Source organism: Gavia stellata, chromosome 9 (genome assembly GCF_030936135.1).
Source record: "Gavia stellata isolate bGavSte3 chromosome 9, bGavSte3.hap2, whole genome shotgun sequence".
Taxonomy (NCBI): Eukaryota; Metazoa; Chordata; class Aves; order Gaviiformes; family Gaviidae; genus Gavia; species Gavia stellata.
The window spans coordinates 17,831,268-17,891,166 of NC_082602.1; the positions used below are offsets into that span (position 1 = coordinate 17,831,268).

The window sequence follows — 59,899 nt, forward strand, 5'->3', positions numbered from 1 at the left end:
GTCTATGCAGGGAAAGGGATGGGATCCAAGTTCCCAGCAGCATCTTAGAATTTCACTTTCCCCCTCCTCTCCCCATCTCTTCTCCTTGATTCTTCTCTTCGGAAAGGGGAAAAAGAGGGGAGAGAAATAAGGGAGGAGAACATGCCCCAGAATTTCTCTAGCACCCTTAAAAACAGGAGGGGGCAAGCGCAGGCGGGTGGGGCGCAGCCCTCAGCCCGCTCCCGCAGCCCCGCTGTCCCCTCCCTCTCCCCGGCCCCCCTCCGTGCTCCAGGTGCGCGCTTCCCCCGCTGCCAGCCTCCGCCTCTCCGGCCCTGGCTGCCCGGCTGCCCAGCCGCCCTCCTCTCCTCTCCTCTCCTCTCTTCTCCTCTCCGGCAGTGCCTCCTTCCCACAGCTGCCTCGTCCTTCTCTCCCCGAGGCACAAAGGCTCCAGCTACGGGGGCAGCTGGGGCTGCGTCCTGCTGCAAAACCTCCAGCAACAGCACTGGAAGAGCGAGCGGCTCGTGTGCGCACGCTTGCCAGAGATTAGACTTGTTGGAAGGAATCTGGACTTTATCCCCCCACCGCTGCCTCCTCGATTAGCTGCTTGCAGCTTCCTGAGGTCAAACTCCCCTCAGATTTGAACCCAGGGAAATGGGACCCAGAAAACTTTACGTTAAGCAGCTTCCAGATCTCCCCATGGAAAACCCACAGGTGGCACAGCCTTCTCCAGGGTGCATTCCCAGTTTTCAGCCCTGCATCTTGCCATCATAGGTATTGCCTCCAGAGATCTTTTCCATTAAGTGTCTCCTTGACCTTGGGGTGTAAAGTTATTTCCACTCGATTGCCTACAATGCTTTCCAGAGAGTTGATCATTATTGTATTGCTATGAACAATTCTACGGGTTTTTTTTAGTGTTTTCAGCTTACTGCTCCTTCCTATGAATTAGGATTAGAGGCTACAACACAAGTTTTAAACATTATTAAATCCAAGAAGGGAATTGGTCCATTTCAGGTTGTTCTATCTTGGAATTTTTTTTTACATGTTCCCTGTGCTGCTCCTCAGCTCAGTCTAATGGGCATTTCCTATATTTATATTCTGATTTTGGAGGGATTAACTCTGGTGTTCTGCAGCATGAAACATGAAGGTCACCTTAAGAAATGAGCTCACTTCTGGCCAAGTCTGCTGAGCAACATTTCCAAAGACACCTTCAGCATAAAAACAAGGAACAGGCTGATAAAAATCCACTGGCTTGACAAAAAGCCTTTTTTTCCTTGCCTCACTTATTGCCCATTACTCACTTCACATGACGGTTTTGTGTTGCCTCATCCTCAAGTCACTCATCAAATGCAAGGAAATTCCACTACATGTTGGATCTTTTACAGGTGTCGCTGAGTGGCAGGAGGAAGCCCTTTCTGGGGTGGATTTGTACCACAGTACATTCTGGACACAGTGGATTTGGCCAAGAATTACACTCAGTTAATCAGAAGCACGTCTCCTATATCCTCCTAGCAAGGGAGGCAGATGATCAGGGCAACGGAGGATGGAAATAGCTTAGATACTACAGCACACTGTAACTCTCAGGCAGCACTGGCAAAAAGGAGCAAAACAAAATTAAAAGATGGGAATGTGTTGGAATTTAGAACCACTTACTCCAGTGAAAACACAAGGAAATGATATATTGGAGGCAGGAACAGAAAATCTACTAGCATTCAGAGAAATCTGCTCCTTAGTCAGGAGTACAGAGGTTGCTGATGCCCCTTCAGAACTCCTGTAAGACTCTTGCCTATTTAGCCCTTTAGACCTGCATTCAGCCTCTGACACATACTAATAGGGTTTAAAACCTCTAGCAAAAGCCTGTACTAGATTTCTCTCATAATAGCGTGTAAGTTGCTTCCCTCTCAAGGCAAGGCTTTCCTAGATAAAGTAATTTCCTAGATAAAGTGGTTTTAAAGGAAACACAGACCAGTGCACCAAAAGCAACAGAAGTCCAAGTCTGGTATTCAGTTTCTGGAGGAATGACAAACTGTGCAAAGATACAGTGGGTTTTGCAGTTGTCTCCTCTGTGGCAGGTCCTCTTTTGGAATTATTTCCTTCTTGCCAAGACTCCCCCCTGGTTTTCTGGCATGTGTACGGCATTTTCTTGAGAGAAGTGGATCTCAGACTCTCGAAAGCTTCCAAAGTAGAGAGGAAGACCGAGAAAGAAATTATATCAATGTAACTATGGCAGTTTAGATAGGTTACATATCTAAAGATAAGGTAAAACATATCTGGAATTTTCTTGTGTGGTCAAGTTTGAAGTAGTTGTAAATACCTAAGTCCGCTATTTAACACAAATCACCCTGATACAAGCACAGTTCTATAACAGTAAGTCTATGATTCCCTACAGAGTCTCTGTCTTGATTTTTCCAGATTATTCTTTATTGACCCTTCGAACAAGAAGTTCCATCTTCTAAAATGCTCTTGGCTCTCTGGAATTCAACCTATTTCTCCTGAACTGGCAGGACTACTATTCATCAAAACCAGCTGAAATACCAAAATACTTCCTCTGTACGAGATCTTCAGTGAAAGCCTAAAAAGAGAGGTAGTTAATAGCAATCATACCCAGAGCTGGTATAATACTCAAGCTGTAAGGAACAGGAGTAAGATCAAGGAATTCCAGCAGATTTGCTTAAATCCTGTAAATCCGACTTAGGAGGGTAGAACAGCTAGTCAGCTTTTGTTTAATTCTTTCGCCACCACGCAATCACATACAGGTCTCTGCAGCAATGTTCTTAACCAGTGGTCTCGGCACCAGAACCCAGTTTTCTTTTATTGCCCAGCAACAGCATCATGGGGTGGTACAAGCCCTGAACTCAGACAGGACAGTGTCATTCACTGCAGTTACGCACATGAACTATTAATGGAATGGCCCCCAATATAAGCATGTCACAGAATGTGTTTATACACCCAATATAAGCTTAACAATGAGACATGGGGAAATGGCAGCAGCTCAAATTGCCAAGGACAATCAGTAACTGGAGTTTTTTTGGTTACAGCATGGGATCCTGAGCCAAAAGAACTGCTAGAGTACTGTTAAAAGAAGCACTGTAAAACCTGGGTGCATCTGAAAAGCATTCTCTTTCCTTCCTTCTTCCTCCAAATAAATGCATTCCTTTAAGGACAGGAGAACTGTAGCATAGTAATTTTAAGCTTACAGTAGACATGCAAAAGGTCAGAAAAAATCCCAAACTACTGAATTTGTGAAACTTACTGTGAAGCAGTAAAATCCAAAACCAGCCATCCAGATTAGTGGGAGCTGCGCAAAATTTCAAAAGTAAAAATACAACAAAATAGTTTTTGTTTCTCTGTTACAGCCTCTTATCTAATGAGACAGTTCTTCACAGACACTAGAATTTGGTACATTTAGCATAGCTGCTAGATTAAGTAAAGTGCAAAACTATACTTGTAAGTTTTAATACAAAGAAAGAAAAACCATCATCAACAGAAATGAATTTACAATTCATTGGTTCCTCACTCCCAACTTAACTTGTCTCCTTCAGAAACAAACAATTAGCAAGTAGCTCTCCTTCTCAGAGAGCGTCTTTTGGATGGAAAATGCAAAATGTCATAGAACCAAAGTGTTTTCCCAAATTCAGATGTGGATATCATGTTGTTACTGACCCCAAGTCCTCTGGAAGACCCATTTATGCTGCAATAGCAAAAACACAATAAGCAACCCTGTGGGATAGCCCACTAATGAGCCATTTTAAGTAACAGTTAAACAAAAATTACTTCAATAACTTGAAAGCATACACTTGACCAGTATTTATGTGATGATCAGGTATTGGCCTGGGGCTCCAGAGGAGTCAGCTCCAGCTCCATGCAAACTCCACAGTCACATGTGGGTAATCACACAGTCTGTATGTACCTGATGTGCCTCTTACTCTGCTTTTTCTTTATGCCCCAATAAATTAGTGATATAAATGGTTATATCATTAGTTCTCTGAGGCACTGGATTTTTCTTACCAGTTAGGTACTGGTCCTAAAATAACAGGGACCTGCCTGCAGTTTTGTGGTACTCCAGTGAAAAAAAACCAAATCAGAACTAGTAATTAATTACATGATTTCAGTATCAGGCCATGCTTGAACTTCCTCTCTCCCTTTTAGTTTTTTTACCAAAACAATGGAACATTTTGTTGTGGATTATGAGTTGCCCAAGCCAAACCACAGTCTTGCATTATTTTATTATAGTGCAGACAACATATTCGATCTGACATGGCACCATACCTGTCCCACCTGCAAATCAGAGGTCCTAAATCACAAGCTTCTACATCAAAGTTATATTCGATCCTTACCAATGTATTGTGTATTAACAACGTATTTTGCTGGAGATTTCTTCCTCATTCTACAGCCTTCTTGTACAGCAGCAGGAATTAAAAAAATTTCAAGAGGAACCAAATTGTGTCTACATACATGTAGGAATACGAGTCATGAGATTATTATCAAGTTTAAGTTGGCTCAATGTCTGGGCCTGAGCACTTTTTGATAGCAGCTCAGAAGTTATGCAGGAAGCTTATACATGAGAAGAAGTCACTCCCTAACTGCTAGAAAATGCATTTACATGCACTCCAAGACGACTTTATTTCACAGTGAGGACCTGTCTCCACACTGTGGCTAGCTGAACAACACACTACAGAAATCCTAAGACCGCAAGACCAAAGAACCGCATGAACAAAGTCAGCTGATGGTCAAGACAGGTGTTTTTCGCTCTGGAAACAAAGGTACAGTCCAGATCCATGCAGAAGTGCTGACAGATACCACTTAACATCAAACGCTCACTCAAGGCTACTGTTCACTTTTTGCCAAAGACCCCAACTTTAATTGCTTGTTGCAGTCCCTTTAGTAAAGGGCATTATGCACAACGTGTGATCTGAGGAAACCTCCTCAGGAGCTGGTTCACTTTGCTTGAAGTTAAGTTTCCCTTTGGTGACAGGGCGCCCTCCTCATTTTGATTCTTGCGCTCTCTCTGAAAGAGAAAAAGAAACCTCAAAATATTACCTCTGTTTATTTGCAGAGTTGATGCTCAGCCCCAAAGACTACTACTAATTGTGCTGGGATGTTTCCTTCAGAAGAATGGTATTTCTTTAAGGAATACTTACAATAGCACTTGGCTCAATAATCACAAGTCTTTCAAAAGCTGATGACCTTTAAATGATGTAATGACTGACTGACATCTTGTGAAGATTATATTCTTCCATGTTCTTAGTTAACAATATTATAAACTTATAGTAACAGCGCAAATTTTTTCTTTTTAACTTTCTGTTGTTCAATTTGATTCTTTGTAATCTACCAAATAAAATTGGACAATTTTTCATTTATGCTGTCAAATGGCAACAGTAAATAACTATTTATTAAATGATGGTACTGTTACTGAAAAAAAAAAGGAAACTCAAAATCAGTTTAAGGACAAGTTTAGTACATATACTTACCTTTAGTCTGCTTTTGAAACTGACTTGATTTCAAGTTTATCATATAGCTGGAAACCTCTAATTTCCAAACAACATGAAATTTGTTTTTCAAGAAAATGTCTAGCCTTCAAAGTCAGAAACAGCCTGAAAGAACTCCTAATTTTCAGAGAATTGAGAATAGCTGTAACTACCTCATGTATCTTGAAAATTCTGTTTGTTATGAGGATTACTGAAACCACTGGTTATTTCTCTACCACCTTGTCTCCACCCTCACCCCTGCAAGCACAGACCTATTTACAGATACGTGACAGATTGGGATTTGTGAATCCTAACTTACCACTCTCCCCCACTGTCTAGATAATGCAGGTATTGGATTGGTACCCACGTCAGCTATTTCTTAATTTTATGAATCAGAGCAGTTGCAGAAATTTACCTACACTGTACGTCTCCCCAGTTACAATATAATCCACATCTCACACCATACAAATCACTGTTCTACTTAACAGCTTCAAATTGTACTCTCTCTCATTCAGAGCTATCATGTAATATGGAGACGCACAGTGGCTGTTATTGCTTCATTAGTGCTGAAACTTTAGAGATTAAAAACTGGAAGATATCAGAAGAAATGGCCTAGGTTAGGGTCAATTGACAGCAACTGAGTTCTACTTCAAGAAATTTGACAACAAAAAAAGGACTGGATGCGACTATTATTTCATCTTTAGTTATCACATACCAAACGTCTAGTCCCTTTCTACAGTCCTTTATCTTAATTCTAATTTAATTTAATTTTAATTTAACTTCTGCATTCAAAAAGGAAGGACTGCATGTTTGATCTACATCATCCTGCATCTCTCCTACAGCTCAAATGGGTTACAACACCAATCGAATTGTTCAGAGAACATTATTACTGTTGGCACACAAAAAGTTATTGGGGGCTTCCTCCTTCCCTACTAGTACCCTTGAAGTACACAAAAGAGGCCTTAATTACTTCTGCCTTTGCCACGCAGTCATAGAACATCCGGATCTCCTCGGCACAAGCTGTATCACTGAAGTCATTCTGTTTCCAGCAGGCCATCATTACCGACATCTCCGTAATGCATGTTGCCTCTAGAAGAGAAAGACACAACCAAAAGTCTCAGGTGTTTGGGATTTCATGCTAACAGCCTCCACAGTGCATAAATCTCCAGAGAGAAGTTTAAGATGGGGTTGAGGCAGGTAAGAAAAAACAACACTGAAGTAAAGATCCCACCTTTGTTTTGCGTAGAGAAGATGCTGCTAGCACAAAGATTAGCACCATTGCAGCTATCTAACATCTGATTGAATTCTTAAGGTAAATGCTATACTGAGATGTAACAAAGTATTTTACATGCATGATCCACATACGGAATATCACAAGACGCAAATTTAGGGTTGTTGTATGAGAAAGTAATGTTTTCAAAGGAACCCGTGTGCTAATTCTACGGCACCAACCAGTCCCCTTTCCCCTCTGCTGCCCTGCAGCGCAAAGGCGTTTCCGAGCGTCAACTCGACCCAGCCCTGACACCACCACGGCCCTCCCCAGGGTAAAGCCGCAGGAGAGCGGTGGGACAGCTCCCGGGGAGAACGCCGGAGGACGCACCGGCGGCAGGTCCGCCCCACAGGGGCTGGGGGCCCAGCCCCGCCCCCCCATCCCCGGCCGTTTCTCCCTGGGGAAGGGGCGTTTAACGGCCTGGCGCCGGCAACTCACCTCCCGCCTGCTCCCTGCGGTTCGCTACCTTGTTGGCCAGCACCAGCGGCCGGGTCGGGCGGATAACCGGGGGCCGCTTCTTCTGCCGCCACTGCCCGGAGACCCAGCGGGTGACCCAGGCCGGGTAGACGGGCGCCGCCATGCTCTTTGCGACAGGCCGTGCGGCGAGCGGGCCCCGCCCAGCCGGTGGGCGCCTGCGCGGCCCGGCGCGCGCTGCTCGCCCCGGGGCTGCGGCCTTGCCGGAGGGCTGCGCTGCGAGAGCGTCCCGCCGGCTGCCGCCGCCCAGCACGGGGGTGCTCACCGCGTCCGCCGGGAGCCCGAGCGCGGCTGCCGATAGGTAACGTCCTCTCCCATTAAACGGCAAATCGGTCCGTTTGTGGTGTAACCTCGTTTTTCCTCCCCCGCCCCGTTCTCCAGGCAAAGGCCGTGAAAGTTAAGTAAGTGCCCGCAGTCCCTGTGTTGCAGGGACCCGCCCAGTAACAACTCCAACAATTCACTTCTCGGAACCTTTTCTGCAGCAAACCTGACCAGTGAAGGAGTGTACACACTTCAACCAGAGCAGAAGAAACCGTGATTGTTTCTAATACTTCAAATGAAACAAATTCTTTTGCAACTGTATGGAAACTTCCCTTGGTGCTTGAAACCCAGCACGTCACTCTCAGCCCTTCATCTCTCTCCACTACATACCAACGGCTGGATCTCTCCTGCGTCGTTTACTGATGTTCCTACCCTTATCTTCCAAGAAGATGCTGAAACCGCTTCTTCTGAAATGGTAGTGGTGTTCTCACAGTCTCATACTCGGTAGTGGAGAATCCCGTTGCTCCCAGAAGTTTCTTTCCTCGTGTAGGATTTAAATCCCTGGAAGTCCTCAACTCATCTGGCTGATTCTGGAGCCCTTATGTCCCCAGCTGAAAATGAGAGGTAATACAGAAGGCACAGTAACGTTTCAAGGGCTGGGGTACAAACAGATTTCTGCACAGCACAAGGGACAAGGTAGATGCAGAGAACTGATGAGTTAGACGTTGGACTGGAGACCTAAAGTACTCAGATGCTTGTCATATAATGGTCACTGAATAAGCCATGCTATCACCATATCAGGGCTCCTTCAGGCACCACCAATTTCCCTTGTGCACTGGAGGACCTAGGAAGAATCGGTTTTCTTCCATAGGAACGTTGAAACAATTTTTTGCATAGCACATTGTTTTGGATGAAAACAATATATTCAACCTCCTACCTATGGACATAAAGAAAAAAGTACTCCACTCGCCTCTGCCCAGTCAAGGAAGTTAACAAGACATTGGAAATTTTGTTACCTTGATTTAAACATCACCAGACCTATACCAGAATATTCTCAGTATCATTACTAGAATTTACTGCATCTGCAGATTTAATATATGTTCTGGTATGTCTGATTCTGTAATTATTTTTGTCTTACTGTTAAAATAGTATTTTCTTAGAGTCCAATTTAAAGAATATGAGAAGATATTTTCAAGTAAACAAAAAGATTTCTTTTGGTCCTCTTTAGAAGCGAATTTCCATCTCTTTAGGTCCAATTTCAAACAGTCTATCTGGAAGTTCTGAAACATTTTGGCAAGAGGGATATTCCTCTACTTCCTTTTTTTTTTCTGATGAGACAGGAAATGAGTTCTCATTCTAGCTTGGCTACCAGCGGAGAAGAAGAAAAACCAGTTGACACCTTCAAATTAGGCTAGAGGGCTTGCATCCTGCAACTCTAAACATTAGGAATCTTGCAAATTCAAGACAGGGAGATGAAGTACTTTTCAGTATTCGAGTTCATGTGAGGTTCAGCTACTCTTGTTTTTGCCTCTTCTAGTTACCCCTACTGATACCCACTTTTCTTTGCTGCATTTGCCTGCTGCAGTTACTAACTAGACTTGCACAAGAACAATAAAAAGGGAAGATGCAAACACTAGGACATAAAAGAAGCCGAACTGCACTCCCTGTAAATCAACCTCCCTTTTTCCAAATTACATTAGCTAATGGCAGCACCTTCAGATACAGTCACCTTCAAAAGCTCTTTTAAGTAATTCCAAGAAAAATGGGGGGAGGCTGAGAAAGAGAAAGGCAAGCTGCACAAGGAGAAGTCTAATAGCTTCCTGTCAGTTACTGCTGTCTGCATTAGAATCTCTTTTTTGGCATTCAGGCTGGGATTGAAGCATCAGCCTAAGAAATTCCCGAGCAGACAGAATAACCTATGTGATGGTGTCTGCGCACACCACGCAGAGATGTCTGAAGCAAGACACATTCTTTTCAAGGGAGAATGTGAAACTACAGAAGAGGTGTGTTACTCAATACCTAAGTCTCTCTATAGCCTGTATTTTGTATAGCTGATAGCACAGAGACACTAACGGATGGGACAGAAGCGCCGACTTTACAGGGACAGTCACAAACCCAGTTCCCTCAGCACACTGATGAGTGAACCCCACAGATGTTTCATTGTGAATCCTGAACGTACAACTATAAAGAACGTGTAAAATTCTAACTGCATTTACAACTACTTTACTTGGATCAACATAGTTAAAGCTGAATCCTAGCCTGCGTTTCAGCTAGTCAAAACCAAAATCAACCACAGAGATTAAGCTCTTAGTATTAGATTTGAAAAGAATCTATATCACAACTGGAATAAGGGCCAGTTATGATGCTACAGTAAATGCTATGCCACAATTAAATACAATGCTAACAATGCTGTAATAAAATACACCCTTAAAATGAGATTGTTGTCTCTAAGAGGTGAGAAATTATACCATGGATCCTTCGCTTTCTGGAGTAACTATGTAAAACCTCCAGACTACCTAAAAAACAATTCGGGGATGAGGCTACAAAATTGGTTCTATTGGGAGAAATGAATAGAGTCGATATCCACGTCTTTCTGAACTGCTTGGATTCAGCTTTCGGGTAAATTCCAGTATATTCACCCAAGTTTATCCTGAATGCCCCAATTCTTCTCGTACAACTTCATAATACCCTCACCTACCACAGTTTATTCCCAGCTGTCTCACCGCGACCTCCTTAAACTCCAATTTAATTGGAGATGCCTTAAAAATTAAGGCACCCCCACTTTAACTTTAGTAATGAAACTAACCAGTTTGCTAAGATTCCAGTCGGTTCAGGCTTACTCCTGTCTGCTGAGCTATTGTGTTTGGACTGTATTAGCACTTAATGCACTTATTAGCACAGATGCATTCATTAGCACAATGATACATGCAATTTCTTTTCTGATGTGTCACCCCCACCCCAACTCCAATGCTAGCCTACCTTATCCTGAGCTATCTCAATCAGATCAGCCACCCTGCATTATTCTGTCCACCTGACTAGTTCTTAGCTGCCATCTCTAATCCCTAACTCCCTGATCTACCCAAATCCAGCCCATTTCCACTGCAGATTACCTGATGCCTCCTTATTTGCTCAGAGATGCCACAAAATACCATGATCTGCTCTGATCCGTTCCAAGATTCCCAGAACCATCTCTAGCTGAGACACTTCAGCAGTAGATGGGTCTTTTCTGCAGGAAAGAATGTATGTAACAGCATACAAATTAAGATGCCAGTCGTGTCAGAGCTCTGGCACAAATCCTGCAGTTCCATTCTTCTCCACCCTTCCTAATCCCTCTGCAAGGCTATGTATCTCTCACTGCCAGCCCTGAGACACTGAATCATAAGAGAAGTGCAGTTTGTTAAAGCCTGACACAGGCTTTGGCTCAGCTGGTCATATCACTAAAAGGATTTTGTCTCTGATTAATTTCAACCTGTCAGTAGAGGTCTCTGGGCAGAATGAAGGAACCTGCCACCCTCTATGTTTCCGATTAATACAGCTTCTCAGAAGGTGCCTGGAGATCCATCAACAATCTTAATTAAATCCAACCAAATGGATGACAGCTCATCATTAAGGGAGTGGCTCTCTTGGGACAATGGCCGAAGAGTGCATATGCAAGGATGGTAAGGGAGGCAGATGGCTGCTTGTCTAACATAGCAAAGCCTGTTTAAACAGTGATGTCCCTGATGGCTGTGTTTCAATTCAATTTATCCTGTTCCCAGTCCTTTAGGAGTTATTTGTTCTTCCACACCTGTTAAAACTACCCTCTGCCAAGGTGCAAGAGGGGCATTTATGCTGTGATTCTTCGGCTGATGCACTTTGCAGACCATTTCCAGGGAAAGAATCTCATTCTCCTTTCCCTCCAAACATACACATCCACTGTTGCTTGGCTCTCATTCTACTTACCATCACAGAGGGCCCAGAGATCCTTCAGTTTGAAAACTACTACAGTGACAGAAATAAGAAAAGGTGATTCTTTTTCAGTTCTAGAAATTGGCAATGGTAGGTATCAAATCAATATTCTTCAGTGAGGTTATTTGCTTCCTAGAAATTGCAGTCCTTGCTAAAGGACAGAAAACACAGACTACTAGTTCAGTATATAAAATACCCAGCTTCTTACTGAAAATAGTCAGCACCTGGTATCACAGTTTTGGCAGGAGAATGATATCTTTAGCTTGTCCAATGCAATGAATTGGACTGCTAGATTTTTCTCCTTCTGTCAGACATTTGTTTCTCCTGTCTTACCTCTCAGAGGGCATAAACTTACCCTAACTTGTCAAGTCAATTCTGAGACACAGAATAGAATCTACCAGTGTTTCATATGAGCAGTAATGAGGAGATACCTATTTTTAGAACATTAATGCTAGTGAATAAAGCTATCCTGATGGCTTTGAAATCCTCCCTCTAGTCACACAGTAAACAGGCAAAATCCATGACAGTCAAGTGACTTACCCTACTTAGCAGAAGCCTACCAAAGGGTTTACAGAGATTATCTCTTTATCATCCTCAATACTTGATATCTTTGCTAAAATTCCTGGTTAGTCTCAGTTGTGTGTTTTTATGAATATGAGCACCTGCACTGTAAGAACTTGATAAAGAAAGATACGGATACACTGTTCAGTCTGAGTATCATATAAGCCTTCCAGTAGTCATAACATGAGTGATAACATTCAGCCACCATCTAGCTGGTTTGGATTTAAAGCACTGAAGTGAGAAATCCAGTTAGCAGTCAAGAACAGAAATCAGAAACCTTTTTCCAAAATATTAATAGTTGCTGCAGTGACCTTCCTCCTTGTCTGCATTCACATACTTGCATTAGTAGAAAGACAACTAGGATTGTAAATTGAATTGACTTTGGCTAAGACTGGCAGTAGTCTTCGGACATTATATAGCAATCCTTTCAAATGCATTATTATCTAAATTAACCTCAAACTCTTCAAGGGTATGAGACCCAGCTTCTCCTCCTGCCTCCTCCAAATAACAGGAGAGGGATGAAAGAAAAGCCCTGCTGGGAGAACCACCTTTATTCAACATTTTGCAGTCCTTGCTGTGCAGAGAAGTGGACATTGTGAAGGTCAGTCAGCAGCCTGGAACAGAACTGCAACCACAACTCTTTAGCCAGCTGGGGAGGATTCCCGCCTCTCCTGCCCATGAGGAGTTTGCCTGGCAGCTATACAAGTTATTCATACTATGCACTGAAAGAAGTATTTCAGCCTTAATTCTTGTGCATCATGTACAATAAGTGAAACACATTTAATATATTAATATAGACAACAGACACACTGTTTATAAATCATGGATATATTGTGTCATATAGGAGCCGATAAAGCTAGTATGATCTATCACTGCAGAAAAAAGTCTGCAGATACAAAAGAAACACAAGGCTTGGGTGAGCATCATGGCTGTGAAGAGTGGTAGCTGATACTCATTACCTTTTGAGAAGTTCACCACCTGTAAGACTGTAAAAAATAGTTACACCTAGGAAGACACTAAGAACTCAGAAGAGAAAGCTATTGAAACTGGCTCGTGACTCTTAACTACAAACTAGAAGTTATACTTTGAAAAACTCAGACAAAACCCACAGACTATCTGTGATAAAGTTACTTTCATATCTGTGCTTTCACACCCGTTTTAAGAAGGTATATGGCAATCAGAAATACTTATGCTTGGCAACAGTTATGAAGCTCAAAGCAACAGCCTTCTGTAGAACATACATATAGCAAAAAAACCCCAACCCTGTAAGACTAACAAAAAACCTTGTTGACTGGTGACTGTTATACTGAGTACAGATAATAAATACTGGTGAAGGAATACTTGGTTGTGAACTAGCAAATTAATGCATCAGGGTCCCAAGCAGTTAAGTGTCCATCTGGTTTGCTAGCTACTCTTAAGTTTGTACCACCATATCTTCAATTCTATTGTTAGTTGACAAACATGCTCATTTTGCTGAGCGGGAAGACACAGTGAGGCTTCAGGACACCACTAATCAAGAACTAAGCAGGTGCTGTAATACCCATGCTTATATTGGTACTTCCTCCTGTTATTCCTGCAAGGACAATACATTAACTGTAGCATGTCTAATTTTGGCAACAGCAGATGAATTATAATACCTGGACTTGGTTATAAATACCACACTTCTAGAAAATGTATTTAAATTACAGGATAAAATAGCAAAAGCAGAATGTGCTAGTACCTGGTTCTTATTTTTTATGTTTAGGACAGAAAGCAAGATCAGAATTTCTCCCCCTGACTATCTCACCAAAAACCTGAATAAGAAAGGGTTTTGAGATATAGCTAATTAAGAGAACCAAGCAGTTAAAGGAGACTGAATGATTTTCTATACAGAAACATTAAATCAAGAGAATCTGAAGTAACTGAAAGCATTAATTTAAACAAATTATTTAAGTATCGTTAAACTGTTCAGCAGAAGTTGATATTCAGAACTAAAGCAGCCTTAATTTGTTTTATCATAATTTACTTCTCAAGCACATTGTGGCCACTTCAATCCTGAATACATATCTGTAATCTTAATCTGATTTGAGTAATCCACTTTAACAATTAATTCAGATATTTTCACTTAGGTATTTACATCTCCTGATTAACTGAATAAAAGGAATGTAAACTGATGAATGCATTTTAGCTGAAGAACCATTTGTTACTATTATCACAGAAGAGATTAAAAAAGCAGCTTTCTCCTAAAAAGAAATCAGGTGAGATCAGTGTAGAGTGTATGCATTTTCTACATTTACAAGAATCCAGTGATAGTTACGGGTCTGAAATCTCCTCTGTCAAGGTGCCCTGATTTTAACACTGCAGTATTTTTGTATCACCTGAGGGGCAAACATTGAGATGCATATCATTACCTATACTAATATGATACCTATAATATCATACCTGTAACATTATGAATGGTAATTTGAGAAAAAAAAAGATTAAGTGATCCATCCACAGCTAAACAATAGATAGTGACTTAATTAGGGATAAAATGTAGATTCATTCCTGTTCCTAACTTTTACTAACATGCTTCAGACTTCCCATAGCAATGCATGAACTGCCTTACAAAATGCAAATTACCCCACAGACTCTAGACTGTCATTACCAACATTCTGTCTTAGGCATAGATAAACTCTGGCTATTTAGTCAGTAGTTACTTCTGAAGAGGGAGGAGAAATGGAGAAATAAAATACCATTATACCATAAGAGACATCACTGCAGTGTGGCCAAATTTGCTTGTGCTTTTAAACCTGTGACACTAAGTGAATTAGTCTCCCTCCAATGCATGATCAATTATTTCAGAAAGGTACCCAACGTGGCAGGGGACAGTGGCCTTTATTTATATCTGTAAGAGATACAGGCTGCGCAGCAAGGAAGATCTATCCACAAGTCATCACTTACTTTTAGGAACTCCAGTCACAGACCAGGATCATACTGTGCTAAGATTTGGCAGAGATACAAAACCATCTGAGTACACCTGATTCTGATCATCCACTTCAGCACAGAAAGACTGCAAGGTTTTTATCGAAACTGCAGAAACCACTGGAAAGGCACCATTGTTAAAATGTATTTGTCTTTGCAGAAAGCTGCAGATACTCAAAAAGAACAAATCAAAGGCCTCTGAATTGCTAGCATTAAGGAGATAACAAGAAGTCAAGATTATAGCTGGGATTTCAGATTTGATGGAAGCGTAAAAGAACCAAAGCATATTAATTTTACTCCAATTCTCCACAACACCAGGTAATAAACTTTCTGGTGTGCAATACTTCGTTGAAAGTTGCGAATTAAATAATATCACCTGGTAAGTTAGCAAAAGGGGAAAATTAGGCAGAAAGTGACCTGCCCATAGCTATTCAGTTACCCTGAAAAGTAAGAGTATTTGAGGCATGCTTACTTGGGGAGAAAAGACTTTATTGCCACAATTTCATAAGGCACAATTGCTCTCCACAGACATTTGTCTTTTGTGATTCCTTCACAGGAGAAGCTATTTGTTAATAGCAGCTAAAACTACTATGAGGAGAATAAATGACTGATAAAATACTTATAAAAATTATTAATATTTTGGAGATTAAAAAATCCCTGAAATAACTTAGGGCATTTGAGCAAGAATCTGAAGAGATGTTCCTCTAAAGTCATGTAAGCCACAAAGAAACTATACCAAATGCAAAAGAAGAGTAAATTCCTCTTTTGCCCCACATGTTGACACCTGCAAGTCAGGGGCGGCGGCACACCACAGAGCTGAAATTCAAATCAAAGCAGTTGCTAGGATCTCCACTGCTGAAATCCAATCATAGCAGAAACTTACTCACTTCATGCACCAGAAAAAATAGTCTCTGTGAGAGTTTTTCTTCTATTTCAAGGCATTTTTGGAGCGAAGTAAGAATTCACAGTCTCAACTTTCAATGCAATTTTCAAATCAAGCTCTTACAAAGATGGGTCAGTGTTGCCTTGTCCTCTTGAGAAAAATCTCATGCATATAGTCCCAAAATCTTCCCTGATGCGACTCATTGCGGTGAATCATAGCAGTGAGGGCCTCACCCTGATCAAGGCTTTGCCAATAATCCTGCAGCCACATCTCTTTCCAACTGAAACAAAAAAAGAGACACCACCATAAACCATTAAAAAAACAATGAGTCTGCAGCTGTAATAGCACTGAAACCATTTTTTTCTTTCATCTAAGAGGAAAACAGGCCCAGAGATGGTCATGACAAAGTATGTTGTTACCATGCCATTGTGCTCCAAGTCATTTAAAGAAACTTGCTATGAAAATTCTCTACAGAAAATATAAGTTCACTATTAGCTTTACAACATTCTAGAAGTATCAGCATGCGATTGTAGTCTTAATCAAAGACACTAAATTATTAATTGTAGAGAATAAAAACTTCTAAAATAAAATCTAGCACAAGTCCTTACATGATTTTGAGAGTAGCCTTCCATGGCCAGTATGTGTTAACGGTTAGCCTAAGAATCAATTTTATTTCAGATAAACCATTTAACAATTAGAGAATGACAGCTACTCATTACAAACGCAGGTTGTGCGTGGCAGAGACAAAAAAATCATTATATCCCTCAACCCTGACTCTATTCTTTATCTCCAGACTACATGGTTGAGTATACACTTTCTCTTTTCCAATGCATACATTCTCAAACTTTTCATAGCACAGACTACATCACTGCAACTTTCAGCAATTCCTTCCCATTCATGATCATGTAGACTACTTCTCTCATTTGTGTTATATCAAGGTATGGCAATAATTTATTTCTCTCTTCTCCATTTTATCTGCTACCCAGCCACACAAGCCCATCACAAATTTTGGAAAGGACCAAACATGATGGTCTTTTTAATCTGTCCATATGAGTTACCCAATACTTGTTAACTTATATAACTTATATACTTATATAACTTATATATTTTTGCTTCTTCTCCCTCCCAATCACAGAAATAAGTACAGTGCCTTCTGCATTCAGTCTATACACCATGTATTAAAGCAAGCAGGGCTGCGCTGCCCAGAAGCAGATCTCACCCACTACTCCAGGAAGACCAAAAGGAACACACAACATGTCATATTCGCTTTCTTTGTGGAGCAGCATACAACTTGTATGCCATGGGAATTAGTTTTCTGTGGTCAACAGCATCAACTATGGTGGGACATTTCTGCAGTGTACACCAACAGAGACCTCAAAATAAACCTTTTAACATAGATTACAATGTGAAGGATCATAGACAGAGGCTTACTTCTGCATTAAAGAAGAAAAAAGTATGCCAAAAGGTTCCTCTGTAAAATGCACTTGGACATACTGTGAGATCACTTTGCTTACCAGCTAAATTCATTAACCTTTGTTCAAGGACTGTCAACATGAGTTACTTGTTTTTTTACAGCACTGTGTAAGGGCACACATTAGGAAAATGAGTATACTGGCATTAAGTACTAGACACAAGACTAAGTGGCAGTAGGAAACAGAAAAAAGAAAGTGTTTTCCAGCTGAACTCTACAGAAAAAACACTGAAAGGGATTCCAGTATCCAAATTAAGACTTTTGTCAAAAACATTAAATAAGACCACTTTGGTATTTTTCTTTTTACATTGCTGTTACTGGTTTTTAAGAAAATAATTTCACTCTGATTCTGTAGCTTGGAAAAAACTGATACCCCAGGATGAACAGAACTGTACAGATATCATGGAACTAACAAGTACATACACCTGAAACCTTATTACCATGAGATACAGATCTATCTTTAATCCTGGCTGATTATTGGATTCTATTGCAAGAGACACCTTACAGTGTACGCGTGGCAAATCTGATACACTTTTAAGCTGGTTTTCCTCTTGTCGTAAATAAACTGTGACATTGATATAAAAATGGAACTAGCACAACCATGATGGTTTCAAAATATTCCTTTATCAAAGGCACGCTGGCTTCTCCTTTCTCATGCTACCACAGATGAAAACTGTTCAGGTAACTGTAAAGGTATTGTCACTTAGTCTTACAGTTATCCTCTCAAATGTCCCACTTTTGGAAAATAAATCCTTATCAATGAAACAAACCAAACACTTCTCTTCACAAAGGTGAGAGTCCAAGAATAATGGGAGATTCCAGTTTCTACTAAACGGATATGCTACTCATCACAAGCACTGTAACTCACTATTTTCTGTACAAAGCAGCCAAGAATTCAATAGATTATAGTGACTGACCCATAACCTAACACGTACAAATGGTTGTTCTATAGCCTTTCTTCTGAAGCTCACTTGGGTGTGAAGCCCAAAAGTCCAAACACAAGTGAGGCTGCAAGCATAAGGGTTTAGGAATCATGTCTCCATACTTAGAGCTGAAGGACAGCAAGGTGAAGGTATAATAATGTGCTCCAGCTACATAAACCTACACAGAGATTCTGATGCAACAGTTCTGTCAATTCAGCACATTCGTCAACCCTACATCTGGGAATAAGGGTTACAGACCATGCAGATGCGCAGGGTAACCATACTGTAATTGGGTACTTGCTCTAAAAATATATCAACTCCAATTGCCTTTGTTGTTCTCTAAGGTCCAGAAGTCTCCAGAACCCAAAATCACAGTGTATGTTTACAGTCACACCTTGTATATTGTGTATATTCTATCACTTGTAACCCCACTAGGCCTGCATCATTTTTCCACAGTGTTTTCTAAAGTAACAAAACACACAATTGACTGGCTCAGTAGGCATTGATCATACTGTTGACATAATATTACTGTCAAGCTCTGACGAAATATAAGCATGTTTAGCTAATGCTTTGGTGGCAATTTTATGCTACTGTCACACCATTTACAATTCTAAGTAATCATGTTCCATTTTGGAGATAAAAATGGTGAAAGCTCAGATGCTTACAAGAGAGAAATCACTGTATTTCACTGCAGATCCCCTCATGTCTATGATGAGACACATCTCATGTCTATAAACATGGGGAGAATAACACAGTATGGTTCAGTAAGACACGGAAACTTCCATGGGATGCAACTGTAGCTTGGATTATGGACCAGCTGTTTAAAACTCCTTGCTGGTGACCACTGCATAGAATGATGGAGTACCTGAGCTTGCAAGTAAATGGCACAGGCACCCATGCTGCACCTTCAAAGGTATTTCTCTACTGCCATCTGCTGCTCGATCAAAAGAAAATCTATGAAAAAGTAGAGAATGCTCTACTGTAGTCAGCTGCTGCATAGCATGCTACAGAGGAAAAGCACATTTTGGTACTGAGACTGAGAAAAGGTATTACTATAAAAAAGATCCAATAAATCAATCAACCAACAGAAAACAAAGGATTACTGGCCCCTTTTACTTACAAGCATAACTTTTCAATTAGTCAATATGAGAATTAATTGTACTGTGAAAAACACTTTTTAATGACAAACATCGCAAGTTTGTGAAATAGGCATTTCCTAAAGAACCTGAATGACCTCAGGCTTATTTTCCTTTTTTAACCTCATTTGGCCATTTCTGAACACATCCAAACATAGGAAGAAGTAGTTCCCCACACTTACAAAATTCTTCATACTTGTGGATAGATAACCTAATAAATCTCTTTTAGAACTTTATATCCACATGGAACTTAGTTCTGGGTTATAGTACTTGAAATGATGGATTCTACATTTTCAACAAACTGTTTCTTCTAACATTTTAACACTCCTGAGCATTCAATTCCTTAGTCTAGGAAATTATTAACAAAGCTGTAAACTGATAGAAACTGGCAGAGGGTATATTGACAACTTCCTTCTGGACAGTGCACGAGATCTTCCCAATATTTTCAAAAAGTCATTAATTTAATACTACAGTGGGGCTGACATCAGAACATGGAAATCTCTGGTGACAAGACAGCTATGAACATAGGCAAGATCTGCTATGGCTGAGGGTTTACCTTTATGATAGCTGTCTGATGACTTATAGAAAGTGAATTGCATGCCTAAAAAAGACAGAAATTGTTGCAGGTAATGCAAAGAAAAATTACAAACCTGGTGGATCCAAACACATTACACTAGTAATATGCACTACAAAAAGTGCAAGATCCCTTCGTTCCAGCAACTGCAACTTCAAACACTGTTAATGGAAAAACTTAAGGTTTGGGAACCCAAGCTTGTTTTGTACCAACACATATAAACACTAAGGACTAAGTAGACCATGCAAACAAAACCTTATTCTGCCATCAAAAGTGGTTGCCTGAGATTTGGTGTGGTTATTTCCCTGCTGACAGACTTGAGGCAAGGTCGCACTAGAGATGGCTAACACTGGACTATAGGCCTGAGAGATTCCAGCAACACTAGCAATCCCTGTGCGCAAAGGGAACAAGAACTACTCAACCTATTCTCTGTCCTGCATGGTCCCTCTCCTAAGTAAATGGGATGGTGTCCTTTAACACAAGGCAGAATTCTGTCACACAAAACAACAAAAAGTCTTGTAAAGTATTCTGGATAAGCCTGACTTCTGCTCTGAAGTTAACAGGAGTTAACCAGGCCTGCACTGAACAGTGGCAAGCCCATTGTTAATGCAGTACTTTGTAATGAGGTGTAGAGCTTCTTTCACCCAAGAGCTACCAAGTGCTTTACCATCACCGTACTGAAAAACATTCCTCCTCCAAACAAACAAAGAGGCTAAGACAGACAAAGGATAACCACGTTGCCCAAGGTCACAGAACATTTTAACAGAATATTATGGGTGTCTCCCGCTCTTCATTCAACCACTAACCAATACCACCATCCAAGCCTCTTTTTCAGCCTCAGTGTTACACAGTATTAGCAGAACTACCACACCACCCACAAGACATAATTTAAAGCGTAACTGGAGATGTATGAAGAGATCCTTTAAGTACAAAGCATTATTAAAAATTGCAGCTACTATTATTTGAAGCTTTTTTCCTTTCAAAAAGCATAGTATTGGTACATTACCTGTCTCCTCCAGAGAGGTCTTCAACACTTCCAAACCCAGGCGTTGGCATAGGACATCCCATGTGCTTGAACTGAGCTATGCGAGGTCTGGGAGCTGGAATTTTCCCATGAGACTTTTTGTGTTTCTGCTCCTCTTTGACCCGGGTATTCTCCCTGTCACAGATGAAACACTCGAAGCCATTCAAATAATTGGGCAGAGTCATGTCATTCACACCCCACTCCCGCCTCTCCAAGGTCTCTATCAGGAACTGGTTTTTGATTCCACCAAGGTTTTTATATTCTAGATACTTCATATATTCCTCTCCATTCTTGTCCAGGAAATCAAGATACTTTGCCAGCTCTTGGGGGCTGTCAAAGTCATCTATAAGAATGATGGAGAGGTTGTTTGGCATCCAGTCCCGCACAGCTGGGGAGCCTCGGTACACTGGGACAGCACCCAAGTGCATTGGACGCCATAGCTTCTCTGTCATGTAGTCATCACATATGGCATTCTCCAAGGCCAGATGAAACTTGTACCTGGCGATAAAAGTCATAAATTCAGAATCTTCTGTAGTGGCTGTAGAAGTGTCTCTCAGTCGCTCACTGGGAAGCTCACGGTTACGCAGGCATTTCCCATAGGAGTCAACCTAAAATAACAACCGGCATCTTTATAAAGTGATTTGTTTGCCCAGAGCTTGTTTTCAGAGCTTACAGTTCTCATAAAATTCCTAACTTTGATCAGTTCCTAGCCACCTTAGTTTAACTTCAGTTTCACTCCAAGTTCTTTCTCTTGTGACTATTCCTAGAGTCCCAGTTCTAACAGCTTTAGAGGAAACCGAGTGCTCGGTTTCAAAAGCGGCATAAACTATGCTACAGATTTGGGGGTGAGGGGTGGGGTGGAAAGAGAAAGGAAGATGTCACCCAAAAATGTATTTATTAGCAGATAAATCAGAAACTGAGAGGTAAGAAGGGGCATTCAACACTCTCTATGTTAATTTAAAAGTCATCTTTCTACTTAACAGAGAACCAGTACTTTTTCAAACAGTTATTACACACAGTTCCTGCCAGTCTCAACAGGTTGGCAAAAATTTTCTATTTGTTAGACTAAGAAAAATTGACGCAGGGAGCTAAAAGAATACTGTCTAAAAATGAAAGACAATACACTTGATCTGGAATCGCTTCATACTTTGACAACACACAGTCATATTTTAAAAATTATTTTGTCTTTGCTTCACTACTGAGTACATGATGAACTTGCACAATAAACGAATCACTACTGATAGAAACAGCAGAAATGACTAGGAAAAAGATGTTTCAGACAAAGACTAAAAACACATACCTTTTTTTTTTTCCCTAATCTACTATCCTTCAGAGTTTTTCAGAAAAAAACGTACTAAACTTTTTTTCTGATTGAAGGAAACGACATTATTTCAGCTTACGAAGCTACTCTCCATCAGCTATGCCACAGCAGCACAAACCACCATAGCAATAACATAGTCCTACCACAACGCAGATAAGGCGCAGATTCTGGAAACACAGCAACCTTTTTATTGCACGCCCATACTTTCAAGTGGGAGTAAGGCTTGTAAATGGACAGCCTTCCTGTACACTAACTTAAAGGTCCAGAGATTTGAGCAACTTCTAGCACTTGGTCCACAAGACCAAGTTTATTCAGGCTTAGCCCAGCTTGTGACTGATCCCAAGTCTGGCCAGCTCCACAACTAGCAGCTACCATCAGGCCTACCTACTGGCATGCAGTGTAGTCTAGACCACGCTTTCTGAAGAAATACAACTATTTTTTCTGTCCAGCTTGTAGTCGGCATGCATCCCGTTACGATTCGTGTCTCGGCTAAAAACAAGGACAAACAAACCCCATTAAAAAGAGAAGGTGGAGGGGGGCAGCCGGGTGGGCCCAGCTCCTACAGCAACACCGTGCCACAGCCTCCCTGGGCACCCCACCTACCTGGATGTATTTCATGAGCTCCCGCACGTAGCGGTCCCTGTCTGAGGGGACATCGCAGTGGGACTGCATGTACAGCACCGGGGCATAGCCCTTCCGCCGCCACGCGTCCTTCTCGGCCAGGGGCACCGCCGGGCCCCGCAGGTACCCCACGCCGGGCAGCCACTGCAGCGTGAGGGGGTAGTCGGACTCCCGGCGGAAGGTGGCCGTGTAGTTGAAGAGCTGGATGCCGGGCGGGTGGGAGAGGACGTAGTTGTTCATGGGGGACTCCTCGTGGAAGAGCGCCCAGGTCTGGTGGGACAGGCGGGGTAGCGGCGCCTCGTAGGCCCTGAAGTCGGTGCCGTAGAAGATGAGGGCCTTGGTGCGGCGGTGCCGGGCCACCCGCCGGCTCCGGGTGACGAGGCAGGAGCCGCGCGGGCAGTCGATCCGCTCCGTGTCGCCGGGGAAGTGGGGGAAGAGGCTCCCGCTCCACCACAACAGGATGGGCAGCGCCTTGTTGCTCCGCGTGTCGTTGTTGCCGGGGCCGCGGTACGACGCGGCGGCGATGAAGGCCGCGCCCGGCGGGACGGCATCCTGCGCCCACCCCTCCGCCCCGCACGGCTCCTCGGCGCCCACCGGCCCGGCCTCCCCCTCCGCCGGCGGCCCGCCCGGCGCCGCCACCGGTCCCTCCGCGGCCAGCGCGGCCCCCGCGCCCCAGGCCAGCGCCAGCGTCACCCAGAGGGAAGCGGGCCCCCGCCGCGGCCCGCGGCCCGCCCTGCCGCCCCCCATGCCCACCGCCCCGGGACAGCCCCGCCGGCCCGGCCCAGGAAGCGGCCGCAAGGGCCCCGCCCTCGGGCGGCGTTCCGTCAGGGGGCGCGCGGCCAACGGCCGCAACGGGCGGGGGAGCGCGGCGCAGCCCGGGCCAGGGCCAGGCCGCGTTGGGGGCGCGGGAGCGGGGCAGAGGCGGGAGCGGGGCAGAGGCGGGAGCGGGGCAGAGGCGGGAGCGGGGCAGAGGCGGGAGCGGGGCAGAGGCGGGAGCGGGGCAGAGGCGGGAGCGGGGCAGAGGCGGGAGCGGGGCAGAGGCGGGAGCGGGACCGCCTTTCTCCCTCTCCTGTCATTTTGTATCCTGGCTGGTAGGGGCAGCGCGACGTGACACAGGTCCCCTTCAGTACTTGCGCAGCCGTACTTGAAGCTGAGGTAAATCCCCTGCCTCTAACGCACCTGCATCCAGATGTGAAGACAGCTGCATGAGCAGGGAAAAATCCGAGCATGCTGAAAGCAGAGACAGCTGCAGTGAGGCGGTTCCTGTACCAAGCAGGTGTTTAGATGGCACAAGAAAGTACAGCTAGATTTGCTCCTGCTGAAGACCATAAAGGGAGTGAACAGAAAACACCTTTTAGTAACAGAACTTCTGGGTGGTTTTTTTTTTTTTTTTGTTTTTTTTTTTTTACTATCTACAAGTAGTTTTAAAGCTCCCTTGAAGCTGCTCTTCTGTACCAACCTAAAATAACTCAGTTGGTGTTAAAATATTCTGGTATCTGCAAAGCTGAGTCCGGGCTACACTAAAAAAAAAAATATGCTAGAATTACCACTCAGTTACAGAATTGCTAAAAGCTTCAATTCATTCCTTAAAGAGAGAACTTAATCCCAGTCACAATACTTATAACTGGTAATTCATAATCGAGGACATCAAGCAAATACGTATTCTCTATCTGTATGAGGAACAGGTTAAAACATGGGAATCTTTTTGGCTTTCCTTTGGAAAGTTAGGTCTTGATACCGCTCGGGCACGATCCAGAAGCACACCACAGTCAGTACAGAAAGACTACCACCCCAATGCCATCCCCACCAGCTCCTCCACTTAAATCCTGACAGAGGGCTAAAAGACATGGGCTCTGCAAGGCAATTTCCACGCACATCGGAAGGGATGCTGCCACAAAAATGCCTGCAAGCACAATTTACTGCGCATGATAAATGTACAAGATGCACAAGGCCCATCATTATCACAATATATCAGTTCAGTAACATATTCTGGACATAATGTACATTCTAGAGGAGAGTAATCTCAAAAATATTCTACAGCAAACTAAGTATTGTTGGATATTTATCAATGATTGTCTTGTGCTTTCATACAGGTTGTTGTAAGGTTATCAGCACATGGTACAATATCAATGTTGTAGGCAACAGTCAAATTACACTGCCAGTTCACTCCAAACTTCATTTTTCCAATTAGCACCCTCCCCTCCAAAAAAGGACCCCCCACCCAGCTTCCCTGCTATCTTAACTCTGAAATAGGAGCTCTATTTCTCTGAAAAATTAAGACTGCAGAAGCCTTTAAATTAACATTCTCACAACATAAGGGCAATACTTTCCCCAAAGTAGACCAAAAAAACTCCACCTCAATCAATCTGACCCAAGCTGTTAGAGAAAAATGGAAAACTCCTTGCAAAATTAAAGTTCAGAAGGGACAGAAAGTTTAAAAACTATCATCTAAGCAAACACTGAGATTAAACAGCACCTTTTGTCTGTTGACTCCTGCTGAATTTCTTATCACCATTCACTGTGAATAAGGGAAAAAAAAAAAAAAGACTGAACTTGGTCAGCAGAAGATTGGATTGTAAAGGATCAATCAGCTAGACTTCAGCCCTTCCCATTTCCTCCCTCCCGCAAAATACAGGGTTTGGAAAAATAAGCAGTGTTTATTTACTAACAATGACATAAAATACATCTTAATATATTTTTATTTCTTTACAAATTAAAAGATGCATTGGAAAAACAAGTGAAGAAAATGAAAGGTTCATTTATGATTTCATTTCCACCCCCCACACCCTCAGTATTAATACTAGAAATTAGTATTTGCGGAAGTCTGTGGTTGCTGCGCCTTATATTCCTGGGAAGTTGTTTTTCCCCCTCTGGTTAAAAATCCTCTAGATTTTTTGGTTGGAGGCAGTATGTGGAGTAAAAAGTCAGCCACATTCATACAAAAACGCTGAAGGTTCTGTCAACTACATCTTGAAAGAGTTTCTCCATTACAATTTTCATATTCCCCTTTCTGTGTAGTGATGGGAGGGAAGACAAACTAGCAGCATTAGAAGAAAAATGGATTTATATACATGCTACAGGATACGGAACTAAAACCACAGCCAGATATTTTTCTGATCTTAACAAGGACTTTCCTCTGAAATATCAAGCCCAGATAATATGTTCTCTAATCCACCCACATTCTTCCTTCCACTTTTAGTGCTATTGGTAGCTTAAACTCCTGGGTATTGTAAGAACACTTGTTAAGTGTTCAAGCTAAAATATGTAAGCCCCCTTTCAAAAGTGAATAAACAAAGCCCTTAGAATTCTGAATTTGATTTACACTCGTGCCCTCTTCGCAGGAGTCTTCTCATCCACCCTTGCAGAATGGAGCAGCAGAGTGGCCAAAGTGGATGGATTAATCTGTCTGAGGTATTTTAGTTTAACAAACAGGCTTATAAAAAGGTTTTGTGCAAGCTGATCAGTAGGTAAAATGGGGGAGGGTATAAACATCCAGTAATGAAACTCTTCACTATGACCCAGATGCTTTCAATAACCGAAATCAGGTACTTGCAATACCTACTACAGTACAACTAAATCTTAGTTTTTGTATCCCCTTCTTTGTATTCCAGGGTACAAAGCAGTCTCAAATTTGCATCAGTGTAACTCAAATTCCTGCTTGTTTGCTATAATTCACAATAATATGGTTGAAAATGGACATTTCCTTATCATTCAGTTCCTACACAGCCCTACATCACCTTGTTAAAAGTATTTTCTGCTTAAGGTTAAGAGGCTTTTGTTCCCACCACCATCTGGATAGACAGGTAAGCTCTGCAGGAGAGGCCATGGAACATGGATTGAGTAGGACATTACAGAGCTGTGCAATGAGAAGGAAAGGAGTCACCACACACGCAACAGGAAGCACCATCTCTACCCCTACGCTGTTTGGCTGATGATTGCTGCTCACTGAACTATTACTTACTCCATTACAGATCTGCACAGCAACTTACAGTACAGGGAAGATTGTGGAAAGAAATTTGCCCTGCTGCCTCCTGGCTTACCACGCATTTCCTTTTTTATGGATTTCTGGTTCAGACAGCCACATGATACATCTGTGCTCTGCAACATCATGTTTCCCTCTTAAGAAAAGGAGACAAAATGTTTGGCTGCTCCAGCTCCCATTACCTGACCTGCCTCTTGTCCTCCCCACCTGTGCATCCTCTTCACACTTGGAGCACGCACACGCACCCATACAAACACACAGCAACTACCAGAAGTTTTGAAGAGTTATCGCTTTTTCACCCAATGTTGAATCATGTACAGTGAACTGAAAAAACCTACATTCATTACGACAGGATTAGCGAGCATGGGGTTGGGGGGGTGAACTCCTGCCAAGCACAGGAAACAATTTAGGTACAAGTAAAAGACCTGGTATCAAAGGCCTTTTTTTTTTTTTTAGCCCTCACCAGGAAATTTTTTCATCTCTCATATGGGACTGGGAGAGGTTGAAAGGATTTCTGCTTATGCAATGTGTATTAAAAATTATGGAATTGTACAGATTTCTACGTTGTCCTTTTTGAGGGCGCTGGGCCTTCTGATCAGGTCATTAGTGGAGACTGAAATGTCACTGCTGAGTTCCAGCATCACTTCCTCCTCTAGCTCAGTAGCTGCCGAATCTCCTTGTGCATGTGACACAGGAAGTCCACATATGAAGCCCCCCCACTCAGGCTCTTGTCTTCCACTAGAAAGTGTTTGAACAGCATTTCCAGCTTATCTTCTTGCTTCACGATTATTAACTACAAAAACCAAAACAAGAACAAAACCAACAGTAAGTAGTTAGCAGAATTAAAGTTCTTGGAAAAAAGAGCAAAAAGCTAAATAGCTCAAAAATCCGAAGACAGGTAACCAGAATCACAGCATATATGGCTTATGTGCTTTGACTTCTGTAACTAAGGTGGGTTAAGTCTTAATCATTTCTAAATAGAAGGAAAATACCATGTACATGGTTCATGCAGTGTTATATTATGATAGGTCTGAAAAAAACTATTTTTAGAACTATGGTAAGCACAGAACTCCAAAACTAGTAACAAAATTTTTTTCCGATCTTTGAAAACTTTATGTTTGAATCACATTTATGAGATCAGGAAGAATAAGTTCAGCATTGCAGCATTACCAGGCATCACCTGCTCTGCTAAAATGGAAGGGGATTTAAAGCTACAAATGGAGGACAACATTTTTACCTTCATGTAGCGGGATCTCTGCACTTGAAGCATGTCAACAATAAATCGTACTTTCTTTGAAAAGGGGTTTTCCAAGACAGGCAGGGTACTCTGGAATGAAAGATATGCAATTCCCATTAGTCACGCGAAGTAGAGCAACATTAAACAAAACTCAGCAGTTTTTTCATATTACATAACGGTAGAGATGTATCTACCTCCACTAACGTACAATCTCTTTGACCTCAACTAGTTAAAAGAGACTATTACATGATATCAGAATTAAAGGTCAATTACTTGTTTCATTTACATATCAACTGTTTTCCTCACCTTCAGTGGAAATGTGGCTTGTCAAATAAAGCCAGGCAAAAGCATGCCCAACATGCCCAGACTAGGGACATTTCCACTAGTTTCACATACCTGTGCTTCTCTTGTTCCTAGTCTGAAAAATTTAACACTATTTTCTCAACTTGCTTTCTCACTGTTTTAAGTTTTGGGTGACTATCACAGACACTAGCTCCCGCACTGCCATCCAGCTCACCAAGGCATTGCTAATCTGACTGAAGGATGACACTCCAAAGAGGTTCTGGATCAGGCCTTGCTGCACGTTGACTCCCACCCACACAAAGATGTTCAGTCCATTCTCCAGCAGGTATATATCACCCTTGGAGAGACGTTCCTCTGAGTTCCGGATTGCTGCTGGCAAGCAGTCACTGTCAACATCTGCTTTGGTCTGGTTTAGAGCGAAATAAAAAATAAAATCAAAGTTATAAACCAGGAACATCTTATGAAGTCCTGAAAATTTCTGCCACAAAGACCCCAATAGTTTCCTCATTTCTAGGACTCATAACACTGCAATAGCTGTGACTGAAGTATTATCTTCCTTAGCTTAGTTTTCTTACTGAACATGACAGAAGCAGTTCAGAGACTCTTGGTTAGCAAAAGAGAACATAAGACTGCTGTGAAATTACTCTGTGGTTCCAGTATTGCCTCCTGGAGTAGGAATGTAATTAGTTGTTAGTGTTATTCCAGCAACTATGGTACTAAACAGTCAGAATAGTACATGGAGTTGACCTGCAATGATGAAAATTACTATGTAAAGTTAGAAGAAGCTTTAGGACTTTTAAAAGACTATGAAAGGGTCAAGAGAGTCATCTTTGCCACTACTCACATGCTCACAGCTCAGAAAAAAATCCCCCAGCAAATTCACAAGATGCAATAATGCATCTATCACCGAGTGGAATTAACTGAAGTATCTCAACAGATGGCAGATCCCAAATCCTTCTCAAATCGTTTTCCCTTGCTAAAATATAAATGCCAGTCCTTACGACGAGTCAAGACAACAGCAAGTCCCAAGTGGTAAGAATATCCTGCATTACTCACCAGGGGCAAAAGCCTGGGATAAAAGAAAACATTTGTTTCTGCCACATCCATGGATGTGACTAACTGACGAATGTAGGCACGGTCATCCGTTGTGACCTCCGGACCAGGCTGAAGGACGTCACTCTTCAACACACAATTCAAGTACACAGGAAGCAGCTTCATGCATTCAGGGAGGATCAGCTACAAGTCACAAACAGACAGAATTTGGTCAGCTGTCTTGCTGAATAAGGTTATGTTTGACAAAATGAGGCTTGCATGAACCAACAAAGTGTGGTATGGCTGTGAGGAGTGAAAGCTGATAGTCTAATTATATCATGAACTTGCAAAAATAAGATAAAACTTCTCCCTGGAGCAGACCGTGCTTCCTGGGCTCCAGAGAGATGTAAGCCATTCTCAACTATAGTTTTACTTGCAGTCTCTCTACTTCCCTAGGTCTTCCCTTTGCAAATGTCTGCTGAGCAAAGCAATTGACTTTTTTTGAGTAGGAAGAAGCTCTCGGCACCTTTTAATACCCGAGCCTGTGATTCAAATAAAAGCATCATTGTTTACCTGGCCAGCAGAAGAGGGACTAGCACAGTTCTTTCGATAGCAAGCTAGGATCTGGGCACACTGGTTGATCAGTGCATCTCGTACAGTCTTTACTGGACTACTCAGAACTCCACGATACGCTGCACAGAAAGAAGAAGGAGATGGACAGCTATCAAGTGATTGCTCATGAACAGTAAAAAACCCAACACTACCTCCACAAAGTAAATCTAAACAACTATTGTTTATGAAAGTCTTTTTTCCCTTCCCTTCAAACTTGTGGGAGAGAGATGATACATTCCTACTGAAGATCTGAAGAAGCTCATTTATTCTGTTTTATTACATATTCTTTAACACTCTATCTCCCATGTACTTTAAAATCCACTTAGTCATACTTGAAAGCATGGGGTACTATAAAAACCTCTTTTTATAGCCTGGCCGTCTTTCTTTAACAGACTGAAAATGGACTGTTTCTTACATTTTAATGGTGATAAACAAATACAACTCTAAACCTCTGCTGTATCTGTAGGCTTTTATTGCAAACTAGAAAGGGTAAATAGGGTACAATGCATAAAAGTATGATATTTAACCTAGATCTATGAGCAAAGGCCACCATTTCCTATTCCTGGAGCAAAAACCTGGAACAGTTAAAGAATGAACTGGTTTGTCACTTCAAACCTCTATTAAAAAAATTTAGGCAAGAATTTGTATGAAGGATAAACCTACACCCTGTATCTGTACCTCTCATCCTAAGCAACAATACTGTCATCACAGCTTTATGTTCTCTCCCATAAATGACTGAAGTATCAGGATTGCCACCTGACATTTGATGTAAAGAAAATAAACAGGTCTCATTGGATGACAACAAGCATTTTAACAGCAGTTAAAGGTTACAATTCTTGTTACCATATTTACCCTTACCATATTTAGCCAAGTAATTGATGAGCGTGTCTGTCTCACAGTTTCGATAGAGGTCAGCAAGCTGCGTGCAACAGTTTAAGGAGAGGTTGTGAATGCGGAGTCGCCGCTGTCCTGTGCAGCTCGTATATAACAGAGCACACTGTAGGAGATAAAAATGCCAGGATATAGAAAAATGAGGACCTACTACAATAAGAAAGGCAGGGTTTGAATATACTTCATTGAAAACTAGGACTCAGATCCCTAAACAAATAAGATAATTACGTAAAAGACTTGCACAATAAGCTAAAAACACACGCTAAGAATCAGGGTCAATGAAAGATAACAAGCAGTAATGTTAGCAGTTTGTATTAAGGGAAATGGTCTTGGAAAATAGATTGTACTTTGAAGCTGTCTAGGTCACCCTGACAACAAGTATGATGAAAGGTTAAGGGTATAGTAAGGGGCAGAAAGAAAGAACAAACAGTTCCTTGAAGGAGTGTCTAATAATTCAGTTCAGAGCAACCTCACCCTCTTCTGCAACTGGCACTCTCCCCAGTTCAAGATTTGGTTCCACTTAGAATTGTCAACAAAACTGTGTCAAAATTTTCAGTTCACTTCTTTCTCCTAGAAAGCATTCCCCCTCACCTGAAGGAGTGCACCACTGTCTTCACTCAGTTTGTCATCGTGCTTGAATTCCACTGTGATTGTTTTATCACAGTCCAAACCTGCCATCTCTACATCAGTTGTGTTGCTCATATAGAAAGCTCCAAAAAAGTCAGTTGCTCGAATACCTAAAAAAGAAAAGAAAAAAAACCAAAATGAACCACAATTTTCAACAGAATAACAAGACAGACAGCCTTTGGAGCCCTGAAAATCTGGTCATCGGTGACACTAAGCTATCTTGACAGATTTCAGCAGGGATCTTTGCTCAGTCTCGACAAAAGCCTTAGGAATTCAAAGCTTTAGCAGAGCTTTTTGCATAGCCTAGTCTCAAGATGTTTTAAATTAGGGAAAAATCTGTTACTTGCCATATGACATGCTTGAAGTGGTCACTTTATTAAGACTCATTCATGCTAACACCCACCTGTGCTTGTGCGCACTCTCATTACAGCATCAAATCCCACTTCTTTCTGGACATCTCTTCTCAAGTCATTCAGGAACCTATCCTGGTCTGTCTCCAGCTAGAACACAAGCAATAATTCAAGTTTCATACTCCCATAAATCAGAACTGCTCCATAAACCATAAAGTAATTTGAAAACAGATACTATCTCCTGCAGTCTTACTTTAAAAATCAGCCATCATACAGGGCTCAGTGCCCTGCTAATAAAATATCGTGCTAAAAGGTAACAGCATAGCTTTTCTTGTTGTTGTTTTTGTTATTAATAGAGATTTTTTGTGTAAAGACAAAAAGCTAACAAAATAATTTTGGTGAAAATCTTGAAATATAAGTAGCTATTTATTTCCAAAAAGTACTTGTTCACTATGGTTCACACTATGAAAAAGAACTCTTAACTTAATAATTCTTATTTAGATCAAATACCAGCCTGAGTCAATGTCACTCTTACCTGAAAATATGCATACTTGTAAATAGAGCCTCCCGTCTGGTAAGTTACTACACCTAGTGTCGCCACATCCAAATACTGGTTTGGAAATAGGAACAGATCCACACAGCAGCCCTGGGCCACACAGTCCTTGGCCAAGTTGTTGTAAAAGCTTGTCTGTGGTTGAAACAAAGTCTATGAAAGGAAGTCAGAGACGAGATCAGAAGTTTGTGATAAGAAAAGCAAAGCGAGATCCAGTTTATAATCCCAGTCAATACACTTTCACTCTAAGTCTCTCTTCAGGGAAATTAGAATCATATAAATTCTTCCTGACACTGCTTTTGAAAAACTGTTGAATATTATGAAAATTCCTACAAATCTTGCTTTAATTGTAAGTTCAGCACATTTACTTTAACGCAGCTATGGTATTTTACCCTGTATAAGAATCTAGATCTATGTGTTTTTGTTATCATACCAGAGTTATCCTTATGATGTGAAGTCTACACAGCTCTGCTTGAGAACAGAAGATAAAACTGCAGTGTTAAAAGATACTAGCTGGGGTGGTTATATTAGAGAATGGTTATAGTAGGGAAGCGATCGTGCCCCTGTACTCAGCGCTGGTGAGGCCGCCCCTTGAATACTGTGTTCAGTTTTGGGCCCCTCACTGCAAGAAAGACATTGAGGTGCTGGAGCATGACCAGAGAAGGGCAACGAAGCTGGTGAGGGGTCTGGAGCACAAGTCTGATGAGGAGCAACTGAGGGAACTGGGGTTGTTCAGTCTGGAGAAGAGGGGGCTGAGGGGAGACCTCATCGCTCTCTACAATTACCTGAAAGGGGGTTGCAGAGAGGTGGGTGTTGGTCTCTTCCCCCAAGTGACTAGCGATAGAATGAGAGGAAATGGCCTCAAGTTGCACCAGGGGAGGTTTAGGCTGCATATTAGGAAATATTTCTTTACTGAGAGAGTGGTGAAGCATTGGAACAGGCTGCCCAGGGAAGTGGTGGAGTCACCATCACTGGAGGTGTTCAAAAAACATGTAGACATGGCATTGTGGGACACGGTTTAGTGGGCATAGTGGCGTTGGGTTGATGGTTGGACTTGATGATCTTACAGGTCTTTTCCAACCTTAATTCTGTGATTACGTGCTACCCTTGTAATCTTTTTGTTGTTGCTTCAGTTATTTTATCTCATAGAGAGTATAATACAGACTTGTAATGTAAGCATCATGCAAGTCATTACTACCTTCTCCTTATCTGTGTTGATCAGTTTCTTATCATCCCTGTTCTTTAACTTCCCTGGGGCCTCTGCGATGGGCAGAGAGGTGTGGAAAATGAAGAGCTTGCCAGCACACTCAGCTGCCTGCAGGAAAGCAAGTGCAATAGTACAGGTTAGAAACATTTATAAAAACTGTAAGGGAAACTGTGATTCAAGAACTTCAGTTCTTTATGTCAGGAAGGCACTCTATCAGACACACAGGCTCAGTGATCACTTGGTAACTTCAGTGGTATCCAACACAGGGAGCACAGCTTACTGCTTAGTTACAAAAAAGCAAGTTTCAGTTCTACTGGAAATGTACTAGTTCCATGGCAGGGAGAAAAGGACTGGCTCCAAGGAAGACACAGAGCAGTAAGCAGGACTCAGCTACAAAAGGTTCTGCACAAATGCGTTAGATTGCTTTCTTCTCTGATTTGCAGTGACTGAGTTTGTGGGAAAGGAAGAGAGTCACAGAAATAGCAAAGGATTTTGTAATCTGAGCTTCAACAGATCATGAATTTTAAATCAATAACCTATGTCAACACTTACCATTATTTAGTAGGTTATTTTCTCTGTCACGTGCAGTATGTAAACAATCCATTAATAATTTATATTATTTCTTGATTGAACAGTTGTCATGAAAACTGAGTTGAAGAAAGATTTCTAAGGACTTACATGACAGAAAAATAGAGCTATATGAACAGTTTTGGATAGAATCATACAGGCAATCAATTCGATCAGTATATACAAGTCAGAGTTAGATCACGCATGTAATTATTTGGATGAAGTACTGGAACGGAAGAATTTTAGAAAAGGTTTACTGGGTTAGCACATTGGTGCAGGCAACTTCAACAGATTGCATTCTCTCCTTTTATTTAAGATTATAGCAAAGCTTTAAGCACAGGATTAGAAAGACACCATCTTACAGAACTCCTCAATGGGACATGACAGACTTCAGCATTTGGTTTTAATGTTGGAGGGTCTTTTTTTTGTAGGTTCTGTGAACTGTTCAAAGCAAAACCCAGCCAGGTAACTGAGATTAAGCCACAGGTCTTGTACTTTGAGCAAAATTATTATTAAAAAAAATGGGTAGAGAACAGATAGCTAGCTACATAGAACCGGAGGTACATGCACTTGAAGAATGAGTCAAGTACTCCCTGCATGTAGCACATTTACCAATGAAGACTTATGAAAAGCTTTAGAATTGTCTTATTACTGTGTGTTAGCAGAATATGAACTTCAGAGTCCTCAGACTGAAAACAATTTGCCATGACAATGCATTTACTAACCTTCAGTGCCTCCAGCCCTGCTTGAATCACAGGTGCAAAAACAGTTTCTGTTTCTCTTGTGTCTGCAAACATTTCTGGAATCTGGTCCAGCAAACTAGCAAAGAACAAGAAAAAGGAGGAATTCAAGATTCCATTTAATTGGAAAAGCCACACAGTTGCAGTTGATGACCTATGAGACTGAGATGGTTTAAACAAAAGTCCCTAACATGTCTGTAAATTTGCATAATTTTTACAGTATTTGGCATCCCATTATTTATCTGTGGAAGAAAAATGATGCTTTCTCATTCTTCATTGGCTTGTCTCATCCATACCCTCAGTGCTTGCTATATAGCCTCAACTGCTGCCTACTCCAATAGCTCTTCTGTATTTCTGCTCTTTTAATATATTCCAATATATATTGTAAGTAAACTCTTAGGAAGGACTAGTGACTCTTGGCCTCTGTTTGCCAGGCATCCTGGGTACTATTCAAAGATTAATAGGCTTAATCCCCCATTTTGTATTTATGCTTATTAATGCACAACAAACCAGCTAGAAATTTTCTTTAAAAACATGCAATGCCAGGACTAGTTCCTAAAACATAGTTAGCTACACACCATAGTTTAATTACAGTTCAAGTACCATGTTAAATAGTTTGCCAAAACTTTGGTAATTTCTCTTTCTTTCCTTCTAGATTTTATCTTCTCTATCCCACTCATTCAATTTTCTCCACAGAACCAAAGTTAGACACCACTGGTGTCTCAGTTTACAGTTATTTAGGTAGTTGCCTTAAAGACAGTCATTCAGTATTCTTACCACTTTCACTCTGCATCATTCTAGTTGTGTTTTGTTTTTTCTCAGAAATTCCCTTCTGTACTAAATCCCCTTATATAAACCCTCTGCCAAGCTGGACCATGAGCCAAATACACCCATGTCCATTAATTTTACCATCCTACTTTGCCAGCTTAATCTCAAAGAGTTTAAGAAGTTAAAATACATGGAGTAACTTCTGGGTGAGTAACATAACAAATAAGCAGTGAACATTACACTTTTAAGTGCAGCACTTGAATCTACCAAACAAGAAATTTACTACACACATTGTAAATCAATTTCTATTACCTGGCAATAACTGTCCTGGACTCATTCACATTCACCAGAAAACCATCAAGGAGTGGCACAAACATATCTGCCACATCTGAGACAACCATCATTTGTGGCTGTGCTAGTGAGCTCTTCACGTTATAGAAGTGTAACACTTTGTTGTAGGTGACAAAGCCTACTCGAATGGCTGATTCTTCCATGTTGCCTTCCCTGTAAGAGACATACTTGCCTTCACATCTAAGTAGGTAGTGAAATCATTACACAGAACCCAGCCCAACAAGGGATAAGGGAAAAATGAAAGGAAAGAAAATTTATTTTCACCTAGAAGGGTACCCAGAAAGATGTTTTGCTTGGCCTTTCTCTGAAGAAAAGCTTGATCGGATTATCAGATAATTTTTTAGTTTTAGCTTTTTTAAGGGAAAAAGTGACAGTTTCCCCCATTTTGCCTGGCTACAGTAATACACAATATACCTACCTGGGCAGGTAATCTAGGAGTGACTTTAATTCTTCACATATTAACCTCACTAAGCCACTCTTCACAGCATTGTAAGAGACATCAATCATGAAAATGAAAGCAGGTGGACTGGGAAACTTGTTATTCTGTGGAAGAGAGGGAAGAAGTCACATTATGGCCATGTAATGCAGCCCACAACAGCTCTGTAACACAGACAAATGTATGCCAGTCAAAACTAATAGCTTTCATGTACTTTTCTACTCATGAGCAGTAATTGTTTCTTCAGATCATTCTCCCATCCCTGCCCAACCAACAGACATTAAGCATACTGTGCTTGAAATGGACTGGTATTACATGCCCTAGACTGATTTTGCCATCGTTCAGTGAATAACAACCTAGTCACAATCAAATCATTCATTTACATGAGTAGGCCAGATAGGGAAAGTAGACAGGGAAGTTTCCTGCCAGTTCTCAAGACTTTGGAATCTGACCAGACTTGTTAGAGGTGATTTCATCAATACAAAGCAAAAGATTTTCTTCTCTGAAAACTGCAACTTTTCCTCTCTACTTAAATATCAGGTTTGCTTTGGGAAAGAAAAACTTGCTTCAGTCAGCAGTTTTCTGAAATCTGTAGATCATACTGGAAGGAGCACACAGAACAAAAGCAAAACAGAAGAACTTTCTTGAAAGTTGGGACGATCGCATCTTGTTTAAATTAAAAATGCTTCTTACGCTGTTAGAAGCAAGATAATTGTTTCTTCCCTTAATTTGAAGTAAAGCTGAGGTATCAGAAGGTAACCAGTATAAAGCTGCGATATTTAGACATTTATGTTCCCAGCATTTATTTCAGCAGAGATGTAAGTTGCTTTAATAAACACCTTGCACATATTTTTCCTACTCCTTAGAAGTTAATTATTATTTAAATCTTTTAAATTAAAAGTTAACCAGCTCTGACAATATATATTTCCATACTGTTCTTGTGTTTTTAACCACTATTTGAAATTTAAGTTCAATAGGTAAAATCTGTTTTATGCAACAGGTGGCACATTGCATAGTTACTATTGTACTTTTCTTGAATCTTCTTCTGCCCCAAGGCTACTGCAAGAGATTCCCTCCTGCAGAATTGCTAAGGTAGCAGCAGCTATAGCTGCTTGTATAGCTCCTGAAGAGAATGACAGAGGCAACTATAACAAAATTATATTATGTCATGTGTGATCAAGACTTCCTCTACTTTGGGAAGACAAGCACGTTATCTTACACAATGAAGTGGGTTGGATTAATGCTGTTAATTATCTCTGCCAGCTAGAAAGCAGCCCCAGACAATTCCTGTTATTCTCACTTTTAGGAAAATAGGCTTTTTATTTAAAAGCAAAACAAAATACAGTAATAAACACATACTACTGTACCTTGCAATAGTCAACAGTTGCTAGAAACTCATAAGACCCCAGTGATAACTCAGGACGATCATAGAAGTCTACTCGCTTTCCAGTATGATCCAAATGCTGGAAGTAGTGAGGTGGCACTGGAGAAGGAAAAAACATTAAATTCAGTGACATGCCCATGGTAAACACTGTGACTAGAGAGCTAACATGACAACACCTGTTTCAAATAAAACTCCAGGAAAGCAAGCTAGCACTCTGTGCTAGCATGCAAGTATTACTAAAAATATTCATGCAATTTAAGAGCATCATTAAAGACAAGAAGTACAGACAAACTGCTTCCAGTTTGTCTTATGCACCAGGTAGCACACTGTATAGTCACTATTGTACTTTTCCTGAATCTCCTTTACATTCTCATTTTACATTTCATATCAGAAATGTCACTGCAACACGCGCGTAGGATTCTTCTGAAGGATTTAGTCCAAAGGAAAAACATAACAATCTCATTTAAGTAGTAACAAATGACTACAATAGGGTTTGAGGCTATAACACTACTGACTCAATTCAGGCTTACTAAAAGATTGAGCTCCTTACTATGCTATCTGAGTTAGCTTTTTCCTTCCCTCCCCATACTGCACACGAGTAAAGCGTTCTAGGCACTCTCAGGTGCAGAGACTGCCAAAATCCTTTATTCAGAATAGACAGGGTACTTCTTACAGTGGATTGTAAAGCATTAAGAAGGAGGAACCAAAAGCATAACCACATGCCCAGTGCCCAGTACTTTTGTGCTGGCACCAGGCATTAGAAGGCAAAATAGGAGTTAAACTAAGTTTTTGTCTACAAAAGTCAGCTGCAGAAACAAAGAAAGCATTTCCCCTGTGCCCCAAGAACTGCCATGACAGAGTCCTTCCTGCAGAATTGCTAGGGTGACAAAATGTATTCCAGCTATAGTTGCCTATACAGCTCCAGGGGAGAATAAAGTGAGATTATCTGTAATGATAGTATTCACCAGCTTTAAATTATTCTAAGCATTCAAATTTTCAACAGTTCAAAAGAAAACAAAGTGCATCGTTACAACTATATATATAAGCACCTATCACTCTTCTCTCCAAGTACACATCCAGTACAAGCTAATTACCTGATTGTTTTTGCAGAGAAAACAGAAATGGTTCTCAAGCATTAGGTACAACTACATGGTATTTTCACAGCATTGCTTTCATCAGCAGTCTCTGAGCATCCCTCCCTTTTCTGGCCCTGCTCAGTTGTTACAGGTACAGCCATTCATACAGCTGCTGAGTGAGCAGGGACAGGGAATGCAAGCAGGCTGAAAATCACCAGACAAAAAAGTTTTTTTAAAGTTGGCCATTTCTAACCCCCGTCAGCTTCCCATTTTGGTTTGTACAAACAGTTGCACAGCATAACCGAGGTGATAAGAAAAAACAGTCCTTTAAAAGCCATCAGTGCTACCAAATGAAACACTCAAAACATCACCATAAGGTTTGTTGTACCTTACATTCAACTGCACCTTCAAAACAAATCTAAGAATGTCATGCTATGAGCTATACATAGTGACTTCTGCTTAAAAGGAAGCATGTTTTATATTAATTTAGAAGAGCAACTAAGATTAACTGGCATATATTGAACACTCCTATTCAGCTGTAGCAGATTTAGCTGCAATCTCATCTCTAGGCAGTGTTTAAACAGGCTTTGTGAGCAAAAAAAAAAAAACCAACCCTAACTCATGCTACTGACTACTGTACATCTCAGTCTGTCATAGAAAAATGTAAGTTTGAAATACCCTAAGAAAATAGCATAAATAATTTTTCAAACCACCATACATTATGCTACAAGAACCTCCCATTAAAAATTTGGTACAATAATACTGCAATTCATAAGCACCTACTTAATTTGAACATTATTTCAGAACTGAGCACTGAAGATGTTTTATAATGATTTTTTTACAAGACTAAACACACATTAAAGCACAGTATATGTTATAATGATCATAACATGATAAAGATTTATTTGCTTGCACCTTGTTCAAAGATCACTCCAAGAAAGCCTAGAGACCAATTTCCAGAAGAAGCCTTACCCTCAGTGACACAGCTGCAGAAACAACACTGGAACCTCCTTCCACCCTCAATGAATTGCATAAAAGGGCACATGTAAGCCTTGCACCTATTACATCGGACTGGACCGGATTCTCCATGGTCTACCAAGTAAGGAAGGGTCTGTGGAACCAGAGGGAAAAAGAAAAGAAAGGTCACATGATCATGAGAAAGAAGTGACCACACATATTGCAGAACTTGAAACTATCTCCCTGTACACTGCATAGGATTTAACATCTTGGCAGCTGTAGGAGAGAGTGCAGGGGGTGGGGGAAGCCTGAAAAAGTATTTCGTAAATGCTTTTCAACTCAAGCTCTAGAACAGCAGTTCTCCATGGACTGCAGTCATTAATGGGCTATCCCACTTAGGCACAAAAAAGTATTCTGCATGGTGCTGCACCACCTTATATAGTAGCCTGCTTGAAGAGCATGAGCTCTAGCAGGAGTACCACACGGCACAGCACAGATGTATCTCAAGTGAACACAAAAGACTGAAGCCATGCAAAGAATGGCTGTGATAACCTCATGGGAGTGAGCCGACAATTTACATTTCACCATAGGTTTGGTGTTTTAAAAGCAACTCTTCACGTCTTATGTTTTGCCCTTGTAAAAAGCAAGCTTTTTGACAAAATAGGAGCCAGTCATTGCCTTCCATAAATTCAAGAACACAGAGCATCCAGACTATCTTAAAAAGATTCAGCTGATAAGACTTATTTTTGAAGTCCTCCATGAAATACAGTATATCCATCCTTGTCTTGACCCCAGTGTATAGCAAGTCCTCAAAACTGTTATATAGTGATACCATTTTTGAACTATTACTGATAATATATCCTTTTAGCAGCCAAACCAGAATAAGATGCTTGGTAACTTCTGCAGCTTCTCAAGCTCAGAACAAGCAGGAAGCACTTCAAAATTAAGACAGAACTCGTGCAAGCTACACTTGTAGTTCAAAGCACCTTTCATAACTAAGAATCTAGCTCAAAAGAAAGTTTAACTACTTACTTTTAAATTTCTGACACTGAAGGTGTTCAGTCTTAATAGTCTCAGCCATCCTAAACCTCTGATCATGTTTAAGAGACAACATATTCATTGGAGTTGAGCAAATGCTTCAGTCACTTTCTTCCTCTTTGTGCCACAGATATGTCACATCTCTCATTCAACCCCACTAATCATTTATTGACAAATACAATGGTTTTGCAGCCAGCATTTCTCAGCTCCTATCACCCAGACTGACCTCCTCAGAGGAAACAAAATTTCAAGTTTTCTGACTGCCAGGCAACGTTGGTATTGTACTTCCACACAATAAGCTTTTTTCCTCAGCCTCTCCCCTAATAACATGCATGCAAACAAACTACAAGGGTGCTGTAAACATGCAGTACTATGCATAACTTGTCACTAACCACTTACTCCCAGAAGGCACAGAGATACTTCTTTCTGAAACTTCAAGCTTTGCTTTCTGAACTATGCATTAACATAGGGCAAAGGTCCTGTATCTAGCAACCAGATGCTGCATTTTTATATATTCTAGATTTATCTGAATGCTGTATTTTCATGAGATATTTATTCTCGCATTACTGATGTGTTAAGCTTTAGATCTATTCACAGTCTTATTACTCTGAACAGCTGAGCCTTCATCTGTTGGAAGGGCCCCTCCGCAGGGAGTTTGCCCTTGCTGTAAAGAACCTTCCAATGCTAGAAGCTGACCAGTCTCCCAGGCAATTTTCTGATCCTAGACATGTTTTTTTCTGGATATCACAAGTGTTTGTTCAAAGCAAACACACAAGACCTAACAACTAGTTGTTCGTAAAGCTTCTCTAAAAATGTGCATGTCCACAAGCCTTCAGGTTTCTCAAATAAGGCCACATTCTCCTACTGGGCTCCTTTTAAACTCCAGCCACAATACAGCAATACAGGAATTAACTTCACAACTCAGTTTTATCACAAACCAATTTTCAAAATCCAAACCATAGCTTAGGAACATTAATGGAATGCAACAGGAAAAAAAACACACCCTTAAAAGCCCAGAGGATATTCCTTTCTTCAGCAGATCCTAAAATGAAGTTTAAAAGGGCACAAAATACTGCAAACATATATATTCAAATTTAACAAGCATATTTGTCACATGTCACTGCTCCATGCAGGGTAAGATTACACAGCAGAGTATTCAGAATATTTTATAAAATTTCTAGCCCTATAATATTCTCAAAGTTTTCATGTTCTCAGCAACCAGACAAAGTGGGTAAAAGGCTAGCTAGCCACACATTACACCTAGAAGGAAATAAGTGCTGCACAGAGCAAGGGCAGAAATACAAGTGCAGCTCAGCAGTGCCCAGTAATCAGTTTTGTGCTGTCACCCCACACAATGCTATGCATGTACATGCACATTAGACAGCTTAACCAGTGCTACTTGATACATTTTCATCCAATTCCACAACTTGACATCCTAGAACAGACTTAACATCTGTGATTAGTAACCATTTAAAGACTTTAGGCCAAGAAAGAAACTGAGATGAACTGGAAGTGTGCGGATTTGTGACCACCCTAGTATTTTGACAGTTACTGCAGAAAACCTGAAATTATCACAGCAATCAAAATATTAAATGTTTTGAACACAACATTCTTCTGCCTTACAGATCTCTACCCCATGCTTGTGGGAGAATCAACGTTTACCTAGTCTTCATTACCTCAACATTCCTTTTTAACATATCTTTTAAATGTTGACATCTACTAGCATTCTCCTGACGAGTTGAGAGTGCATACAGTACATATGTAACTCTGCACACGGTTCTCACCTCCTCTGGGGGTAGAGTAGCCAGTGGTTTTATGACAGCAGCTAGAGGAACTTGGGACTGTTTAGCCATATCCGAGGTGCAGGGAATATTGTAAGATGTGCATCTTATATAGCGGGGGCTTGCGTTACCTGGGAAGCAAAGAAAAAATCCCCACAAATTTCACTACAAGTTAAGTTTATATTCAAGCACAGAAATAAAGATACCTTCAGTAGTGTTGTTAAGCCACAAGACTAAGAGCTTATCTAAACAATCAATTAATTTCAATCTATGCAAAACTTGAATTCCAAACACAATGTATCTTTATGATTAACTATGTATAATAAAAGCCCTTAACTCAAAACAAATGAACTTGACTCCACATCAACTTAAACCTCTAAAAGGGCATTCCTGTTTCACTCTTTTTGCAGACTGAAATGTACTATAGGCTAAAAACTCAACTCAAACATTTCTACTGTTTGATTTTTAAACTTTGGCTGAAGAGTAAAGCACTTGATTGTAGAATTGGATTCTGAAGTTTTAAGGGAGCTTAAAATATCCAAAAAAAGTGTGGAAAATTAAAAGATGAAATATCCTTTCTCTATGAAGCCCATGGACCAATTGATATCTCACTCATGATTTAAAAAAATACAGTTCCCAGTCCAATTCAAATGACATTGCTAGTAAATTTCAGTTCTTAACTGTCCTTGATATAGGTCTACAGAAAAGGCTTTATTTACTGCTTTCTGATATCCCTGCTAATGCTGGTCCCAGGTACCTGCCTTGGAAAACATTTTTACTTGCGAATTGGTTACTAGCTACTGAACAATCAGGAGAATCTAAACTGAGATCAGATCAACACAGGACTTGAAACTAAGCTTCTGTTGGTAAAACACACATTCCCAGGCACTGAAATAATTCCTCAAGCTTTTCCTTTAAAGACATAGACAGTACTGTCACTGACTCTTCGGGGTTTGTATTTTGTTTACTTAGGAAAAGAAAAATATTTTACCTTGATCCTTGACCAAGAAATTCGTTGTAACAAGAGGTGGGACCTGCCCTCTCACTCCAGTGACAAATGGTTCTGACCCACGGTTACTTCTGTCATCTTCAATCACTTGAATCTATGATGGAAAACACCACATTAATATTTGGAGGCTTGGTTTCAAAGTACTGTAAAATACAAAATTTGTACCTGTAAGGCAGTGAAAAGGGGACCTGAGGCAAACATTACTATCTCTAAAAATAAGAAGTCTAAAGCAAGTAAATTTTGCCAAGCAGTCACCTCTCAGTTTGATTTTGAATACTACTTAATGACTAACAATAAATTACAAGTTGCAAATAGCATTTTTCCCCAAGGATTTTGAGTAATAGCATATTTTGTAGTTTAAGGCCTGATCTGAACTCATAAAAGCCAAACACAGATCAAGAAAGGAATTTTTGGTAGTATTCCCCTGTATACTGGTCCTAGCCAAATTAAAATTAGAAGCTTCTGTAAGCCTCAGGGTGATGTTCTATACATAACCTGGCTTTTTCCTTATGTCATGTTCCCACTGTTTTCACAGTATGTGTTTATTTCTAACCACTGTAACACATGTAAGTGTGTTACACTGCAAGACAGATGCTTGCAAGCTCAGGTGGAAGTCTTCATTACTCCGCTGTGCTCAAGAGTTTATGATTTGAATTCTGGGGATGTGGAAAGTGAAGTTTCAGTAGACTTACCAATGAATCAAGCTTAAACTTCACAAAGCCCATAAAAATCTTAAATTTCTTAGTATTTAAAATTCTTCATTAATGGAAATATGTTTAAGATCATTGAAATGCATTGAACAGTTTTACTTGACTAAAATATCCACTGACCTTTGCATAAGAACAGAAAATTGTTGTTATACACGGTTTTAACTACATTTCCGGTGCCAGAATGCAAGCATTAAAGCTAGCAATCATTCTTCTGAGCTTATTTTGCCACCAAACACACATGCCTTTGCTTAGAGTAAATCGTGAAATACAGAAGTTTGCATGACAGAACTTCTACCCTCTCACTAAGAATTCCAAATTGCCAGCAGACAACCTCCCATACCATCAGACAGTGACTACTCTAGGATAAATCTAGTCCCATTTCAAAAGTCTACAGACTGCCTGACGTTGGTGATCTCACTGCTGGTACCTGTTATATGACCAGTTTTGGCTAAATGAGGAAGAAGTGGTACAAGGGTAACAGAAACTCAAATGATATTTTTTTCTTCCAATCCAAAAGGTAGCTGCTTTTTTTCTTTCTTTAGGTAAGATCCTCTACACATAAACATTAAATTTTCAAATTCAAAATTTAATGGTTATGTATGAGCACAGATAATGAGAGAATGTTTATAGCTCCCCATGCCTCATATTAATCTACTAGAAGATTTATATCAGGAATTAACATCAAAACAAAACAGTTCATCTGCAATTTTAGAACTTCAAAGCATTAGCCCCGTACTGGTATATCAACAAGAACGGTAATCAAATTCTGCTCAAAACTGGTAGAAAATGTGGCTACAAAGGCTCATGCTGTGTGTATGTTAACATGAAACACACATTGTATGGACGATGATACTGATGGCTTACACTGAAAATGCCAGTTGGAATCTGATGAAGGAGATATTCTAAAGATCAGACAAAGTGAAGGGGAGACATTCCTCATGATCTGTTTCTGAAAGTCTGCTTTATATTGCCTCACCATTCATCACAGAAGAGAAGATTTTAACAACCTCTTGTGGTGTAACGTTACTCATTTTGATAAGGCAAGCAGAAGACAGCGAGGAAAGGGTAAAGGATTAATGACGGAGGGTTAGTGAGGTGAAGTTCAGGTTTCAGGCATGCACAGATGGTCACCAACACACAGACTACAATTGACATATATACAGCACTTACTGGACTAGGAATTGCATCTGGGTCTATTCTGTGCCTGGGTTTCTGCTGGGGTGGCAGCTCATTAAGTTGCTTTTTTAAAAAAAAGTAAGAGTGCCACAAAGAAGAAAAAAAAGAAAAAGAGAATAATAAAACAAAAAGTAACAGTGTTACTTCTCTCTACCAAAACCTGTAGCACTGGAATTAGATACATTTGGACACTGGTTCATGCGACAGGAAACATCAGCTTCTGCAGCATACACTGATCCCAAAATCAGTCTTGCCAGGACATTGGGCTTGGGCTCTGAACACACTAACGCAGGTGTGGCTCACGTGCTCCTTTTGGTTAGAAATCAGGGATTTATACTTTAAGAACATGCTAAAATGAAGGCAACTGACACAAGCCATTTGAGATCTCATTTAGTGGAAAAGAGAAGAGAAGCAGACAAGCAATTAAAACTTATTATAATCTACGTAAAAAAGTCATAAATTTTACATAAACCTGGAGTCTAAACAGATAATCTTTTTTGAATAGCAATAACTTTGGAACAGCACCAGTCCAGATCTAAGATGTAACTCAAGACTACATTATTTTTATAGTTTTGAAGTAAACTGATTGTAAGCACTGCCCTGGAAAGGCTTCCCATTATCAAATGACTGAGGCCTTCTGAGACAGTGACAGATCAGCATCAGCAGCAGTGGAAGGAACAGCACAGTAAGCTAGTGGCAATAATACTGCCAGGCTTAATATTACTCATCATTGCTAACCATTTCACTCATCCTATCTCAGAACCTCCATTCTGAAAGATAATATCAATTTGCGAAGTCGTCCATATTTGACTGAAGTAGTGTCATGACTTAACGACCCAAAAAAATGCTAACCAGCTTTTTGACAGATTATAGGAAAAGGGAAAGGAAAAGCACTACAATCACCTCCTATCAACCATACTTTAAACTTGGATCATACAGTTCATAGATTGTCACCTCAAAACCTGAAATTAGTTCACCTTGGCAAGTCGTTAAGCAAGAACTCAGAAATGGAGAAACAAGCTTAATCAAAGCTCTCAAGGACTGTCAAAATGTAACATAGTACAGAAAAAGACCTAAGGAATGAGAGCATTGATTTGCATATGCAGCGCCTTTCTTTAGTCACCAAGAAAAATACTGCTTCTGGGTTTATTCATAACAAAAGACTGAAGCAGGATATACGAGAGAAAAGTAAGCAGGAAAACAGACGGATATTCTTTGGAACAAGAAACCTGTTTTCAGCTTTAGTCTTTATCGATTCTGTTTTATGTAAAGACACTATGAAGAGTTCACACTGTTAAGAACAAAGTAAGCTTACAGGGCTAGGAATGGAATCTGGATCCAAGCGTTTTGGTGGAGGTGGTGGTCCTGGTTGACTTCCATAATTTGGTGTTCCTGGATAGGCTCCGCCATAGTTTGGTTGGGGACCCCTCACCTGCCCAAAGGAACCTTACAAGAAAGGGACAGCAAAATTAAACAATGGCTAATACTAGGCATTTCCTCGTTAGGCACTTCCCATTTTTCCTGTCATCATCAAAAAAACAAGAAAAAGAAAGCTGCATGTTTTTCAGTTAATTAGGACTAAACATATTTATCACAGCGTTTTAGCTTAGACCCGTACATCTCTATCAATGATTGAATAAACCGATGGATACAGTCCTTAAGGAAACATAGGTTTTTAGACTAACATAACTAGTTTTAGAATAATATGATTAAAATATGTATTAAGATCATACACTATGAACATTTATGTCAAATTGCAGAACTGCCTAATAGAAAGCTCACACAGAACAGCCAAATAAGCTAGTGGATGACCCATAATTCCTCAAACTAAAGGTACAATAAGGATTTCTCTTGGGCAGTTTTGGCTTGTCTGAAATGACAGTAATAGGTTAATGTGTGATTATCTCTTTTGTTTTGTAACTACCTGAAGTTATTTTATATTACTTTAGACAATTTCAGTCAGTTACGGAATAACAGCATGATTTACCCCATTTGTGTTTTTACAGTTCATAGCAATTTGGACAGATATTTTTTAAGTTATTTACCTGGCCAGTTGTGCAAAGCTGCATGGGGGACAGGACTCTTAATCCTGACGCTTGCACATGATTACTTTAGCCTAGCTATCTGTAAGTGTTATTGATCAAAAATAGCCAAAACTGTTTATAATTCAGAAAGCTTAACTGGTACTCCTTCTAAGCACACACGAAACATAAAAGGTTCAACAAGGAGAAAAATACAGTTTTGTGAATTAAAGAATGAAAAGTAGCAACTCCTTTTCAACGTTTAACAACTCCTTTCATCGCATTGCGCATGCATACTGGCCACAAATTTTTAAAAAAGACAGTAAGGGTTTTCAGGATTTCAAATATCTACTTTTGAACAGATGAGTTTGCAGACATCAAATCAAAGTTCATAACAACATTTTGATCACAAATTCTTGTAGTATTACAGCACTAATCATTAAACAACTTTTTGACCAAGCAAGCTAGGATTCCTTTAGTTACATTAATCTGATTAAAACCTGTATGACAAATATCTTAGAATGACACATGCTGTTGTTTATCTTGGATTTTTCCTTCAGACATGAGCACAGGGAAACAAGAGGGAAGCTTTGAAGTGCAGCCAGGACCCCCCAAGTTACAAACCTGAAATCCAGTTCTCAGTTTGCAGCACACAGAGAACACACGTAACTTACAATTCCTACACTAGGCATACTCACCGTTTTGCTGCATTTGGTATCCTGGCTGAGGAGGATGAGTGGGAGGAGGTGGTCCATGGAGGCCACTCATGGGAGGCCCAGGGTGAGGCCCTGACATAGTTGATGGAGGTGGTGGTGAGGATACGTGATTAGGCTGGGAGGCTGGTGGTCCAGCAATTGTCTGCCCAGGCAGTGGTGGGCCTGGCATGGTAGGTGGCCTTGGGGCACCTGTGGTAGGAAGGTAAGAGGAAGGTCCAATCCCTGTAGAAGAGGGAGGTGGGGCAAAACCAGGGACTTGAGTAGGTAGGCGCTGAGTTGATACTGGTTGACCAGGAAATGGAGGCTGTGCCAAAGGAAGACCCTGAGACACGCTGGTAGGAGGGGGTCCTTGGCTCGCAGTGTAAGGTGTGTAGAGACCAGATCCTGTTGTACTAAAGCTTCCTGAGACTGGGGGAATCGATGTTGGGGGACCTGATAAGAAGAAAAGAAGATACAACATAATTTTCTTCTATCCTCAAGACAATTATGATGCAAGCAAAACCCATTTGCTCTAGATCATCTAAATAGGTCTACAACTTTCTCATCTTCAGATGGGCTTGGCAGTACTAAGAGAGACAAACCTTAAGTGAACACACTCCTAAATTGATCAGAGCTGAAACTCCTCCGAGGGATCTGAAACTTGATAGTTCCTTCATTGTCCTCTCTCTCAAAGTCTAATCATCAACTTTTACATAATCAGAACACATTTCAGGATTCAGGACTAGAAAAAAGGGGCAAAGCCTGGAGTATGCAAAATAAGAACCACCACAAGTCTCTACTGATTTCTTGAACTGAAATAAGTTTGTATTTTAAACTCCACACTAAGTTGGAGCCTGCAGTTCAAGAACTGTTTTGAGCTTCATGGTTTTAATAGCATGGAACTAGCATCTTCTGTATTTACCACTGTACTATTTCTAAGGATAATTTTAGACAAACACATTGCCAAAAGGCTGAAGAAATCTGCATCCCCTACTCCTAATTTTCCTATAAAGTCTGTGTGAGATGCTTGTCAAGAAGTACTTTACCAAAACAATTTAAAAAAAAAAAAACAAACACCACAGTATAGTCAGACCAGCTTACACATACTAAAGACAAATCTCTAGTCTTCAACTAAAAAAACAAGTCTGTAATCTACAGAGAACAAAAATATGTAAATTCAGTTTATACTGTTTAAGTAAGTTTCTTCTCAACTTCCAGCAAAACTCTTCATAGAATCAGAGTAATTTGAGCCCTTTTATCTTCTTTTTTTTGTCTGGACTGCTGCACAACAGAGGCTAGGCATACTTAGGGATAGACTGTTTTTGTGTTTCACACCAAGATTCACCTAACCAGGGAGAAATATTGTTACTTTGTTTTGTTACTTATGTCCTGCAGTACGTCCTGCACTGTCCCCTACAATAGCGTCAGTTCTGTTTTCCCCAATGATGACCTTATTAGTCAAAGAAGCTACGGTTTACTATAGCAGATGTCAACAGCCATAGAATTCCCATCACCATATGGTAATGAATCATTGACAAGAGCAAATCTTTTATGAAGTTACTAGCATAAATGAAAAGAAATAGCATATTTCTGTAGCCAGAAAACCTCACCATAGCCCAGTCCAGCTGGGGGAGGAGCAGAGGCTGTAGTACTGCCAATTGTCATCCCTGCCATGTGATTGCTGAGCTGCTGTACACTGGCTGGGGGGGGACCATATTGCTGGAACGTAGATGTCTGGCTGACAGGTGTGGGTGCTGAGCCTGGCAGAAACGGCTGAGAAGCAGGTGGCCTGAGAAGGAAGATGAGAAACTTCACTGGATTCCCCATTATACAAGCAGTTACAATTCTCTGTGCCTTTTAAATTTTTTCTATCACATAAACACTAGCTGGGTCTCAATTACTTACATGAAGCACTGTAGCTCAGTTTTGGAAAAATAATTACATATCCTGCATGGATCTGAATCCCTTTCATTAAAAAAAATTAGTTCTTAAAATACAAATTCTACATTTATAGCATTGTTTTGTTAATTCCATTCTTGTTATGGCAACAAATCAGAAATACTACACAGAGTCTACAGGGTGAGCAATAGTAAGGCCTGCACAGCTATGTACGAATGCTCTGTTGCTAAAAGGATTTGGACTCTCCAGCTGACAGTGCTGAGCTTAACCAGAAGGAAACAAAAACCAACCGCCTTCCCCCATAACCAGTAATCAGAATGAAGCAGTGAGGACTGTTGCCACTTTCACCACAGAGGCAATGGCAGTATCTTTCTGGAGAAGATGCCCAAGAGCTTTAGATGAAGATAATCCAGGGATCCACAACAGACAGAAAAGGACCCAGAACCAATACAAAGGAATTACTCAGTAATGACAGACAGCAACACGCTCCCGATAGAAGTCAATTCACACTGCCAAGGAATCAAATACTATGGCTGTGTGGATGCAATTGTTTTAAAACAAGACAGATTATGGGAATCACAAAATTCCTTATGGGAAAATGACTACCACAAAGACAGTCTTTAGAGGAGAAGTTGGTTTGATCAGTCACTGACATCTGCTCATATCCTTCAAGAAGTTTTTCATCTCCAGAGATTATTGTCTAACAAATACTATGGCAAAATGTTGTTCCAAAACAATAAGGAAGCAATAAAGAAAGTCAGTGTCCACCACAGGAAAAACAAAGTATATAGTTTGTTTTAGATCCTAAAAGGCCTAGACCTAGCATAGGTCTAGCAAGGCAGGCCTTTGTTATGATTTCCTCTTCTTGTATATACCTCTGCATTGGGGCTGCTGAGGCTGGAATCCCATTCTGTACATCTCCGTGTCCAAACTGACTGTATGCCAGGTGGCCAGAAGGAAGAGATGCTCCAGAGGCTGCAGGGGGAGCTCCAGATGTTGGAGGGGCTCTTGATGAACCTAGAGACATAAGGGAAAATTAAAAAAAATTAAATTCACAAATTACTCACAGAAACAAGGGCTTGAACCAACTACCATGAAAAATCCAGGAAATAAAAAAAAATTGCAGGAACAGTTTAGCAGTGGCCAAATTGATGTATCAATACTCCATAAGCAACAAATAATTTATAAAACTATATTAGAAGTAGCAAAACTGAAAGCACAAATATTTTTAGCCAGTGTCACTAGTCACTATCTCCACACAGACCAAGTAGAAAATATGTAAAAAATATGTGGAGGGTCTTCAAAAGACAATTTCATCTTTTGATGAAGAAAAAACTGTTATCTTGTCAGTAAGGTATTAAATTCTTCCCCCTCCAAGTCCAATTATTTTTATCCAGACCAAGGAGAGTATTCACATGGAACCTAATGTTCATCACAGGTCAGTTTTCTCTACTTGAAAGGTAAGCAGGTTATGTGAGTAGATTCAGTTTTCAAAAATTACATCAGACTAACTGCTTTTATATATAACATAATGAGGACCACCACAGACTGTTCTTCCCAACCTCTCAGGGTTGGAGGCTAACGAATACTTTCTCGTCTTTCAGACTGAGCTGGTTCAGTCACAGCCCAAACATATCTGCTTCAGAAACAAGTCTTCACACTTTCCATAGACCGCACAATGCTGGATACAATACCAGCAGACCAACTGCAGCGTCTACTTCCACAAGAGAGAATATAAACTTCTATTTTAGTAATATTATGTTAAAAATGCTGATAATTAGAACAACCATATGACCATGCCTGCTAACCACAAGGGAACATATTTCATGTATGCGGTATCATTAAATACAGATGACTAAATAGAGTAAACTGTCCTATGAGACCAGGGCAGCACATACACACTGTTGTGTCTCTCTGACAGTGACATGTTTAAACTTGTCATGACAAGTTTAAAACGGACTCTGAAACCTTCTTGTGAGGAACTGTTACGAAATAGGAAATAAGAGAAGCTATTTCTCAATTCTATAGCATAATTTATACACCAAAGCATGAGGTTTCAACTCATATTTCTATCTTATCTGCTACATGTAATTCTTAGTAAGCTTGTGGATGTAAATTCAAGGAAGAAATTAACTAGACCTTGTATGAATAATCAGTAATTTCTTGGGGCTTTTTTTCTTTATTACTAAACCTCCTCCTGTTCTTCATTTTGAGACTTAAGACTTAATTATTTCTAGAGACATTTATTATTTTTATATACATCATCACATTAAATCTTGTCTTTTCTAAACGACTGTTACAGCACCTTCATCTTACTGTTCCTCTAGCTAAGCATTTCCTGATCTCTAAGTATTTGTATGTTGTGTGGTATTTCTATTTCTGGATGTCTTTTGTGATACCTTTTCAGCTAATTTTATATACTTTCACCTATTTTGGAATCTCTTTCCTTTGATAGTACATGTACACTGTTTGGCACTGATATATTTTGTCTTTGACAGCATATTTAATCCAATTCCTGGAGGGATCCAACACTTTTTTCCTTTTTACATTAAATTTTTCCTCCTCAACTTAAAAAGGCATACAATTTGACAAATACATGCTTACTTCTGAAAAATGTTCTGAAGTCTTCTTTTTCTAGTTCTTGTCACAAATACATTTCTGTAACCATTACCACAGACTGCTCAAATAGCCAATGAAAAAAATTCACTTGAACAGGTATGAATATCTAATGGTTTATTATTTTAATATTCATTACTCTTGAGGAATCCTGAAGTTCCCCTTTGACACCGTTGAGATACTGTTCTTATTCATCACAGACCTCAAAACGGAGGTGAACTGCAGCAAAATGGGAAATGCCTGTGATTTTACTCAAAGCCCTGAGACTATACAGTCTTGGCCCAGTTCTGACTCCCTGTTCTTCTAAACAAATTGACACTGCTGGAAATAGCTCTTCCAAAATACCACTAGTTGGAAAGAAGGAAAAACACAATATGATTTGTTGCAGTGTTCCTAATTCTTACCTCTTGATTACTAGCTTCGCAAAAGTATTTCCTTCTTCAAGCCACAGCTTTTGAAATCATAATTATTCCTAACATATGCTTCGTTTCTGTACTATAGTCAAGGAAGCTAAAAAACTTCTTTTTTCCCTTAAATGAAAGCACAAGTTACAAATATCTCAGGACTTCCAATGACAACCTCCTGGTGCTTGGGGAGATTTTTCATTTCTTCATGGCAATGCTATCATTTCAAACCCTACATTTTACTTCTCTCTCAAGTGGTAGACTAAACTAAGGATTCTCCCTGACAGAACCTGAATGGGTCAGTTCAGGTTTTGAAATTAGTCTTTAGAAAACATAAGTCACAAGTCAGGTTTTATCTATGAATCTGCAGGCATAAGGGATTTCTGCTAGGATTATTTCTTCATATCCTATTTCTGTTTCTGGAGTGCTGCCTACAAATAGATTGGCAAGTGTCCCACCCATCTTTGCCTGAATAATCAGGTACCCACACCTTTGAGATAAATATCCGTATTAAATAGGAACTTGGCACAGAAGAAACGGCACAGCACAAACACTTCCACAAGAAAAGACACCATTTACCTATGAAATTAGGTGCAAGAGAAGAAGTGTCAGAGTTGAGAGATACAGGAGAGCCCTTCGAAGGGAACCCCAAGGGAGGAAAGTAACCTGGAAAGACAGAATACACCCGTAAATCAAGCCTGAGAGAAAGCACCAAGAGACAGTGTTTCCAACGCTGAGGACAGTCTGTAGTGCAGAAAATATCATATACATAAAATCCATGTCACATTTACCACATTCTTCCTTAAGCTATACTGCCTCTCACTGTTCTACCACACACAACATATATGACCAACATAGTTCCTATATTAACGTTAATACAAGCATTAATAGTGTCGTAAACTGAGTCTCGGTAAAACAATCCAGCAGCAACCTAATTGTTACTGGTATTCAGATAATTGTGTTTGCACTTTCAATTGCATGATCTTATCAGAAGGAAATCAACAGACTGACTGAGAGATTGGTACAAAATTGTCCTGGTTCTTTCAACATTCTCATAGCAAGAAGCAGCTATTTTCAGCCAGCAGCACAGTAACTCCACATCTGGTCCCAAGCAAGACTAGCATGACTGGAACAGCACTCCCATGTTCCCATTAGTTAGAGCTACAGTTTGTCACATAAATCAGATACGAAAGGCTCCCTGTCTGAGGATGGCACCTGCTCCCAACACTTCTCCACTCAGTCCTCCAAGCAATTTTATTGTTATTTTTAAAATAACTCCTTAAGACAACTACTTTGAGATCACAGAACACCACTGGCAGTTTTCGTTTTACCCCTCAGCATTCACTGAACTCCTGTCACTCTAGTGCCTCTGAAATTAATCTGTCTCCTCTACATTACGCAGCTACAACAGGTCTTGCTACAAAGACCTGCAGTAAACATAAGGTGTTGGAGATGGGAGTAGAAAGGATAACTGTCACTATCTTCACTATCACCTGTCTGCTCTCTTTGATAACACGTTGTTTGCTTGCCACTCGTTTCCACCTGGATGTCATACTCAGCAGGTACTAACAGGTCAACTTCTGGCTGTTGTGCTAATGCTCTGAATTTTACATTCCTTCCTTCTAAAGATAGGAATCCTGGATTTACAGTAACAGGTCTAAAATGCACAACTTGACAACAAAGATTTCCTTAATACTGTCTGCTAAGTCTAGGAAGGATAGTGTCATAAGAAAAGATGGAAGAAAAATCTCTACAAACCATGGGTGGCCTTTGCCTGATATATCAATAAAGCACATGAGATACTACCTCAGAGCACTGCAATACGCTTTTGCCCAAATGAGACCACCTTGTTGCCCTCAGTGTCACCCTACCTTTCAATCATTACTGGCACAAACAAAATCTGCATTTTTAGTCTGCACAAGTTTATATGTATGTTACCAAGCTTTCTAGGTGTGTCCTTACTGAGCTGTCATGAACCACATTTCTGTTGTTCTGAAATTAAAAAAGGCAAACCAGAAATAATTCCAAAGGAAAAAAGTTAATTCCCTTAAAAATAAATGCTTTTCTGACTTGTAAACAATTATTGAAGTATCTGATGGAAGATGCTCATCAGTTTCTTTTCACAAACATCCTAAACATTCTTCACACTGCTAATAGCCAAAGCCTGTTTTCTATAAATAGCTGCACTGATGAAACTTTTCCAACAAATCCATAGTAATCTTTGTCCTTCTTGCATCTCCTCTCCCTCACTGAAGGAAGTCCAATTTCTCCCCATTCCTTTCATGGGACAGGAAGCGCTAGTTAGTCAATGGCTACACTGAGCAGCCAAACAGAGCACTCAATGGCTGAGCTCTGCTGCTGTCTTCCCAGGAAGCAGGATTTCTTTCCTCTGCTCAGTGCCGATTTTCATTACTTTTATAAGAATTTAAACCCTCTGTGAAATTAGTTCAAAACTCACAGATTAGAAGTGCTGTTGGAAGAGATTTATTGAGAGGAGGGGAAGAAGAGGATTAAGGAAAGAAAAGAAAGATGGAACAACTGAATAACACCACACTAAGTCTTCTTCTACTCCACTACCCTGCTAACTCCAGACAAAAAACCCAACAGGGTAATCATTCAGCTCCCAAATTTCAGTCTCACACTTCTGTTAGTTTTAAGACAACTATAGGCACTTTGATTGTTCTATCCTTCTCACTGAGTTTGGTTTAAAATTCAGGAAGTTGCAAAAAATTCAAGATGTTTTTGGAAGGGAGAATAATAGAGACCATTAGCATATTCCTCATTTCCTTAGAATACTAATCTGAAATCTAAACAAACATTTCAGAGTGCAAGTTCGTGTTGTGCTTATCTCAGCAGAACTGAATTCATCCACATGATTTTGAAAGGCAGAAATACTTTTACTGAAAGCAACAGTATTTTCTCCTCTACATTTCAGATGTTAAAGTCACTATTAATCTCCTAAAGCAATTCAGGTACTCAGAAACAAAGACTCCTAAAGTTCTTCAATAATTTTAAGTTAGCCTTTCTTCTGAAAAAAGGAAAAAAAGTTGAACTATTTAAAAAAAAAAAAAAAAAAGAAGTTTTTTGTTGGAAGCGGAAGTAGAGGCCGGATTGGGCAGCGGCGGGGGGTGCGGCCGGAGGGGGTGCGGGGAGCGAGATGCCTGTGACTGTGGGTCCATACGGGCAATCGCAGCCCAGCTGCTTTGACAGAGTAAAGATGGGTTTCATGATGGGCTTTGCAGTCGGCATACCAGCAGGAGCGCTGTTTGGCACGTTTTCCTGCCTCAGGATTGGCATGAGAGAACGAGAGCTGATGGGTGGAGTTGGCAAAAAGATGATGCAAAGTGGTGGGACATTTGGGACGTTCATGGCTATTGGCATGAGAATCCACTGCTAACCTGGAGCTTGGGTTTTAACCTGGAGTGCCCCCATTCAGCCTTTCCTCCTCTATACCTTAATAAAACCTTCAGATAACTGGGGAAAAAAAAAGAAAAAGAAATTGCGCCGGGGAGGTTTAGGCTGGATATTAGGAAAAATTTCTTTACTGAGAGAGTGGTGAAGCATTGGAACAGGCTGCCCAGGGAGGTGGTGGAGTCACCATCACTGGAGGTGTTCAAGGAACGTGCGGACATGGCATTGCGGGACGTGGTTTAGTGGGCATGGTGGTGTTGGGTTGATGGTTGGACTTGATGATCTTACAGTTCTTTTCCAACCTTAATGATTCTGTGATGATCCTGCAGAACCAGGGAAATTCTGGAACACATTAGTTTGCCCCTATATCCACAAACTTTCTATTGATTTTAAAGGCATTAGAGAAAATAACTCAAAATATGCTTTCTGCCTAGAGTTGTATGTCTTAATCTTTCAGGAAGGAATGCAGAACTTTCTACATAATAATGTAAGGCAGTCTCAGTTATAAATCTGTTACAGTCCCTAACTGCTGCCCCTCAACACAACCTTATCAGGAAGATTGTCCTAGTCAGGTGCTTCAGTGCCATGGAGGCAGGGACATACGAGGCTGTGCTTCTCAACACGTTAATTTTATGAGCTATTAAAAGAAGAGTAAGCCCTACTAAAATGGACAAATGACAGAACAATAACCTCAGAATGTACAGGAAGAACATGATTTTTAACATCATGTAAGCTACATACAGAGGAAAAGATAATTACTACCACAAAACAAAGGCTAACAACAGGAAGCATACAGAAAAAATTCCATGCACGCAGCAATTCACAGGTTATCAATCATTAAGTTTTGACTGAGAAGTACCTTGTGGAGGGACTGGCTGTTGATATCCTGGCATCGGACCATTATAAGCTCCATATTGCGATTGAGGAACCCCTGGCAATGGCTGTCCTCCGTAGGCAGGTTGCTGGTATCCCTGATATCCAGGCTGAGGTTGCCCATAAGGAGGCCCTGTGTGAGCTTGCTGGTTTACACTCATTGTATTCACATCCCCAAACTAATCTCACCTGCAAAAAGGGGGGAAAAATGGCTTTTAGCAGACATAAAACCAAACTGGCCAACCTCTCTACTGTTTTCACAGAAATGAGAGCTCCAGAGATACTAGGGAAAGTAAAGCATTAATGGTTATTTACTCTTGCACAGCGATTTTTTTCAAGTACAATAAATGCTTTACAAGAGCTAGTTAGAAAACAGTATTGTCAGAAACTATGTTTTCTAATCAACTTATTCACTGTTTCATCCTGCTTAGACTTGTGACCGTCATCTTAGAAAAAGAATCCATGATTTGCCATTCCATAGCAGATGATTATCAAGCTTCCTGAGACACCTTATGAACTACTTCCACCCACAGAACATCAGACCAACAGAAAACAGATTTCATGACATAGATGAGAAATTCCTTAACATAACACTTCAGTAACACTGAACAAGTTCAGCTTTCATCTCTATGTTAGTCTACTTGATTATGCTCCCTTGCTACAAGCAATACACACTTCACCACCCACAAAGGCTGCTTCTTGAAGTGTTTGATAGACTCTAGAACAGGACCAATATAGGTGGGTTTGGCTTTTTTTTTTTTTAAACAGATGATTTAAAGTTCTTGTTATGTATAAAAATTTCAGAAAACTACAATATTCCAAAAGCAGCATGTTCATCTAAGAAAGATGTTCAAAATGGAAAAGCATCACAGACAAAGATATCAAAGGAGTTATACAGAAGGGAAAGACCTGAAAAAAAGCGTCAGAGAAAGGAGACACGTTTCCTAGCAAAGCGTGCTGGTTTTGGCTGGAATAGAGTTAATTTTCTTCAGAGTAGCTGGTATGGGGCTATGTTTTGGATTTGTGATGGAAACTGTGTTGATAACTCAGGGATGTTTTTGTTACAGCTGAGCAGTGCTTACACAGAGTCAAGGCCTTTTCTGCTTCTGACCCCACCCCACCAGTGAGTAGACTGGGGGTGCACAAGAAGCTGGGAGGGGACACAGCCGGGACAGCTGACCCCAACTGACCAAAGGGATATTCCATACCACGTGACGTCTTGCTTAGCATATAAAGCTGGGGGAAGAAGAAGGAAGGGGGGGACGTTTGGAGTTACGGCGTTTTGTTTTCCCAAGTAACACACGATGGAGCCCTGCTTTCCTGGAGATGGCCAAACACCTGCCTGCCGATGGGAAGTAGGGAATGAATTCCTTGTCTTGCTTTGCTTTTGTGCACAGCTTCTGCTTTACCTATTAAACTGTCTTTACTTCAACCCATGAGTTTTCTCACTTTTACCCTTCTGATTCTCTCTCCCATCCTACCGGGGGGGGGAGTGAGCAAGCTGCTGTGCAGTGCTCAGTTGCTGGCTGGGGTTAAATCACGCCACAAAGTTATGCAAGAGATCTTGCTTAACGTACAGATTCCCAATTCCTCTAACTAACTGTATAAAGACATTGACTAACTTTTTATAAAGAGAAAAACAGAAACGGCATTGGGAGACCCCAAACCAAGCAGGCAATTCCTACAATACCATGGTACCAAGCAGGCAGATAAGCCACAGAGCCCTTGAGTCGTAGACAGCCAAGGAGATAACTTCACGGGCAGGAGATTCCCTCAGGGTCTATTTCTCAAGGATATTTTGCATCCCCTTTACTCCTTCGGACACTCCATATGTCACTGTTACCCTCTTCAGCTAAGACTATCTACGCTAACACTGTAAAGAAATGTGTGTTTAGAGCAATGTAACTTTTTAATAAAAGACTGCAGTTTATATGAAAATGCAAAGTTAAGGTGAAGCAAATAACTAATTTTGTCCTCATATTTTGCTACAAAACCTATGATGTGCATTAAGGATACATAGTAAATATTAACACAGAGGAAACATACAGCTGCAACAGCCATCATCCAGTTGAGGCAAATCCTAACAACAGCTTAACTCAAGCAGATAACAAACACCTGAGCTATTTTGCCTATACATTGATTAGAGTACACCAACCAATGCTAAGGTTGGTTCTTCACATTACCAAAAATATATCAAAGAATTATTTCAACAACTGACACAACAGTTGTACAGCACGGGTACTAAAATAAGTACAGCTCTGTAAGAACTATCTACACAGAAAGAAATTCTTTCAGATCCATATAGATATACACATAAAAAAATAAAGGGAAAATACATA

The 59,899-nt window shown here is 40.6% G+C and overlaps 4 protein-coding genes across 8 annotated transcripts; 1 reads left to right on the top strand and 3 right to left on the bottom strand.

The window, feature by feature from the left end:
• Positions 1 to 4,183: 4,183 nt before the first annotated feature.
• Positions 4,184 to 7,294, bottom strand: CHCHD1 (coiled-coil-helix-coiled-coil-helix domain containing 1). The gene is made up of 3 exons (XM_059821217.1): positions 7,153 to 7,294; positions 6,415 to 6,533; positions 4,184 to 4,984 (listed from the first exon to the last, which is right to left on the bottom strand). The coding sequence occupies exons 1-3, from the start codon at positions 7,292 to 7,294 to the stop codon at positions 4,871 to 4,873; spliced, it is 375 nt and encodes a 124-aa protein (XP_059677200.1). The 3' UTR covers positions 4,184 to 4,870.
• Positions 7,295 to 15,393: 8,099 nt separating this feature from the next.
• On the bottom strand, positions 15,394 to 23,601 carry FUT11 (fucosyltransferase 11). Of its 2 annotated transcripts, XM_059821280.1 has the most exons (4): positions 23,494 to 23,601; positions 22,837 to 23,463; positions 20,895 to 21,520; positions 15,394 to 16,064 (listed from the first exon to the last, which is right to left on the bottom strand). In XM_059821280.1, exons 1-4 carry the CDS (start codon positions 23,599 to 23,601, stop codon positions 15,917 to 15,919), a joined length of 1,509 nt encoding a protein of 502 aa, XP_059677263.1. In that variant the 3' UTR covers positions 15,394 to 15,916. The 2 variants fall into 2 exon arrangements, with proteins under 2 accessions (XP_059677263.1, XP_009807297.2); XM_009808995.2 differs by having other exon boundaries at positions 22,837 to 23,601.
• A 1,960-nt stretch (positions 23,602 to 25,561) lies between these two features.
• SEC24C (SEC24 homolog C, COPII coat complex component) lies at positions 25,562 to 57,724 on the bottom strand. Of its 4 annotated transcripts, XM_059820993.1 has the most exons (24): positions 57,547 to 57,724; positions 53,856 to 53,942; positions 51,132 to 51,273; positions 49,968 to 50,146; positions 48,361 to 48,810; positions 46,957 to 47,087; positions 45,636 to 45,704; positions 43,738 to 43,849; positions 42,750 to 42,877; positions 39,943 to 40,081; positions 37,878 to 37,993; positions 36,493 to 36,617; positions 36,036 to 36,227; positions 34,941 to 35,034; positions 33,640 to 33,756; positions 32,424 to 32,594; positions 31,942 to 32,038; positions 31,503 to 31,648; positions 30,879 to 31,017; positions 29,982 to 30,100; positions 29,433 to 29,612; positions 28,591 to 28,782; positions 28,074 to 28,163; positions 25,562 to 27,629 (listed from the first exon to the last, which is right to left on the bottom strand). In XM_059820993.1, exons 1-24 carry the CDS (start codon positions 57,719 to 57,721, stop codon positions 27,489 to 27,491), a joined length of 3,531 nt encoding a protein of 1,176 aa, XP_059676976.1. In that variant the 5' UTR covers positions 57,722 to 57,724; the 3' UTR covers positions 25,562 to 27,488. The 4 variants fall into 4 exon arrangements, with proteins under 4 accessions (XP_059676976.1, XP_059676977.1, XP_009820315.1 ...); XM_059820994.1 differs by lacking the exon at positions 45,636 to 45,704 and having other exon boundaries at positions 32,424 to 32,576; XM_009822013.2 differs by lacking the exon at positions 45,636 to 45,704.
• LOC104250244 (reactive oxygen species modulator 1) lies at positions 56,434 to 56,673 on the top strand. Its single transcript, XM_009822015.1, has one exon. The coding sequence runs from the start codon at positions 56,434 to 56,436 to the stop codon at positions 56,671 to 56,673; it is 240 nt and encodes a 79-aa protein (XP_009820317.1).
• Positions 57,725 to 59,899: the final 2,175 nt, after the last annotated feature.

Coding starts and splice junctions, on each gene's coding strand:
- CHCHD1 (XM_059821217.1), bottom strand. CDS start 7,294: ATGGCGGCGCCCGTCTACCCGGCCTGGGTCACCCGCTGGGTCTCCGGG. Junction 6,534..7,152: donor CCGCAGGGAGCAGGCGGGAG/GTGAGTTGCCGG, acceptor TTTCTCTTCTAG/AGGCAACATGCATTACGGAG. Junction 4,985..6,414: donor ACTGCGTGGCAAAGGCAGAA/GTAATTAAGGCC, acceptor TTTCTCTTTCAG/AGAGAGCGCAAGAATCAAAA.
- FUT11 (XM_009808995.2), bottom strand. CDS start 23,601: ATGGGGGGCGGCAGGGCGGGCCGCGGGCCGCGGCGGGGGCCCGCTTCC. Junction 21,521..22,836: donor AGCTCATGAAATACATCCAG/GTAGGTGGGGTG, acceptor TTGTTATTTTAG/GTTGACTCCTATGGGAAATG. Junction 16,065..20,894: donor GACCTCTCTGGAGGAGACAG/GTAATGTACCAA, acceptor TTTTTGTTTCAG/TTGGAAAGAGATGTGGCTGC.
- LOC104250244 (XM_009822015.1), top strand. CDS start 56,434: ATGCCTGTGACTGTGGGTCCATACGGGCAATCGCAGCCCAGCTGCTTT.
- SEC24C (XM_059820993.1), bottom strand. CDS start 57,721: ATGAGTGTAAACCAGCAAGCTCACACAGGGCCTCCTTATGGGCAACCT. Junction 42,878..43,737: donor TTTCTTGGTCAAGGATCAAG/GTAAAATATTTT, acceptor TTTGCTTCCCAG/GTAACGCAAGCCCCCGCTAT. Junction 40,082..42,749: donor CTACTCTACCCCCAGAGGAG/GTGAGAACCGTG, acceptor CTGGTTCCACAG/ACCCTTCCTTACTTGGTAGA.